At 36.9% G+C, this 52,189-nt stretch overlaps 1 protein-coding gene across 3 annotated transcripts; it reads right to left on the bottom strand.

Moving 5' to 3' along the window:
• Positions 1–10,445: 10,445 nt before the first annotated feature.
• Positions 10,446–44,472, bottom strand: PURG (purine rich element binding protein G). Of its 3 annotated transcripts, XM_069485236.1 has the most exons (3): positions 44,189–44,472; positions 43,004–43,876; positions 10,446–11,341 (listed from the first exon to the last, which is right to left on the bottom strand). In XM_069485236.1, the coding sequence occupies exons 2-3, from the start codon at positions 43,868–43,870 to the stop codon at positions 11,237–11,239; spliced, it is 972 nt and encodes a 323-aa protein (XP_069341337.1). In that variant the 5' UTR covers positions 43,871–43,876; positions 44,189–44,472; the 3' UTR covers positions 10,446–11,236. The 3 variants fall into 3 exon arrangements, with proteins under 3 accessions (XP_069341337.1, XP_069341338.1, XP_069341336.1); XM_069485237.1 differs by having other exon boundaries at positions 43,004–44,472; XM_069485235.1 differs by lacking the exon at positions 10,446–11,341 and having other exon boundaries at positions 41,911–43,876.
• Between the last annotated feature and the right edge of the window lie 7,717 nt (positions 44,473–52,189).

Raw genomic sequence — 52,189 nt, forward strand, 5'->3', positions numbered from 1 at the left:
ATGGAGAAATAGATCACCAAATTTAAGGTATAAGATATATCCTACCTAATTTATTCTTTCTTTTTAATTATCATTTTCTAAACTTAAATTATACAGCTGTCTATCAAAATGTGCAAATAAATAATTCCTACCTTGACATGATCAAAATAAAATATTTTGGTATACAACTAAATTACATGTTTATCTTCAATATACCTTACTCATTAACTGACAAAGAATTTATTTGGTATTTGGATATTTAAAAAGCCTTTTCTGTCATGCGCGGTGGCTCACGCCTGTTATCCTAGCACTCTGGGAGGCCGAGCCGGGTGGATCGTTTGAGCTCAGGAGTTCAAGACCAGCCTGAGCAAGAGCGAGACCCCGTCTCCACTAAAAATAGAAAGAAATTATATGGACAACTAAAAATATATATAGAAAATATTAGCCGGGCATGGTGGCGCATGCCTATAGTCCCAGCTATTCAGGAGGCTGAGGCAGGGGGATCGCTTAAGCCCAGGAGTTGGAGGTTGCTGTGAGCTAGGCTGACACCATGGCACTCTAGCTTGGGCAACAGAGTGAGACTTTGTCTCCAAAAAAAAAAAAAAAAGATAAAAAGCCTTTTCTAAAAATGAAATACTGATTCATGCTACATGGCTGAGCCTTAATTCCATTTATAGTTAATGTCCAGAAGAAGCAACCTATAGAGACAGAATGCAGATTAGTGGTTGCTTAGGGCTGAGAAGTGGGGGTGCCGCAGGGTGAAGAGTTGGGGAAATGGAATTTGACAGCTATTGGGGATGAGGTTTCTTTTAAAAGGGCTGGAAGTGTTCTAACGTTAGATTGCAGTCACGTTTGTGAACCAGCCATTTTTATTTCCCTTTAACCCCTGCCCAGCCCCCCCCCAAATTTGCACGTGGGAGCACATACCACGTTAAGTATTGGCATAGCAAAATCACATAGTTGCATTCAGAGTTAGTCAGTGGTAAGACTTGCTAGTGTTTATATCTCATCTTTCACGAAGTTGGCGTGTGGCCAGTGAATTCAAATCCATACACAGAGTGCAATGTTTGCTGGTGTAATTAACAAGTGAGGATGTAAATGACTGATGCTGTGCGTCTAGTTTTAGCTCAACCATAAAACCATCTTTTAAAACCAGGAACTACTACATAAAGAAAGAAATGCTATTTAAATAACAATACTCCTTCTATAGAAAATCAAAGCCAATTATCCTAACCCTTAATTTCCTCTGCGTCCTCTTTGTTGAGGACACAGGCAAGTCAAGAGCATAATCTGTCTGTTGGATTCCTTTTTCTCCTGCTCCCAATTGAGCAATGAATGCATAAACACACACACACACACACACACACACACACACAAAAGCGATACGTTAAAGATCACATATGTGAAAGAAAATAACATAGTGTCGAGCATATGGTGGGTATGTGATAAATAAATGATACAGTAGTTTCCTAATAAATACGAGGGGGTTGTTTTCTGCTAAATAGAAAGCAGGCTTCAGCTTGAAGCTCTTCACTAATACATAATTACTATTTCAGTATGTGAGAGATTCGGAATATAATTAGCGATTTTTCAGTATTTAGACCTTTGCTTACTGGGGCAGGAGCAAGAGGATCGAATATAGAAGGGAGATGATCTCTTCCTTGCTAGGGCCTACACTTTGTTAGCATGGGGGAAAAGAACATTCAGTCTGTTTGGGGGTGTTGGTGTTTTGAACCTTTCACTCTTTGGTCTCCTTTGGGAACTGTTGGGAAATTTTTTAATTTTCACTCTTCTGCTTTGAGACCCATGAATCAAGAAGATGTAGAAGTAGCGTCCTGAGAAACAAAGACATTTTTCAACTTAGCAGCCCCAGCCTTCAAGCTGATTTGAGAGAGGTGTTGAGTGCCCCAACACCATGCCAAATTGCTTTGACCTGATACGGTAATGGGAGACAGAGGGATTAGAGAATTCAGAGAAAACACGAAGCGCAGCAAGACATCTCTGCAATTTCATTAAACATCCCCGTAGCGGGCAAGCTTCTAATAACACATTGCTCCAGCCAGGAGTGGAGAATCTCCAAATTGTCACCTGTGGGGGAGTTGTGAGGACAGACACAAAGGTCTGTAACCTTCGTAAGATCTGATAGTGCCAGCAATTGCTGTAAGATTGCATAGACAAAAATGAGATGATCTCTTCTGGGCAGGGTGTATCATTCATTCGTTCGTTGACTAATTTCATTCAGCTCAATAAATAATGAGGGTCAAGTATGTACCTGGCCCTGTTTTAGGTACTGATCTAATACAGTAGTATTAGATCAAGACATTTAAAATTGATAGTGACACTGAGAAGTGGAGGTATAAATGAGGAAAGAAAATATATTAAATTATAATTGTTTCTAATCTCTCTCTTTGCTTCCTAAGAGGAAGAAGCCTAGGTTGTTATTGGCCCAGGTTAATAGGGATAATGGCCAAAGTAAAAACCAACAAAAAACCCCCAAACAAACCAGAGAACATGGAAAGATTAGTGAGATTGTGTTAGAAAAGACAGCTTTACTAGAAGATGAAAAAGAATAGTTATGGGAAACAGAAATAGTGAAGGAAAGAGAACGGCTTGTATTGTTGAATTTGCCTGAGACTAATTTTGAAGATAATGAAGACGGACAAATGAGTGCTTTGTGGCAACTTCTGTGACTATGGAATTCGAGAAAGAAAGCATGAAAAGGAAAAAAAAAAAAAGGAAAAACAGATTTTGCTTGAATAAGTAACTCTTTTGGAATTTTCTTTTTGGCCAAATTTAGTTTTGAATTGATAATACATGGTTTCAGCAAAAAGAGTGTATACAGCAAGAATATACTTCCTAATCTGTCACACAGCTCCTCTTCCCTAAGGCATCCATTGTTATTTGTTTCTTATATGTCCTCCCAGGAAAATTGTGCATCTAAAACCAAACTCAAGTGTATACAGTAATATTTCCCCTCCTTTTGTGAAAATGGTACCATACTATATATGAAGGGAAAAATATTGAAATTCTTCTGAGATCAGAATTACAATGTGGGAGAAAATGGACTGTTTGATACTGAATATATAAAGAATCAAAGATTGTGTATTTGTCATAGACAGGCACTTGTCTTGTCTATGGGAAAGGGTTCTGGGTCTCTGAGATATGTGAGTTTGTTCTAGCTACTTTTAAAATTATTATTGTTGTTTGTATTTTTTTATAGATGGGGGTCTTGCTACGTTGTCCAGGCTGGAATGAAATTCCTGAGCTCAGGGGATCCTCTGACCTCAGCCTCCCAAGCAGCTGGGGCTACAATCATGTGCCAACATGTTTGGCTTAGCTACTTGGTGTGTTAGTGCGTATTCCTTGGTTGATGTTCTCTGGTAGATGAAACTTCTCTATGACTCCTCTTTGTCCATCTACAAACCTCTCCCCCAGACCCCGTTGTCCTCACTGTTCCAATTCTTCTTTTAAGCTCTTGACCAAATAGCCAAACCCTTTGCCACCATCCATGAGTCTGTAGAGCCTTACCTTGGGCTGCTTTTCTTTCACACAAAGTGGATGACCCGGGGAACCAACTGAAGCTCTGCCCATTGGGGCATTTCCCGCAGTTCTTCAGCGCTGACCCATCCATGAACAAAGCCCTGTCTTTCTCCTTCTCTGTTTACTGTTCACGAGGGCCCCATCACGAAGCCACGGGCGAGAGCTGAGGCGGAGGTGCTGGTGCAACGGTGGTGGATGATGCAGGGGCGGAGGCACCTGCTTGTGCAGCTTACCTGTGCCCTTTGCCCCTTGCCTGTGCTCCATCCCAAATGTGTCACTTCCATCCTAGAATGGGATGCTGCTGAGTGCACCCGACCTTATAACGTGTGGGTCTGACAGAATCCAGTTCGTGATGGGCAGTTCTGGAAACATCGTCACTTTCTGTCTCACAGTCAAACATTCCATCCCTCCTGGAACCTAAGATCACACCAGGAGCTGTTTTTCACATGGTTTATAATGACCTCCTGAAGGTGGCATGATCTTGCTCTAGAACCCTAGGGATCTGCGTTGCGATTCTTACGTTGGGGCTTGCCGTGAAACCCTTACGGCATCTTTTCCTACAGCAGATACCTCTAATTCTATAGGGTCAGCTGGGTCAAACGGCAAAGGGACAGATCTGTTTGCATTGGAGATCGGCTGCAGAACCCTTTACTACCCTGGGCCTTGCTCAAAACAGGAAGCTTCCTTGTTACTTGGTAAAACAGGACGCGACTGTATTTCTAAGTGTAGAACATGGTATAGCTCTTGTTGAAACCACAAGGGGGCTTCAATCTAGGTCTGGTTGCTTGTTGCACAAAGTTCCAATTATTGGGACAACGAGGATTGCCAAGGAAGAAGGGAATTTTTAATAAGATAGGTGTCCTGGTCGGGAGAACGGGAAGCTGCCTCAAATCTATCTTTCCGACTAAAGGAGAGTGTGGGCATTTATAGGAGGGGCCGCTCGCCTTGGGGCAGGTTGTGGAGTAACTAACAAGGGGCTCCATGCATTGGGGCAGGTTCTAAGGGATGGTGAATCGTCTGGAAGTCTGTCTGGGGGCTTTCAGAATCTCAGCTCTTTGTCTTGAAGAAAATCTGTTATTTCTGGGAAGTAACTCAGAAGGTCAGGTAGTTAGTTAAGGGAGAGGATGATATGGGGGTGGCTGAAATTTGTTCAGTGGGGAGCTGGTTACATCTCCAGAACCTAAGATCCATCCCTCCTAGGTGTTGTGGTTCTCTGTCACCGGTGGGAAGCATGAGACCTGCTAATGTGTCCCTCACTTTTGAGGGGATAGCCCACTATGCCTTATACCACTGACCCTGAATATTTTTGCTAATGTGGTGGGCTTTTCACAGAACAGAAAGTTAATTTTAATAAAGTTCAATTTATCAATTTTTTCTTTTGTGAATTGTACTTTTGATGTCATATCTAAAAATTTCTGTGCCTCACTCAAGGTCACAGAGATTTTCTCCAATGTTTTCTTTCACAAGTTTTATAATTGTATATAACACATTGGGATCTATGATCCATTTTGTACATGGTTTAAGATACAGATCAAAGTTTATTTTGTTGGCTGGGCACTGTGGCTCACGCGTGTAATCCTAGCACTCTGAGGCCGAGGCGGGAGGATTGCTCGAGGTCAGGAGTTCGAGACCAGCCTGAGCAAGAGCGAGACCCTGTCTCTACTAAAAATAGAAAGAAATTTATCTGGTCAACTAAAAATATATATATAGAAAGAATTAGCCGGGCATGGTGGCACATGCCTGTAGTCCCAGCTACTCAGGAGGCTGAGGCAGTAGGATCGCTTAGGCCCAGGAGTTTGAGGTTGCTGTGAGCTAGGCTGACACCACGGCACTCACTCTAGCCCAGGCAACAGAGCGAGACTCTGTCTCAAAAAAAAAAAAAAGTTTATTTTGTTGCAATAGAATACTCAACAGTTCTAACATTATTTGTTGCAAAACTGTTCATTTCCATTGACTTACCCTTGCATCTTTGTTGAAAAATCAGTTGTCCAAATATTTGTGGCTCTATTTCTGGACTTTCTATTCTGTTCTATTGATATACTTATCTATCTAGGTGCCAATATCCCAGTGTCCTGATAATGCTAATAAGAGCCAGGTGCTGTGCCTCATGCCTGTAATCTCAGTGACTCAGGAGGCTGAGGCAGGAGGATTGCTAGAGCCAAGGAGTGCACCTTGGTCTGTACTTTGAGAGAACTTGAGCAAGGGGCCTGGAATTGACTTTCTCAGAACCTGAGGTCTAACACCTTGGCAAGGACTCCAGGGAATAGGCAAACTCAGTGCCAGGGTGGTACTCAAAATTCTGGGAAATGGAAACGTCTGAACTTCCCTCAGCCGGAAAGAATTCTTGCAACGGGTCTGGGCTGCAATGCAAGCAACATTGCTATGCTCGGAGGAAGGGATAAAGAGGCTGAGGGACGGGGAAGCTCTAGAATGTACCCTATGAACACTCAGGCTCCTGCCACCTCAGTGAGGTTTTCAGGGGCTCCAATAGTCAGGAGCCTGCCGGGTGATCTCCGAAGTAGAAGACAAATGGGTGCATCTTGCATCCCTACTACATAAAAGAAGCTCGGCACCCTGGTAAGCTTCTTTGGGTTCAGGAGACAACACATTCCAGCACCCCTCTTCCAGGAGAGGGAAAATCTTTCCCCTGCCCAGAGCTGCAAGCAGAGCACCTGGTCATTCACTTTGTATGGCAGAAGTGGCCTGAAGTAAAGATATTTATAGCTCCTGGGCAACGGACAATGGTCTAGATCTCTGGTCGGGAGCCCGGAAAGCGGAGGGCTGGAAGATTGGGACAAAGAGGTCTGGGGTGGAGGCTTGTGGGTGCACACGTGGGGGTGGGCACAAACTGGGAGTTTAGTGTCACATATGAACACCCCCCAGGGGAGAGGCACCGAACAACCAAGTTGATGGCCAAGATGACTTGGCCAGTTGACATGACTCAGATCGATATTGGCCACCTAGAATTGGCAGGATGGGCACATGAACAGAGTGGCCATGGCAGCAGAGACAGAGGCCTCGAACCAGGGGACCACTTCCCAGCAAAGGAGGTGGATGGTGCAGGCCTAGGACTCGAATGCCGCATCATCGAGAAGTAAACCTCATGAATGCAGAAGTAACCTGTGGGTCAGTTATGCTCCCTGTGCAGGAAATCTGAGGGATGCATTCTCACGGCCACCACCGGCTCTGGTTTGCACCGCACAGCTCTCCACCTAACTGACCCACAGGCCCAGCTGCTGTGCTCTGAAATCTATCACCACGTTTGCACTGAGGGTGTGCCTCACTTAGGCTGCTCTCAGCCCCTGACTGAGCATGGCAGGTCCCCTGCAAGAGGCTGGCCTCCTCTGCAGTGTGACTTTGGCTTAAGCACTCCCCATAGACCTGGCTGGAACTTGCTTAGAACTGCACTGCAGTCAAAGGCGTAATCTCCTGACTCCTTTCTTCCCTCCCTCCCCTCTTCTCCTCTCCTCTTTCACAGGGACAGACCTGCATCAGTCTGATGGCTCCTCCACCCCCCAGCTCCTTCTCCATTTTCCCTCTGCCATTTACTCTCATAAATCTCTTGCACATCGACTCCCATCTTGGCGTCTGCTTCTTGTAGGACCCAGACTAACACAGACGGCTTGTATACGTGCTGGTGGGCTTCTAAGACAGAATGGCAAATGTCAATCTTACATGCTAAGTGCGGTCAACTGGGAGTGGCTGCCAGGTGAGTGCTGAGTTGAGAAAGATTCTAGAACTGTGCCTGGCCCATTGAAATGAATGCCAAGGTCTATCAGCAAGGTCCACCCTGAGGGTTCAGGGAGGAGGGTCTTGGTCTTTTTTTAGTCACTACTGCTGAATTGGAATGCTCTCCAAATCTTTATCAAGAAGGGTCATGGTCTGAGAGCTATTGTATGAGAAACTTTGGTTAATGATGAATGATCCATAATGAAAGTGAATGATTAATGATAATGATAGTTAATGATTAATAATAATGATTATTAAAATAATGATTATGTAATGATAAAAATATATGATTATATAATATGATGAATGACAATGCTTAATGATGAATGAAAATTATAAAATGGTATCGTATCATTGAGGATCCTAAAGTGATACAAAATGTAAGATAATATGAGGCTTAATTATATAAGCAATAATATTTTCACACTGAAAGATGGTGAATCACATGGAACCTAGAAAAAAAGATTCAAAGCATAAAAATTTGTTAGAGTAGCTTCCATCTCCGACTTGGGGTGACTGTGCTCTGTGATTATTCCTGCTTCATTGGCAGGTCTGCGTCATGGAGCCCATCATAACATGACGCTCTTCATGAATGTTACTCATTTCCCTTTATCGGATTTTATATTTGCCAAGCAACATTATGATGTTAATCAGATTTTGGGAGATTTTCCTACTGGAAAGAGAATGTGCTGACCGGTTGCTATAGCTATTCCAGTCTGTCTAGCTTTTGATTTCTTTCCTTTAAAAAGTCATTTTTAAAACTATAAAAACAATACATGCTTATCATAAAATAATAATTAAAAAGTATAAAAGCAAACTTCTAAGTTCACTTGTTATGCAAAGCATCTTTCCAATCCTACTCCTTAGGAGTGTCGCTTTACTTTTTGTTGTAAATTAATTAGTTTCTCCATTGGCTATCTGATGCTCAAGATGTTTTCCTTATGACCTTGTTTAAAAGGAATCTCTTGTGAATTCACTCAGAATGAACCGAGTTTCTAAATACACAAAACTAAGGGCGAATCCTTTCATTTTGAGTCCTTTTTATCTTCATGTGCCAGTCTTTTGTTAAATCTTTTATGATAGCAAACATGATCTGCAAAAAGTGTTAAGCTTTACCTACCACTCACGGAATATGAGACTAATTTGGAAGAGCTGAGTTTGCTACATTTTATGATTTATTCAGTCTTGTGAACTACCACTCACATATTTTTGTGGGAATTGTATTACTTCTCAGTAATATAATTAACCACCCTCCAGCCCTTGGCAAGGATAAAGTAGTGGGTAAGATTTGCACTTTAGTCCTAGTGCAAATTATTAAGCATGTACTTCAACAGTTTTTAAAAAAGAATGCATGAAGACAAATCTGAAACGATGTGGATTTCATTGGCTTTTTTGTTTGCTTATTTCTTAAGGTAAAGATTATTATTATTGGCAATTTTCAAACTGAAAGCAATTCCTGTTGAGAAAAATTATTTCCATAAGATGAGTAAGGTTAGGCTTTTAGTGTACATGGAATTTATTTTAAAAGATTTTCCTCAATGGAGAACATCTGAATCTTTTTTTTTTTAAATGCTCTCCTATAAGGATTTAGGGAAGACACTTTGAGCCTAAGATCTCTAAGGGAAATTATTTTTTTAGGAACAGAAAAGACAACTTACCAAAATAATGCTGATAAAACTATAAAGACAAATATAATTGTGTGATTAAAAAAATTTAATCATGGTTTCACTTAGAGCGGGACTACATTAATTGCATAAATGAACCAAATTTACAAAGAATACTCATTTTATTTAAGGCTGATGAGTTTAAAAAATTTCAGTACTATCAAAAAAAGCTGATAAAAATTTTTAGGAATAATTTTCTTGGGTGGGACAAACATTATGGTGAAAATGAATACAGAAATCTGGTTGACTGATCTTTTCATGTAGATTCAACAGATCATTCTTCTTCCAAAAGCAACTCATTTATTCTCTCATCCTTTCCTAAAATTAGAATTAATTTTTCTTTCTATTGACAGGGAAGATATTACCACAGAAATCAAGAGTCTCTAAAACATTCAAAGAACTACCTACTTTCTCTCTTTTTCATTAAAACGTGGAATTATTTTGTAGCACGTTTATTATTCACTAGCGTTCATAAAATGGAATGCCGTAAGGGAAGTTACAAAAATATAAGGTAGATGAGAGGGTGTGATTAGTAAATACTGCATTTGTTCAAGGAAGTCACAGAAGCAAGCCCAGGGTTCACACCGCTCTCTTCCCTGAACTTCATTGTCTCATGTTAGAAGTCAGACATGATTTAATGGCTATTTGAGACAAAATTACTGTGCCTTATAATCTTTCCATAATAAAGAACCATAGTATTAATAGTATGGAAATGTCATTTCAGTCATCAGACCCACTAGATTAGACTGATGTGTTTGATCCTCTTCTATGGGAGGTCAATGATTGTTGCTTGAGCGGTCTTAATCCATTTGTTTTGATTTTTTCTTTTCTTGTTCAAATTAAACATTACCCATGGGTCAGGCAAAATATCAAGGTCGGAATGCAAACTTACACACTGCCTCCATATTGAATTTATCTCTAGCTTGGGAGAAACAACCCTCTCTGCTCTCATGAAGATATTAGCAGCTTCATGTGTCTGACTACTGTGATTCTTAATTTAGATGCTAAAGCTAAAAATCCAATAATACCATTGCCATCAATTTATCTATTATGCCATTTTGGCATATGATGTCAGTTTGTCCTGGAAAATTCCCATTTTGCGGGCGTTCTTATTTTCATACATGAGGAGTGGAACTTTTATTATACTTTAAATATCAGCATATAGGACTGGTCTTTTCAACGTCATTTGAATTGTGATAAAGGTTTTGAAGTTATAGTTGCTTTCTTGCAAATGTTATCTCCTGGCTCAACCAGATGATAAAACTTTATTAATAATAAAGTAATAAACATACCAAGGCAGTCTATTGGCACATTTTTGGGCTTTTCAACTTACTTATTTCCAGGTTTGATAGGTCTAGTTTTTATACATCCTACCTAAACATGAATTTAGATGCCAGGCCAACTGGATTTAAATCCCCAAAGGTACCCCAAATTTTGGGGCACAAATGAAATGAGGAAATAAACACAAGATCAACTTTTGGAGCCCAACAGAGCTGAGATGCTTCCTGTAAAATAATGAAGAATCCAAAGTAATCACACATATAAACAAGTTTATTAGATTGTCAGTGATACTTTGAGACAAATTCAAGTTATTTTATTTTACTTCGTATAAACAGAGGAAGGGAGGAAAGTTTTAAACTTCAAGCTTTGTTCAGCATGTGTGCAGTTAGCATCCACAAAAGCACCATTGGATATGGAAGAATTAGCACCACAGAATTTTAGGACCTAACTGTTAACATGCATCACTGAAAAACCTGGAACATAAAAACTGAAGTAGTACACGGTATGGTCTATTATAAACAATACAAGGCAATTTATGATTTGTTTTCATACAGTACAATACAATCACAATAAATGAGAATCTTTGAAGTACAATACAGGACAAAAAACCACCTTGTACCCTGTTAACACTAAAGCAGTTACAGATTTTTAAAAAAATGTGTCTTGTAAGAGGAGGTGGGTTGAAATTATCCCTCCCCACCTCAATGTTTTTAAATTCAAGAGTTATAGAGTTACATGATCTCTTAAGAAAGTATTTTCAAATCTATACGTCTCTCTACCTCAATGCTGACAAATGGTGGTTTGAAAAGTGAACGGCTTGACGAATTAAAAAAACAAAACACAAAATCCTGATAGAGTCGAGAAGTACTCCAAAGTGGTGGAAGGTATTGCACATAGGATCGGTTTGCAAATGATGCCAGTGGCGATGATACTCGTCTTCCCTTCTGTGGAGGAATGCCAAGCACAGAAGCATCCCATTCACGATGAACTTGGGTTCACGTCTCTCACCGAATGTCTTTATTCTGAGGTGTAACATAAGACACTTATTCCTCAACTGTTTTTGTAGTGTCATAGGGTTGTTCCTTATGCTTGCTTTGACAACAGTGAAAAGGGTTGGTATTCTCTCTGGATTTAGGGTAATTTGTGAGCTAAAGAAAAAATATTAATTTAAATTTAGCAAATGTGAAGTTTTAAAGGGCGTTCCACTAATTTCATAGTACAAACCCATCATGAATATCATTGAAAACCTTTCTGTGAGAAAGCATGTAACAAACCCTCAAGTTTTCATTGTGTCTAGGCCAATTTTGGCATATTAGAAGCTACTGTATAAGAAATGTGTAGTAAGGATAGATAGATACAGGTATATTCAGATCTCAATGCGTTGACGCCAAGGAAAATATAATTTTACTCACCAAGAGAAGAATATACCTTGAAGCATCTATGCAGACACATGAATTTATCATGTGTCTGCCCAACTTCTAATTCTGGAATAGTGATAACAGGGTCATTTAGGAAAAAGTACTCAATTACAGTACGGCAGCAATTTTATGTCGTATATATTTAACAGTGAAACATTTTTGAAAATAGAATCAGTACTATATGGTAAGTTTACAGTTCACCATTTCTATACTTGTAATACATGCGTTTATTTGTTTTCCAAGTTTTTAAAAATCCCACTAGGACCAACATCTTTCAGAACAACAATCTAACATTAAACAAAACTTTCTAAGGAAAATATTTAGCATCACAGAGATTTGAGAAACGTCTGTTACTCGGCATCACAAAATACTCAATAGGTCTACATTTAAGATTGTTCATGCCATGACAATAACACACCTTTGGGTTAATATATCCTATTTTAAAAAGAAAACAAAGAAACAAACCAAACAATCCACATGAACTTTGTCTCTGGTCTCTCCTTGATAAGGATAGACCGCTGATGAACTTGACTCCTTTCTATACCACGTGATGATGACTCTGTCCATGAAACTGCATTTACAGTTAGTAAAACATTTAAAACTAAAGATAGGACAATGGCCACCACAGAGAAAGACTTAAAGATAAGTAAAATTATAGAAAAATATTTTCTTTAAAAAGTATACTGTCCCAAATCAAAAAAGAAAGCAAAGTTTGAAATCTTCCGTGGAAAAACATTCTTGGGTAAAAGCTTACCCTTACAAATATCAGAAAGATGTTAAGGTTTAATTTGAGGGGGTTGAACGCTTTTGAAAAAATTATCCTATGCTTTCTCTACTGAATTCAATTCATTGTATAAATCAACTGCTAATTTTCTGAAGAGGAAACAGTTATATACAGCAGCATATCCATGTTGATGATTTAAATCTGATAATTCACCAGGCATGGCTGACTTGAACAAAAAAGAAACAAAGTGATTTTGTAATGTTTTAGGGTGATGTTAAAAAAAAACTCAACTAAACCAAAATTGAGTTATAATAGGCTGGCTTAATAATTTTGATTGCCTTTATATTGATTATTATTTCAAGATAAGGTAGTACCAATTAAAAATAAGGTTAAAAAAATAAAAACTACCCCAAAATTGTTCAATGAGAAAGCCTTCGAATTTAACAATATTTTAAAATCTCAAATGATTGTAGACTTAGACTAACAGTTTTGTCATTATCACATATATATAATTCTGTTACTCTTGAGTTTTATTATTGTTCATTGGTTATATTCTGTAACAATTTTTTGTTAGGTTAAAATAGTTTGAATTATTATATTATACTATAAGAGGATTTAGAAAAACATATAACTAGGATAAATTTATAAAAGGATAAAGAATAAGGGATTTTAGACAAATTCTATACAGACATAGCTAGTTCAAGGTTAATAAAGTGCCTTCTTTTTCAGGTAATTAATTTTTCATTAAAATATTTTAAGGCTTTATAAGAAACTCAACATTATCAGAAGCTTGATAGTATATGGGGTTATGTTCTTAATTAGTATTCTTTTGTAGCTCTTATTCCATTTAATCTTCAATCCATATGGTAATTTTTAATAATTAGCAGCCTAAAATTATAAATTTGAACAGTCAATTCTGAATTCATTTTTCGAGGAAGGGGAAAGATGTATAATTTCTAAATGCTGTGATTTGTACATAAGACTCACATGTTGCTTGTGAACAATATAGTTTATGTCATAATAAACTATATTGTTAAACGATACGGCAGCCAATGCCCCTCGAAAAATTCAACAGAATATTTAGTCCCATGGCAAATAGGGCCATCATTTCATTCATTCATTCATATATTCTGTTGTCTTTACATTTAAAATGATTGTGCAGCCTTAAATGAAAAAGGCCAGAGAAAATCTAAGGTAAATTCTTCAGATACAGGCACAATGAATATCTTTTATTGCAACAGTTTATGCATAATCTGTATTGATACCAACATCTAATGTTAAGCATTTATATTCATTTTCATTTTGTTTCTACTACCCATGGGTGTAAGATAGTAATGTGTATATGAAAATATATATACACACACACACACACACAGTATAGTGTATATATGTGTGTGTGTGTGTATATATATATATATATATCTCAAAAATGTGTATATAGTAGCCATAATGAGACAGAATTCTACTTCTTCCAAGTCTTGTCATTTCTCTTTGGGGGATATGGGTGTGTTCTAAGCACAGCTGTGTACTTGGTTGTCTTGGCAGCTCCAGATTTTAGATAAATTATGATTATATGAACATCAACTACTCAATTATTTATAACCAATGAAAACTAATTAAAATACTTGAATATTCTTTTTCAGGAATTTAGGTATTTTATCACAAAATTACTAAAATTAGGCACGAGAGTGGCCATGTATCTAAAATATTTTTCTGGTTACCAATGGATTCATTTAAGATGCTTCTTAAATTAAAGATTTCGAGGTTAGGATACAGGAAGAAAGCTAAAACTCATTGCAAAGAATGATTCAAGTTAAACATTCCACATAATTAGAAAAACAGGAATTATCAGTAGGAAAAAAGTGCTAGTCTTAAAATTGGGTTTGGTTTTGAATCTAAAGCATAGTAAGAATAATTCCTGGGAATTAGAAAAAAATAAAATGGCATAAACCTTTAAAATTGCACATTCCTTTACCAAAGTGCCACGAGTTACCAAATATTTTTCTAAAATGCACATAATGCTACTTTTCAAAATCTAACTATTAGATTAATACATATACAGTTTTACCTTTTTCATACTAGTATAGTACAGTTTCACAAACTTAGCACAAATATAACCAGGAAGATCAATTATACTTTATAAAAACAGTATAGTCTGTGGGTTTTTTTTTTTTAAATAACTGTTAAGAGCCTTTGTCATTATGAGGATCAAATCCAAGTGCTGTATAGCCAAAGCATTCCCATAAAACCTGAAAACACCATGAGAGTTTGTTTAGGTAAATTTTAGTAATACTCTGCCATGCAATGCACATAAATCATATGCTTTTTTTTTTTGAAAAAACATTGGTTTAGTTATCCTGTTTTATCTAAATTGACTACATATTATACTTACTGTTTTCAATCACTGAACTCACAATATATGTAACAACCAAGTTTTGAAAAGAGTCTTAAACACTGAGGTTTCTAGCCTTAACTGCTCACTCCTAGGAAGTACTGCAAAAATGATGCGTGGGTTATTAATTTTCATGCTTCTATCTCTTTAAGTAGAAACGCTAAATGGAAATGTACAAAGATAATACAATAAGGACAAAAGGACATTAGAGACCAAAGCACAAATATATGGAAAAAATAAAATAATATGCAACTGTGTGGAAGTTCTCCATATTATTGAATTTGGCAAATCAGGGGAAGACAATAAAGAATGAAGATCCTTTACTCATGTAATAATTATATCAATATATATTTTCATATAAATGGCATCCACATTGAGTTAAATTTTGAATATTTTTGTTGTTTCTGAATATGATGAAATTAGAGAGTTACCTCATTATAAACTAAGACCAAGAAAAAAAATTCTATTGTTCAGAGGAAAGAGAGAATGTAAGATTATGATTCTCCATGGCATGTCATCTGGGTTCTTTTATGCCACAGGCTAAACACTGTGGTGTAGTGCCCCATTTAATCAGGGTGAAAATGCTGGTAAAAACATAAAAGTACTAATGTTAAAATAAGGATTAGTTCATAGTCACAGAACATTAAATGACTACCAAAAAGGATCCCTTCCTTCTCCTACAGTTTGAGAATCTCAATCGTAGCTATTAAGAACGACTATATAAAAGCATCTGGAAGAAATGCCCAACTTTATAAATTCTTCATCTTTTGAGGATGTAGAATGGGAAATAAATTGGTATCTTAGTCTTCTGAGAGAATTAACAAGCTTTAAAAATGTAAGTAAAATCAGAAAGGATCAGGCATCATAAATCACTGATAATAACTCCCCAAACCCAACATACTGATAGGTTAATCACAGAAAGGATATTCACCTTGTTTAATTTAAAGAACCTTCTCATAGTTTCTGAGTATAAAATTATAATCCCTTGTTGGTAAATAATAGTCTTGTATAGTTTCAGCATTTAAGAGTTGTTAGAGAAATACTTCCAACAAGCATCGAAATGCAGAAGATTCTTAATAGAAGCTGCAGATGTGTAGAAACTCCACACTATATGTGATATTCCAACTATATTTAGCTCATGCAATACCCCAAATAATATAAGATTCATAATCTCTCTTGCTAATACAAGAGGTATTTTCTTGATTTTGTAAAAGCTAGGCAATTTTATTTACCTAAAATACTTTTCCCTGGTAGCAGTCCTGTGATACTGACATACATACTGATCATACCTATGAGAACTGTTTCTACCCTATAATTTAATCTTAATTTCTATTATTCAGCTCTTTTGTAGCCCTTTCATTTCCAAAATGCCTCACAACTAGTTATAATATTAATAGTTATTTCTCATTATATCCCCATGAAGAAGCAAAGTTAATATTAATAAATTGCCTGTACAATGGTGGATCTGCACAGAGTGTGCAAAGGTCTTAGGTAGCTTCTCTGCTCTGTGGGGCAGTTATCAAGCATTGCCCGATGCTGTGTGTGTCTATACTGTGTGCTCTTTAGGGCCAAAGACTGGATCTTGTCTGCTATATTATCCAGACCTAGCAGAATGTTCAGCTCATGCCATCTGCAAAATAAATAGCTGTTGATCCAATGAATGAGAAATGGGACTGAGAAAGCAGAACAAATAACCTCACCATAACACTCCCCCACTGCTAGCCCCCCCAAAAAGCTGTGCTGGTCTGCTTTTGCTTCTCCACGACAAAAGGGTAGGTAGTATAACTTGTCTTAAATAATAGGATAGGTAGTATTACTTGTGTTAAATAATAGGGTAGCAGGAGTTCGAGGCTGCAGTGAGCTATGATTGGGCCACTGCTCTCAAGCCTGGGTGACAGAGCAAGACCCTGTCTCAAAAAAAAAAAAAAAAAAAAAAAATCAATAATAATAGGGTAGTGTTATTTACTCTTGAGTCGCTATGGCAAACCCCGTATGGTATGTTTTCCAGTGGTACATTCCAATGGTATGTTATGCTCATCAACAACACAATTGACTCTTACTACAGCTACTCCTAAAACTTACAATGACTCAGCTTTACCTTTGCCAAGCGTTTAAATTAAAAGTTGTGCTTCTGCCTGTGGGAGACTATTCTTTTCTTAAGCTGATTCAGGCATAATGAATCAAGGCAATAATCTTGCAGCTGCAATCGTTAGCATGAACATGGAGACTATCAGAGGGAATGAAAAGACAGTTACACGTAGACACCAAAGGGGATCTGAGGACCCGCGGTTCTTCATTTGTTTTGGAAATTAGGGCAGGAAAGCTAAGACTTGAGAAAAGATAGTAATTTTATTGAACTAGGTGAATGCTGAGGAGTTTAGACTAGATGATGTTGAAAGTCTTTTCTACTCTAAAATTCTATATTGTACTAACAGGTTCTTCCTCTGATATGATGGCAATCTGTACAGTATTCAATACATATTTTCTTTTTAAGAAAAAAGGATAGCTACACCTGAAAAGTTTGATGTTTTGGAACTCTCGAACAACTGTGAGTATTAAATGTTTTCTTTAAACCACTATAACTTCTTGTTTTGCAACAATACCATGCTTGAATAAATCTACTCAGATTCCATCAGTATAATCTGGATATCATAATACTTTATATTGTCAGCAAAATTAGTAGCTAAGTTGGTTCCTACTCCCAACACTTTATTTGAACTTGTCCCCTAAAAAGCAGGTTTCACCAATTAAGTACAATTCACGACCTCACATCTAATTTCAAGGGTAAAATTGTAGCTATGATTTTAAATTACATCAGTGAAAAAACAGATGGCTTTGATATTAAGTTGGAATCTCTAATATAAATTGCTGTCGTATAAAGAAACCACTTTGTTACAACATTTTGACTGAACAGCAACAAAAACATTATTAATTTGACAACTAGGAAGCAAAAACCTGATTTTTGTTAGCCAGAACCATAACTAGATGGGAGGAGGAAAGATGACTAACTATCAGCTTTAACTTCTGCTCAACTAGGACTTTGCAAAATGTTCAAGCAGAGTGTATTCCCTGGAAAATGAGGTTTATAATTCTTTATTTCACAACCTAAGATCTCTTTACGTTTCTAACATTGACCTACTATTATATTATTACTTATATTCAAATGGGGATAAGGGACATATCCTCATTTTTCCATCTGGCAACAAACATTATTGGCAGTTAATTAAAATTAATTACTATAACTAAAATGATGATGAATGATAAGAATTCAGTGCATACTTTTGCGCAATTGCTTACAAGTAGCTATCAGTCTTTAGAGTTTAGAAAATATATCCTTGAGGCTTAGTATGACAGCGCTGCAAATCCTGCTCATGGGTTACATTATACTAATGAGATTCTCTTGGTAATTCAAATGTAGCTGCTCTTGTATGAGAAATAAGACTTAGGCCAAATTCTACACTAAAGTAGGTCATGTTAAAGGGAAGTTTCATTTCAATATTTTTGGAATTATCAGAATGAAGTATGAACATGGTAAAATAATTTAGGAACTAGAAGAAGAAAAGTAAGTATGAGAGGGGAGAAGGAAAGTATGTGTATTTCAGTGGTAGGTGAAAGAAATGAGAAAAGTGAATAAGAGGGATTTAGATAATGAGAATAATCTGAACCTTTATATTCTCTCAGTACTCTGGCTAAATTTCTTATTTCATAGGGGTACCCTTTTCCGTTGAACTGATATAAGCATTACAGTACTATATGGATGTTTTTTGTCTTGTTGGAAAATTGTATAAACATTGAAAATGATGTACTAACTTTCATAATGGTAAGAAAGTGGCTGTTGGTACCCGACAATGTTCTGGGGTCCTTTTGTGTTCCTGCAGCTCCTATTTCAGAGTGTTGAAGGTTGAGATGGCAAGGATGGGATTGGACTGGCCAAAGGTCAGCCCAACCCTCTTCTTTATTTAGTTAAGTCAAAATTCAGCCACCTTTTTGGTAAGAATAATATTCTTTTGAAAAAGATATAATAATAGCAGAGAGTAAAAATTCCCCCTTTAGATCTATTGGTACACAATTTACTATGGCTCCCTAGAATCAAAGTATAATACTTGCTTAAATTTATTGCCGCTCCCCAGAGTTTCAATGAACCTTTGATAACATGGCAAAATGTAGGGACACTTAATTAGGAGTTTCAGAACAACAAAAATGCCATGCGGATGTTGCTCTTATTGTATCTACTCTTCTTTCATTTATATAATCTTGCTAGAAATTGCAGATCAAAGTAAGTTTCTGATAAAGAACCGGGTTCATCAGGTCTATATTATATAATTTTAAGAATGCATAAAAGCTACCGAGGCATTGCCATATTGATAAACAATGAAAGCAGTCTTTCCAACAACGTATTTGATGACAGAGATACTGTAAGAAGTCTATCTTCGCCTGAGATTATTTTCCCATTTACTTTCTGAAGTCAAAGTAGAACCATAAAGTGATGGAAACAATAACAGTTCTATGGCTATTGCAACTGCTGAAGCACATTCAGTGTTTCTGTTTCTAGTAGAATAATTTAGAGTCTCCCAAAAGAGTAACTCTTGATGCATGTAACACTAACTAAGGTGGGAGAATTGTTTGAATGATAGAAGTACCGTCATGGGATATTAATATTAGAGAGCATTTTCTCCCCCTGTATTCTTACTACAGGTTTGTTGCCATAATTTTAATAGTAGTTACCCATCAATTAAGATACTCAGTGAAGATCTACTTATTTCTTACCTGTTTTTAAAAAGTATCATTAGCAATAAAAAGGAACTCTCTACTGATAAACTCAACAACATGGGTGATATCAAAACTATTAGGCTGAGTGAAAGAAGACACATAGAACAAAATACATGCTAATTTATATGAAATTCCAAAATAAACACAACTTATAGAAATCTGATCAGTGGTTGCTTTTGGGAGTCAGGATGAGGGGACTGTTGACTGCGATGGGGTACGTGGGAACTTTCTGAGCGAGAAATGTTTCTCAAAACTGAATGGTCGCTCTTATACCCCTGATTTCAGCATTATAAAAGCTATCCATGCAACAAAAACACTCGGACCCCCTTAATATTTTGAAATTAACAAAAGCCTGAATGGTATGTTAGGATCTGAGCATATCATTGTGTATAAATGATGTCTTTATAAAAAGGGGTTAAAAAGCATTAAAACTAAACACAATATTCTTGCTGTAGCATTGGAGGTTGGTTGGCATTTTTCTCTTTTTCCATTTCAAAACTTCTCTCTTAGAAACTGAGAACAACATATTCTAGAATGGGATCCATGGCTAAGACTCTACAGGGGACATGGATTTTATATCAGGGGCTATTGGTGGAGCAGCAGTAGACCCCTGGTATAGCAAGGAGATCGATTCACTTAACACGTTTAGGAGGGCCGGAAACAAAATTTTACCTTTTGCTTCTTGGTGCACAATCAAGTATATATATGGTCTATCACATTTCAAAACCAGTTTGGATGCCAGGGCTTGGGGCCTACTTTATAAAGATGACCTCACCATTTCAAGTCTAAGGGGCCACGTGTTTATCAGCTTTAAAGAGATTACATTCAGAGTCCAATATCCATGAATTCCCAGATTCCTATAGAAATAACCTTATTACACTATGTGACAATTCTAAAAATAAACAAGTGAGAAAATTCTATTGGTTCTGAGAAGAAAATAGTAATATTCTGAACAGAATTTATCCACAAGTGATGCCAAGTCATCTGCAAAATTAAAACTGGAATCAAAAGCCAGACAATTGTTTCCCCAATTTATTTCTTTTTTGTAATTCCTACTGAAGGCCACCAAAGGCTTGTGCTGTCCCAAATCCACGTCGTACAAAGACATCTAAAATATGTAATTTTACTACTCATTATCACCTCCACCTAAGATCAGAAGGAAAAAAAATAAAAATAGTATACAATTTCCCTAGACAATGCCTGGCCTCTGGGAGGAACTCAGTAATATTTGCAAAATAAAATAAATGAATGCTCTCATTTCTCTTAAATTTGCCATTTCTTACCTCACATAGTGGCTTCTTCCTCCACATTACAAATTCAGTATGATTAAAATGGAAAAAGCATAGGCACATAATTAGTTAAAAAAAGAAAGCTCTAAAACTGTATGCCATTATTATTGCTATGCTATTGTTAACATCAAGATAGCATAAATATAAATGGACACAATTGTAAAACCAACAATAAATTGATACAAGAAACTGTGGATTCTTAGTTATAAAATTTTCCTTTTAAAAAGTCTATTAATGACACTAAAGGACATTGTTGGTCTCTCTAGAGTGAACAACAAAAATTTTTGCAATCAGCCTGGGTGCGGTGGCTCATGCCTGTGATTCTAGCACTCTGGGAGGCTGAGATGGAGGATGGCTTGAGCTCAGGAGTCTGAGACCAGCCTGAGCAAGAGCGAGACCCCAAGATCCTGTCTCTACCAAAACTAGAAAAAATTAGCCAGTTGTGGTGGCCTGTGCCTGTTGTTCCAGCTACTCGGGAGGCTGAGGAAGGAAGATTTCTAGAACCCGGGAGTTAGATGATGCCACTGCCAAAAAACTTTTGCAATCAATAGACTAGATAGTTACATGATGTTTCATGTAAACGTCTGTGACAGTGAGAGATTTAAAGTTTCATTAGTACCAGAAGAAAACAGAGTTCCAAGGGCTAGTAGAAAAAATATAGTTCAAATATGAAAAAGGAAAATCTCAGTATCAAGATGATGGTCTGTTAAGAGCCTTTTTATGACAGTCACTGGGGCCAACATGATAATGCTTCTTTACTGTCCTGGAACCAAGGGTTAAAATGTGCATCAGCTTTCAAAAAGCTATTTTTTTCCAGAGTCAAGTGACTTACTAACATAACTTTGTAAGATGATGTTTTCAACTTTAAACAGGTGAGAAAACTCTAGCTGAGAGATAAAAAGAAACATTCTGAATGAAGCCCACATACTCCCACTGATTTTGAAGCAAAGTAACAGAGAAGCAGACACCGAGTAGTGGAAGGACAACTTAAAGAAGATCTAGTTCGAGTTTTGAAATGACGAGTCAAATGATTTTGAACATGTCACATATCATCTTTAATATTTTTCCTATCTGTTATAAATGAAGGTGTTATGTTACTCCCAAAGACTCCTTCAGGCAAAAAAAAAAAAAAAAAATCAAAGTCGATGGCAGATTTAAAAAGGAAAAAATCTTAGGTTGTCAAATCACTGCAGGTTCCTATACCAACAGCAGGAAATAGGTGAATGTAATCCTTTTGGTGCTGGGGCAGGTGGTCCCCAAACCATACAAACTGCCTAATTATCATCTTTCTAAAAGAGAAAACAAAGCAGTTCCAATCTTCTGCAGGAAGAAAAATAAGCTTTGATATTTCCCAGTCTGTGGATAGTTTGTTCATTTTCTTAATGGTGTCTTTGGATGAGTAGAAAATTTTGATTTTGATGGAGTGTATCATTTTTCCCTTTATAGTTAGTGCTTTTTGTTTCCTGTCCAAGAAATTTTTGCCCATGTAATTGTGCATTTTTAAATTTGACTGAAAACAGTTTCAAGAGATTATAACTAGACCAACTCCTTTGCTGCTGCCGTACCTGAAAGTTCCCACGGTCAGAGGCGGCTCCCTTCCAATTTTGCATAATTTTGTTGTACTTTCTGGGGAACCATTCATTTTATGGGTTGGGAAGAATTAATAGTGATGCTAATTAATATTTATTACATGTATATTTTGTGACAGACACTTTGCTAACAGCTGCATGATTCTGAAGGCATTTCATTTTCTTCAAGAGAATTCTGGTTGACTATGTTCTAGAGGGCAAGGAACCTGGACCTAGAAGGTTGCCCAGCACGTAGTGGGTGATAGATAAGTATAAACTTAATGCTGAATGAACCAATAATCACAACAACTCTACACAGTTATATAAATTGCCCCAAATGATACAATAAGTGATAGAATTTGGACTTGAACCCAGGACTGGTTGACACCAAGGTCTGTGCTGTTTACTGTCTATACTGGGCCACTGAGACTCCTTGGTGACTCTGTGGGGACCCAGTAACTAAAAAGACAGCTGAAATTACTGCTATTGCTTAAAGGGGTGGAGGAAATGGATTCAAACTATTGCTGTTTTATTCTTCTCCTAGCAAAAGGCAAATGTGGAGTTTCTGGTAAGCTCCTCTTGGTAATCTTAGGCATATTGATTTGATTTTTTGTATTTATAACTATATGATAATTTGTTCAGATTGAGCCAATATGAAATTTTATGGCTATAAATACAGCAACAGAATAATTCAATCTTCATGTAAGAATCTAGAATTCAGTCTGCTAATTCCTCAGTGATGCTGAAAACCACGGTTAACTGGAAATGCCAGGGAGCAAGGTCATATATTCAATGGCATTTTCTAGTTAACAGAGTGCTTCGAATCCTATTGAAACAGAAACATTTCTAATATGTCTTATTTTATTATCTGCCTTAAGAAGGACAACATAAGAAACATGATTATATTTTGTGTGTTAATGAGAATACTGCAGTGTTCTAGGGTCTTCGTTGCCAACAACCATAATCACCGTACAGTGATGTAGACAAGAGTGGGTTCTTGAGGTGGTTTGATAAAACCCTGGAACATTCCTTTCAAATAGGTTGTAGAAAAAGCCTGCTTCCAACTTGTTATGTGGTCATTTATTTCTTGTTCACAACAATGTAGGGAAAAGGTTCACTCGTTGATTTTCGATGAACTTCTTATGCAAATTAAGTAGCTTTACCTCTTAAATTCTCTAAATAATACCATTTTCTGAGGGCTACTCTGCAATGCAGGTGCCATGACAAGACCTGTGATAGCAGGTCAGGAAGGGGTCAAGTTCTAGAAGGTGAGCTAAGGTGGGAAGCTCAGGTACAGAGGGTCAGACTCAGAGTTCTAGGCAGAGGCTGATGTGGAGGGTCAGAATTTAGGCAAGTGCCTGCCTGGAAATGAGCACCAATGTAAGGAGTTACTGGGCCTTCCATCGGGGCCAAACTGAGGGTACACAGAGTACAGATCGGAGCCTACAGATGTGAAATAAAAACAAAAATATACCTACAATGAATTGCAAAAGCCTCTTTCTCTTAGCTATAAAAACATGTGTTGAATTTTACCAATTTTGATTCCAAGTTTACTATTTAAAATTTCTATAAGGTTCTTACAAAGCCTTCAGTGAGCATCAGGCTCATTAAAACCCTGGTATTTCATTAGGTAGCTAAGTGATTACAGCAAATCATATCCTCTGTCAGTGCCCCGGTTTTCTTCATCTGTTAAGTGGGGACGGTGACATTGAACTAAACTAATCTAAATTGGTAGTTTCATCAGGATGAAATGAGATGGAATATGTGAAAGAACTTTAAAAACTATTTCAAATGATATGTAAATTATTATAATTTAAAATTCTACATTCTTTTTACATTTATTTGAGTTAGAAAATATTTCATAATTAATGACCAGTTATGGGAAAACTTTCAGGATAAACAAATCTTTTGTACCCACAACTAACTAAATACCTTTTTTTTTTCTTTTGGTAGAAACTGCCTAGGCTGGTCTCAAACTCCTGGCCTCAAGTGATCCTCCTGCCTCGGCCTCCGAAAGTGCTGGGATTACAGGTGTGAGCCATTGCCCCTGGCCCTAAATTTATCTATTAATGGTCTTCATTACAGTGTCGTTACAGTGAAAATTATTACAACCAATGATTTACTAATACAGCCAGGGTAGAATCAGGCTTATTTCATTTGGCTAAGACATTGGTGAAACAGTCATCAAAACTGGTGACTGATGGATTTTTGTCAATCCAAACATATAAAGAGAAAAGGAATTTGTCAATATATTGAATTAAATATATACAATAAGTGTAAACTAAAATTAAAGTGAGGATGAAGACAAAAGCCGAGGGCAGCGAGGGAAAATATGTGATACGCATGTCACTGCTCTGTGCCTTCTTCATCTACGTCCCAAATCAAGCCCCCACCCACATACAGAAATCACAGCAGTCTTTTATGACGAGCTCGAATGGAGCCTCACAATCATCTCCAAGCTAGGGCTTGGGATGTCATTACCACGTGAACACAGTAGGCATGTGAGATGAAAGAGAATTGTTATTTTCATCCAAGGACATGAAGAGATATTTGGAATGAGGAAGGCAGAATTATTGTTTCAAATGGTATCATTGCATTTGTCTAAATCTGAATCCATGAAATATATTTTGAGCACTATGACTGAATGTAGACAATTAATCATATTCGAAGGATAAACTGTTAAAGGGAAAACAACATACAGCATTTTATAGTAGCTTCAAACACACTTCTCATATATACCAACACATTTCCTGGCACATGGCAGATATTCAAATGAATATCTGTTAAATGAAGAAAATGACAGCTTGATTAGTTTCCAAAAGCTGCTTTCAATCAAATAATTTTGGACATGGCACACTGAAAGCTAATGGCAGCGAAATATTTGTCTTCTGTAAATTATTGTATTCCTAGTTTCTAGCTCAGGACCTGGCACAAAGTATCCACTCAACGTCCATTGAATGAATACAACCGCATCATTTACCTATTAAGCAAGGGAAAGAATATTTCTTAAGTGAAATTTAGGACGTGTAGGAAATAAAAGATCCCATAATTATACCGCACCGTGATTTGTGCAACACAGTATTTCTTGTCAGGTTTCTAAATTATCCATTAACACTTGTCGCCATTTAGATTTGCCTGTTAAATACCATGATTCTGAAGCAACGAGATTTCAAAGACAAAACAGGAACAGAACAGCGATCGTTAAGTGAAGAGAGATGATTTAAGTCATCAGCTCGGTGCTAGGTGTTGAAGAGAATACAAAAGAGGAAGAAAACAGTCTCTGGTTTTAAACTTTAATTCAAATTAAGGAGATGGGATTCTTATATGGGAAACTAAAATATATTTAATCAAGGTTTAGGTTGTTTGTTTAAAAAAATCTTTTGGAACCAGAAGAATTGCCTATTTAAAGCTTTTTTTGTACAAGGCCAAAAGATAAATCTTACTGATTATATACAATATATCACGATCAACTAGTTTTTGTGTTAGTTCCAAGATAATTTATATATAAAATTAAGCAGTGGGAGGGGGGGTGGAAAGAGGACTGGGAAAATTAGATAAAGAGCAAGACTGCGACACTGTAAAGCAGTCATGATTAAATATGAAGGGTGCCAAGAAGGAAAGGATAGTCAATATATGTCATATGAAACAAGAAGAGCTGGAGAAAATGAGACAAGGCCATAGAAGGAAGTTGAAGATAACTTTAAAAGAAGTCTCACTGACTCCAGAGATACAGAAATTGAAAAGGTTCTTAGAGATCATCTACTCTGATCCAATCCCCACAATTTATGATTAAGCAAGCTGGGGTCCACAGAGGTTAAATGACGTGCCCCAGCCCAGCTAAACCTAGGGCTTCTGAAGGAGAACACACGGTCTCTATACTACACTGCTGCATTCCATGAAGTCAATGGCAGACTGTAAGGATTTTTTAAATTCCCTGAATGCTTAAAATAATAACCCAAATAATACATGACTTATTTTTTTGGCTTTATTAATTATAGCATAGACATGGCAAGTCATTTAGCATTCACACTCAGTTTATATTTACTTTGTAACACATTTACTAAAACTAGTCATTTAGAATTGAGATATTAAAAATCTAGTTTAAGAATCAAGTTCTGTGTTTACCTAAGATTAATTTTTTTCCATGTGAATATAAAACATTTCTATCAAATAAAATGTAGATTTTAGGTGATATGTCTCAAGTCAGATGCAAATCACCTTAAGGGAAGGTACTGTCTGAATTACAGGTTGGTATGTCATTTAATGTAGTATTTCAGTCTTTTAAAAAATGACTCAAACAGTAAATGGTGATTAACAAAACAAACTGCAATTAGTTACCTAATGACCCAAAAAGACTCCCTTAAATAGGAATACAGTTTAATAATATTTTAAGAATAATAATGCAAACTGACCTTAGTTATTAGAAATCACACAGGCATTCTTCATTCTAAGTAAATTTAATATTGTAATTGATAAACTAAGTAAATATTTATGAAATAAAGGCTTAGAACTAGGGGAATTTTCAGGCTGCCATTTAATATATTATATAAAGGTTCCTACTGGCAAAATATCAGTGCCTAGCTTATGTTAGAGACTGTGAACAGAGGAGAGGTTAAGTGCCGGCAGCATGTGCTCTGATGAGTGTGTGGCACTAAATACATTTCTGTGCTTTAGGGGTGATAATGGGGAACAATGAAGAAAGATCTTAAATAGTGAGGGCGGCAATGAAAAGGAAGAAGTAATTGGTCAGTATGTTACTGAACCAGCTGCATTTCAACTCTTTCACTACATCTTTTCAACTCGAGGAATTCTTCCCCCCTTACTAAGAAAACATTTCCAATTTTATAATGGAGATCAAAGAAATAATCAGATTCAATTTAAAAGTTTTTTTCTTTGTAGTAAATATTACCAATATGTTGCAGCAGATCATTAATGAAAAGTCTGAGTGCTATAAAATTATGGAATTATTAAAAATAGTTCAATACAAACAGCATTTGTCTGAAAAACTCATAAGGTAGCACCGATATTATGAATTGTTAAAATAAAAAAATGAATGAAGATTCAGTAATCATTATCTAAGAGTCATGATCAACTAGTTTTTGTGCTAGTTGCAAGATAATTTAGGCCAACAAAAGATAGATTGTTTATCCTGTGGCAAGATCATGAACATTATACTCTTAATTATAGCATTTTGGGTTATTTAGATGTATATTGCTTACAGGCTTTTAAACTTTTATTGATTTCTTAAAAAAAATTTTAATAACAGGATGAATTTTTTTAAAGAAAAACTTTTGAAGAGTAAGAGTTTTACAAATTTATTTCTTGGGTTGAGTTTTTTCTTACTGCCAAAGCTTTCGAAAATAACACTTGCAACAGTTCATTTGCAGAAAAATGCATTTTTATTTTCTACCTCTTTCCTCCCAAATTATGTTTCCAATAAAGCTGCTTAAAGCTAAATAGTTTTATATTGAACTAAGCAAAGATTTCACAATCATTCAGTAAACCTTAACACTGTCAAATTCCAGGAAACCTTCCAATCTGCTACATAGGTTATAATGTGTTATGGTAAAAACAATCCTAGAATGTACATAGGAAAAAGCAAAGGAAATAGTAGAATTTAAGCCTAATTGCTCTGGTAGCTCTAACCTCAAACCTTCAACAAATAAAATAACAAATGAGCAAGCACAAAGTGAGTCCCCTGGGTCTTTGGAGGAATAAAGGCTTACCTTTCCCTGTAAATCATCGGAAAAACTTCCAGCATAAAATAGGCTTCATTCAGAGCCACCCAAATATTATAAGGATTTCTTATCTTAATACAAGCACACTTGCTTTGTAATTGTAAATCTTTTTGCACGTGAGAATTATGACAACACAGGAAATAAGTTTTGTACTTGGAGAGCTAAATGGCAATAACTATAAACCCATCATTGATGGGAAAAGGATAAAGAAAATAATTCTGCCTATTTAAAACAAAAGGTTGAGAAGAAAGTATTAATATAATGGTAGTTGCCAGAGGCTTGGGGAGGGGAACATGGGGAGTTATTTAATGGGTACAGGATTTCAGTTTTGCATGATAAAAATATTCTGGAGGTAGGTTGCAGAACAAAGTGAATATACTTAATCTACTGAACTTAATATTACTGAACACTTAGAAATGGTTAAGATAGTAAATTTTATGCTATGCGTTTTTTTTTTACCACAATTAAAAAAAAATGAACACCACAAGATATGAGGCACCCAAAGATTAACTAAGGATATTTTTTTCAACTCCAATAAATTGTAGATTTATACAGTATCTTAAAAAAAAGGTTGAGAAGAGTCATTTGAAACTTGGAGGGTTAACTTGTGAGAGACTGAAAGAGATTCATTTGACTTAGGCTGCGAAGACTCAGAATGCTTTTGCTGTGAAATCTAGAGAGTAGGCAACCAGTGGTTAGATGTCAAGTTAGAACAGTTTGAACTTGAGCTTAGGAAATGGGGCCGAAACTGGCATTTCCAGTAATCATTGCCCAGAAAGTTAGTCAATATGATAGCATAAAATCTTAGATTAAGTACCTGGATTTGTGCATTTAGCCTCACTGTGTTTAAAGTGAGCCCTACATATTACTTGTTAATATTGTGACCAAAAAATCATCACCCCATGGTGTCAAGGTTGACAGTATTAAAACTTAAGCAATTCCAGCCGGAAAAGTGATATGGAAGAAAGCAAGCAAGTCAAAGCTCCACAGGCTGAGTCCATGACAAAAAATGGCTTCCAGGCCATTTATATCAAAACAAGCAAGACAATTAAAAATGCCAATTTCTGAACCCCACTCTGGACCAACCAAATCAGAATCTCTGGAGATGGGGACCAGAACCTACATTTTTAATACACTAAGCACACTAATGTGGGAGATTCACTGGACTCAATTTTTTTTTTTTGAGACAGAGACTCATTTTGTTGCCCAGGCTAGAGTGCCATGGGGTCAGCCTAGCTCACAGCAACCTCAAACTCCTGGGCTCAAGTGGTCCTCCCGCCTCAGCCTCCTGAGTAGCTGGGACTACAGGTACACAACACCATGCCCGGCTAATCTTTGCTATTTTTAGTAGAGGTCTCGCTCTTGCTCAGGTTGGTCTGGAACTCCTGACCTCAAGCCATCCTCCTTCCTTGGCCTCCCAGAGTGCTAGGATTACAGGCGTGAGTCACCACACCCGGCCGGGACTCAATTTTAAAGGGTGAAACTGGTGTCACTTTAATGGAGTCATTAGAACTCCGAAGCAAATATAAAGTTCCATGGTTTAAGGGTATTTCATTGATGATATCACCATGGCCATGATTCTTCTAGCTCCTCACAGGCACAGTGGAGATTCTCTGCTGTTTTTATAGGATTAAAACAATCTCTTTGAAGTATTAAAAGAGACATATTCCTAGGTGAGTCACATGGTAGTTTGTGTCGCAAGTGCCAGCTGTCCGGCTAAGCTTAAAATTTTTAGAGCTACAATGAGAACTTTTATAGCTCTACAGAAGGAATGACAAATTGCAAATAATTGGCATGAATGCTGTTCTCTCTCTTTCTCTCCGTAGATGAAGACTTAAAATTCTCAACACTTTAGGGCAGCCAATCAATTGTAGTAACAAACAAGATGAAATCAATTTGCTATTATTTCTTCACGGGCAAGGAAAAGGTGAACAGGATCGAGTTCTCTTTATAAACTATATTTATATGTATAACGTTTGTGTGGAGTCAAATTTGCTTAGCTAAATATTTAGAAATGTGTGATATAGTTTATAGATGTTGGTGTAATATATTTCAACCTACTTAGATCTCTCCATAAATAGGAGTATTTGTCCACTTTAAATTTGGAAATGTTACAATATCACAAGCAAGCACAGAAGATCAGAAGCACTGACAAGAAAAAAGTAGACACTACCAGGGAGAACTGCGTTTCTTATTAGTTCACAGTAGATCTTGAATTTAGGTATTATTGCTACAGCTACCCTTCTGCCCTTTACAAAGCCTTGAAACTCTCCAGGAGACAATCACATATTATTTGTAGCAATAATTAACTTACTTGGAATCTGGTTGTCTCAAACAAAATTTAAGATGAAATTAGCAAACTATGTTGTTTCTTTCTACTTTGGTAGTGCAAGAAAAAACGGAGAGTGATATTCTTCGACTTTGAAGCATATCACCTTTTAAAGGTGTTTCAACTTTTAAACAGAATTCAAAAACTTTGATAATATCCAATAACTTGGTTTTCCAATTTACCCTAATGCCTTATGTATTTAAAAATGAGTCTGTAGCAGGTACTTTCGAAATAGCAATGTAAGTACTAAATTTATTCATTCATATATAATTTCTTCTTAAAAAAGATTAAAAGTGAAAAATTTCTCTGAAAATTATAAAAGCTGGACTCAATTCTGCAGGATAAATTTCATGAAAACTATTTTATCTAGTCCATATAGTTAGTAAAGCTCATGAAAATTTGAAAACTACTTATCTTGTTTTGCAATAACAAAGCGTGGGAGGAAGGGTAAGTTTTTTCTTGTTTTCAGAACAATACCAGAAAATTTGAAAACACACTTCTTTCTCCACACTGGTAAATTAACAGAAAATCTGAATGCAAGTTCCTAGTATTATTTCCAGTAAATTCTAAGTTCCTCAGAGTTGAGAAGACTCTTTGAGTTAATAACAATTCAATTTTTGATTTATTAATTCCCTTTATGCATCCTACATTAAGTGCATATCTAGTCTCTGCCCTAAATAATTCCAGGAACAGGGAAGTAACATGATTCTTGAAGTCTGCCCTCACGTTGAGCTGAAATCTACTATAAACCTATACTGTCTGAAGCCTACGCAGATTATAATTCTAAAATTTAAAATTTTAAAATCTAAAATGTATATCATAGCTATAATACAAACAGGATAGAGATTTTTAAAAAAGTTACATTGCCTATAACGATCCATTTCAGTTCATGACTATCTCTGTTATGTCAGCAGTTAATCTTTTTCACCATTAGGAACTCATTCAGTGCTCTGGAGCACTAATCTTTGAAAGGTAGTAGCTGGAGAGTCAATGAACTTGAAGAATTGCCAAATGTCTATGTATGAATACATTTGATACTTCCAATGAGATGTAATCCACTAGCATGACAACTATTAAGAGTTGTTAAGTATAGTTATATATATTAAAATTATATAGATTTACATATAAAATATTTTATTAATTTTGATCAACACATTAATTATGGTATAGAATGTCCACAATGTTGGCAAAAATAGAATGAATTATTTTAAAATATGTTAGTTATGCTTTCAAATAATAGGCTCAATGAGTGTTCAGTTGACATATATCTAAATTGAAACTAATGAATTCACATGTTAATCTGAAGAAAGTACCACAAATACACTACGGTATATAGTTCCTCTATCCTATAAATACAGAGAGGACACAGGAAGATGGTGAAAATACTATATGGTTTTAAAAGAAGTTAGTATATTCATCACCATTTATGTATCTTGAGAGAGAATCAGCATTTTAAGCTTTAGCCTTTAAAATCTGTTGACTTAGCCTGTTCTAGTAATTATGAATCATTAGAGCCATGTAACGTGTGTCACAAAATGTAAAACTAAGGGACTAAAGTAATGCCAAGGTCCTTCAAGTCCTAATATTTAATATTCACTAAACTTGTATTAATAATTCTTGAGTAGAGAAATTACTCACTTTCTTTAACTAAGATTTATATACCAGAATTACTGAATAAATTAAAAATATGCATCCATCTCCATACATTTGAAAGCTAAGCTTTTCATGTAAGGCTTCAGGATTGTTCATTCCTATCAGCTTTATCTCAAGATGGCTGTTGAAAAATGAGAGGGAATCAGAAAGGTTATTAAAAAGGGAAGAAGACAATAATTTTTTACAGAAACTCTATAGTCAACTTATAAAAAAATGTTGCTTGTTTTAACATTTGTGAGCTTCTCAAGGCAGGATGAGTAGCACTGAGTCCTCTTTCTATCCTGATGCCATAGCTGTTTTGACTAGATTTTTTCTTTACTGTCTTTTGTAGCTAAGGTTAAATCTCATCGACCTAGAGCAGTGGTTCTTAAACTGTGGTCCCCAGATCACCAGCATTCACTGCCCTGGCAATGTGTTGTAAATGCAAAGTTTTTGTCCCCTCCCCACCTCTCCAGTCCTACTGAATAGGATTCTGTAGTTGAACAAACCCTCCAGGTGATTCTTATTCACACCGAAGTCTGAAAATTATTACCCTATAGTAATGGGGAAAAATATGCATCTGTAAACAGCAGTTATCTTAGTTTATCCTGCTGGAGTTAAGGGAAAGAAGAAATTTGGTCATTAAATATGAAAAGGAATGGAACTGTAGGGAAGAATATGAGCAGGAAAACTGGTGAGAAATCAATAAGATGGCAGGAAAAACTTGTGAGAAATCAATCACTAATACTGATGAGATTTATTTCCAAACTAATTAATATGATGAGTTGTTTTTGGTTCATGAAAACGCAATTGTAGACCCACAATAAGCAGTAATTTGTCTCCTCTCTGCCCTTAAAAATAGAATTAGGAATATCTATCTATATTCTTATTGCTGATCCCTTTAAAAACTTACTGATATTTATTAGAAATAGCTGATCAGGATTAGAAGTTCTATCTGTAAACTAAAGTTTAAATAAGTTGTGATTTCTAGCACCAACTTTAATGAATTGAGTGAATCCTTATATACGTGTCTCTTGGTAAGACTAGTCCCACATCTAGGGAGATAGTTTTGAATGAAATCATTCCCAGTAATCTGAGCCAGATTTATTTATAGTGGTGGTTGGGGGTAGATTGTGCTTTATTGAGTTGGAGGGATCAGTTGCAGAAGGAAGTTTTAAAGGTAGTTCAGCCCAACCAAATGAGCAGAATTTTTGACTTTGGTGTCAATTTGGGTTCAGATATATTAGTTCTGAAATACTGAACCAGTTTCTAAACCACTGGAAAATTATATGAAGATGGGGATAATGATAATAGGGCTGTTATGAGGATTACAAACAATAGATATAAGGGCCCAGCCATATACTAGCACATGGTGTATGTTTGTGTGTGTATATATTCACATGAGATATATATATATATACACACACACATATGTGATATATATATGTATCATGGTGAAACTTCTCTAGAGGCCAAATTCAGTTCTGAAATTACCTGTTAATCATACTAATCAAAAATATTTTCTGAAGATCTGTTGTGTATTGAAAGTTAGAGTAACTGACCTTTTAGTCCATATCATGTTTTCTTACTCATCCTGTTATACAGAAATATGATAAGAGTGTTGAGATTAGTTGAGTGGAGTAGTAGCCCTTCTTTCTTAAGCATCTATAGATCTAGCTCATAGCACAATTTCTAAATTTTCAAAGAGCAGCTCTAGTCTTTATTGTGTTTCAATTGTCATCTGAACAAATAAATAGGACGGAGTGGGTCCACTGTTGAAGTGAGAGAAATTAATGCTCTTACCCACTTCCTATAGGGTAAAAAGTATGGGGGAGGGGGAAGAAGGAAAGATAGACGGAATTTTAGAATTCTATTTTTACAACTGATTATAACATGGTGCACCATTGTTCTATTGAAATTCTAGACTGACAATCATTGGAATAAATCACATTGCTAGTCTGAAGAACCTAGAAATAAAATACAGCAATCTGTGCCATAGATTAGCAAATGATAAGGAATGTTTTGAATTTTGATGTCTATACATATCCTTATCCTCATTCCTCAATCGTTATTTTATGGTTCTGTAGCTTGATTTTGCTGGGCAGTCTTGGCACTTAGGTGTGTTCTTTTGGTAAAGTTGCTTGCAATGTTTGACAGGAAGCTAAGGAAAATTTCTACAAAACGGCACGGGTAAAGAACTGCCAAACTAAACTACTCGCTTGTATCCTACTTAGACTTCAAATACCACTGAAAAAGCAATCACGAATCTAAAATGTGTCTGCTATTTTGAGGAGAGGGAGGAGGAAAGAGAGAAAACATTTTCTACAACAGCCAATTCATTCTATAGAATTCGTTGAAAACAGACTAACCAAACTGCTATTTTGAACCACCATCAGGCCAAAGATTGCTTATCACAAGGAATATTTCTGTAATGGAATTTTATGTGCACAGATAGTTTTGAAATTAAAATATGCATGTGCATATATGTACTTCAAAATACACTTAGACCTACTGTCTTTGATAAACAAAAAGGCACCAAAAGAGAGGTCCAGGAGAAAGATGTCACTATGTTTTTGATCCTCTCCACTGGCAGCGGTGGTGGGGTGGTGGCACTGCATAGTAGAGGACCAGGGTGCTGAACTAAATGCCTCTAGGACAGCAATCTTGTGTGCTGATTCTCCTCTCCTCCCACCACCAACCTCTGCAGTTTCTCAAGTCTAAAAAAAACCTCAAACCATGTTTAATCTTTGCATATCCTAGTAGTTATAAGTCCTCTAAAACAAAGCCATAGTGTCAGGTCAGTGTCCTTCTTGATAGTCTTTGTTAAATCTCATTATTTGTAATATAGGATACTCAACAGGACCACGGAAAAAGGGATCAAAGGCAGTACGTGATTCTTAGGGACCACTACAATGATAGTTGCAGTGTATCATTTAGCAATGTAATTTATGGTTATTTCCAGAACAATGGCACTTCAGGAAGTAATGTTAATTTTTCAAATTCCTTTACCATGCAGACTATAAGAAATGATCACAGAATGTATAGAAACAATCAACATTCCTTCCAAAGAATGAGACCTCATATAGATGACAAAAATAGTTCTTAAAAAAATTAAAGTATAGGATAGCTATGTAGTTAGTATACAACAACCTGGTCTTAAGAAGGACTAGGAAAAAAATTTTATTTTGTGTGGCTAAAGAAATACATACATATTATAAAACTGACATTTCTGCATTGTTCTGTTGAGTATCATCACAGGTTGCTGCATTATTATAGTTGTTTTTAATATAAAGAGAGAAACTCATATACCTTCCAACTATCGTACTCTCCATCTATTTTTTCTTTCATACTCCACTAATACAGAATTTAAAAAGTTTAAGAAGGAGGGTGCCTCTTTTAAAGGTTAAACAAATGGGGATATAGTTTTAAGAATGACTTATTTCTCTCATTTCTGTTAGATTGATTTCTTTTGTTATAGGCAAGCAAAATCAGCTACTATCTTTCTCTATTTCTCTTTTTCTACTTGCTACCTGTAGGTAACAAACTCAACAAATCCACAACAAATAATAAAATCCAGTGAAGAGTACTATCCTCCAGTACCATTTTCTTTAAGAAAAATAAAATAATGAATATTTCTGAATATAAAAGTCCCAGATAAAAGAAATTCTGACTTTAATCAGATCAAATAAAATAATCAGATTTATACCATTATTTTGATAAAGATAAAAACCAACATAAGCCTTTTCCCCCAATCTTACACTTTGAGCACTTCTAACTTTTAAATACTATAAACACTTAGCTCTTAGGGATTATTTTCCCTTTTCTTTGCTCCAGTTCTTTCCTAGGAAAATGAAAACTTTGAATAGAGCAACTCTTACAAAAACTAAGCATAAGGGGGTAAAATGAGAGGACAGAGAACTGCTACTCAATCTTAGAAATAAGTCAACAATATTAAAGAAGAAACCATATGTTCCACATAAAATGAGTTATTTCCTTCATATTCATATCACAAAGTGACTTCACTATAGCAGCACTAATTCATTATGTTTTAATTTACTGGTGGATGTCACTGGCCTCAATAAAAATAAGCAATTTTTCAAAAGGGATATTCAAAAGAAGGTAAAGTTTGGAAAATATAATTTATCAGAAGCACCAACATGGGAAAGTCTTCAATTAAGTATGGAAAATTAGGAGTATTTTTTAGCCTAAATTCAAGCAAAATTCATTCCTAAAGGTGAATTTGTCTTCTTTTTGACCCCTCTCTTTAAAAAGGAGAAAAATATACATACACCATATTAAGCCTAAACAAGTAAGTACTTGGAGAGCTTTACCAGTTTTATAGATTCTATAAAGGATAATAAGTTATTCATCATGAAAATAAAAGCAACCAACTTTTTTATGCTTTAAAATTATGATTAAGCAGATCCTATGTTCTAACAACGCCTTCTTCATTTTACAAACAGGAAATTATGCTACTAATTATGGAGATATCATCCCAAAGTTTAAACCAATGTTTTAAATTTTTAAATCTTATGACATTTTCATAAAATTTACAGATACCAATCTATTAAAATTTTTTCCCTTACCCCACATGTTCTTTAAGATATTTCTAACTGCATTGGATCTTTTACTCTGGTTGTTTTAATTTATAACTAGATAGTATCTTTCAGGATTCAAGTATGGGATATTTACTTTTTCAGATAATTTTTTTGGGTGGTCAATAGAAAAGTGATCTTAAAATGTACCCTTGATGGGAATGAAAAGAGAATTATGATTTTTTTTGGGGGGGTTTAGGTGACTATTCAAACAGCTCTGCATATTATATTTACAGGAATAGTAATACTTATTTTCATTTTTAAACACTTATATTTACTATTTTATATTCTCCTACCAGAGGATAGAGATGGTTAGGTGTACTTGTAACTTTATAGCCCCCCAATTTTTATTCTTTCCCCAAATCAGCATAGCATCTTCTGGTCCGAAGGACTTCTGACAGATTCTGGGTCCTTCAATGAGAAATCAGTGCTTTAAGCAATCAGGACTAGTGTTAATCTCCTTGCTTAGACTCGGATTTGATGAAGTTGCTAAGTGAATCTTGTATCTTTCTCATCATAAAGATAAAAGCTCCATGTTAATAAGTCAGAAGATTTCAACAGAGTAATAACATAACCTTTCACTATAGTTCTAATACTTATTTGCTGTTATAATGGCAAAGTCTTTGGATAAAAATAAGGTAATAGTAACAGAATTAGTAAAAACTGAATGTGATAATCAGTTAAAGCTTTTAAATATTAGTGCTTTTCCCTAGAGAACATAGTTTATCTAAAATAACACTTGGTTAAATTACTTAATATCTTGCCACTCCAAAACTGTGTTACTTCAGAAAAAAGACCAGTACTTTTTTGAGGGAAGAAAGAGGTGGAATATAGGAAGGCAAGATGGCTAGGAATAGGGAAGGGAAACTAGTAGGATAAACTGAATATCTGTACATTTTAAAAATTAACATATGCATATATTTGTATTTTAAGTAAATACCAATGGTATTCATTCAAAATTTCCTTGATATTCTTTTGGTTGTAATAATATAGTTCAAATTAAATGATGTTAACTAGATCAAGTATGATATCTAAGTAGAAGGAAAAAAATCACTTAAAATGACAGATCTAAAATTGATCCTACTAAGTACAGGAGAATATATATAATATGTTTTCATCTGTATGTTTAAAAATAATATATATATACACATATGTTTGTATATGTAGAGTAACTCTAGAAGGATACACAAGAAATTGATAACATCGGTTGCGACTTTTCACTATCTACCCATCTGTAATGTTTAAATTTTGTACTATATGTATGTTTTTCCCTATTCAAAAATATTGATTAAAACCCCATTACTAAAATAAATTTAAATGATTTAAAATAGCATGTCAAATTAAGAAAAAAGACTGTTTTCTTTTCCATTATACATGAAAATAGACTTACACATGTATTATTTTTCTAAGATCCACCTACATAAATTTGGGTCTCTTTTCTTTATGACAGAGTTACTGTGATCTAAAAACCCAATTTTCACATGACATTAAATTGGGAAAAACACATTTCCCAGTACTTCACTGCTACAGTATTGTGGACTAGGGATTATCTCACCAGCATGCTAATATTCTCTTTCTCTGATGGGCTAGCCATTTGCCACCATTTCTCTTTGAAAGTCAGGAAATCCTTAAGGAATTTTCAGAAAGATTTTAAGACTTTTCTTGGGCAGTGATAAATATCAAACCTGTGTTATTCTGTAGACACAGATTCAATGTTAACTTCTCTTTGCATCCTGTCAAAGATGTTTGGTGTTTTAGTAAAGACAGACTTCAAACTAAGTGGTGACTAAGCAAAGCCCTTACATAAAGCTTGTAATAGGATTTCATGAATAGTTCCAATGAAAGACATTTGAAAATAAGCAGGAAAAAAAATCTCACAGTTATGAAAACCTTATTTTCAGAAAACCACTTAAAAATTCAAATTAAGTACTATTCATTTAAATATTAAAGTAAACCATAAAACAAAATTTAAAGGAATAATAATACATACATCAGCTTTCAACGGTAGCTGCTTATTAAAAAGAGTATCTGAGGGTATATTCCAATTGCATCCTCTTCAAATTGTGCAGCTCAGATAAATGTTTATTTTACTGAAAATATTTGCAAAATTACAATATAAATACATGATTATATTAAGATAGGATGACTATATATATAATGTATTCTTATCTATAGATATAAAATGAATGCAGTAAATATAGCACACTCTTGATGAATTGTTAGTACACAGTGTTTCTCAGTAAAGTACATACAACCTATTATTAAGCAACAATTATCTAGTTTTTCAAATGTACATCTTAGGAAGTTTTTAGGATGGAAGGACACACTAAATCCCCCAATACCCTTTTCAGTTGGCGAAGGTTAGTATTTCTGTAAATTTTGAAATATCATACTTAATTTAACAACTTTTCTTAGGCTCTATGCATTTCCTTAACTTGAAACTTTATTTCTCTAGTCTGGGTGTTTTAAAAATAATGCCATGTCAAGCTAACTATACTTTTAATTTTAGCACAGTATTATATACTGCCATTTTTATTAGTTACTTAAACACATCAACAATGAAACAGAATCATTAAAAAAATTTTTATCTGGACAAATTCCCCAAATTAACTTTCAGGGTATCATGGGGAATCTCAACTAAATATAGTCTCAACTGTAATATTAACTGAGGTTAGAAATAGTTTTTTAAATTTATCCTAGTCCTTAAGAATACAAATATGAACTCTACTTTAAAATTCTTTGTTAAATGTACTGGGATTTGCTTCAAAAGCATCTTCTACCCTTCTCCGTTACACTGATTTAATGGAAACCTGTTACTACAACAGTTCCAACACAAACATATGCATGCAAGAGATCGCCCTACGGATTCTAACTACATAGTTATTGAAACACATCCCACCTGTCAAGTGGCATAAATGTACATCTTCTATATACAAAAGGTAAAGTGCATTATTAAATTAGTGAACTGACAGATTGTCTGCCTGGACCATATAGCTTTCAAATAGACAAATGTGAAATTCTCCCATTAGAACCCATTATTTCAAGAGGTTCCAATTAGCTTTTCCACCCTGTCATTTATTTTTTTGGCCATGCTCTTTAGTGCAAATAAGCTTGTGTTTGACTCAAGTTTAAGGGACATGGCAGTTTGGGGCTTTAACAAGGAAAATTATAAAATGTGGCAGAACTTTAACACCTTTATAATACATTGCATCTTTTGCATATAAGCAACAGATTAGTGCTGCTTTCAATTGCTAGGAGCATACTGCCAACTATTATGAGGAACCCGTTTCCAAATTTCATACTATTAGCTTATATTATTACAGTTTAGAGTCTGTACCACATTATGCTCGGATTATTATGTGCAAACATCATCAGTGTTTTAGAATTATACAGTGAACTAGTACTTTTGGTTACTAACTTTCATGCTCATTTTTTTACTTCTAACTTCCAGTTGCCTTAAGAGTTTGATGTCTTCAAGGCAGGATTTCTGTTATTTTGAAGAATACCATGTATACTTGCAGCTCCATTTGTTACAAATGACAATAAATAAAATGCATATTGCACAGATAAGAATAGTAGCTTATTTTATAAGATACATGGCAATATATGTCCTAATACCAGAGTTTTGAACTGGATCATATTTGATTATGGCTAATGAATTCTTGGGAATTTAAAGTATCCAAAAATCATAGCATCATTTCATTTTTCAATGAACACATTTAACTATGAAAAAATGAAACAAAATGACTGGCAGAAGGTTTCATGATTCTAAATTATATTCCATTGCCAGTATATATGCATCTATCTAACCTGCAGCTTTGAGATGGTAAAAACTTTGAAGTACACATACAAGGTAGAAAATCTGGATGATTAACTAATTCTTTACTTAAATAATTAATGTAAAACTAAACTTAATATTTATATATAAAGAATTAAAGATATTTATCTTTAAGTCTGACATAGTATTGTATGTATGTACACATATGTATATATACATATATATGTATATATATTGACACACACACTCAAAGCTTATCAGACTAAAAACCAAAAAAGAAATCATTTTGACCTAATGGATATAAATATTTCAGAAAGGAAGATTTTTAAGAGTATACACTCATAGCAATAGTGATAGGAACAATCGAATACTAGAATATTCACAGCTCCAGTTTGCCAAAATTTGACAGGTTATTATTAATAGGCACCATGATGGGCAGCAATAACAATCAGTAGTACAGTAATTCAAGTGCACATCACTCCTTCATATACCAAAAACTACTTTTTAGCAAGCCTACATAGTTATTTTACAGTTAGGACTGTTTAAAAATCCTGGCTACTCAACACCCACCATGTGCTTCTAACCCTCAGGTGTTCCATAGTGATTCAGATGGTCCACAGTTATAATGAACTAATGAGATTCCTTTATACTACTTGAGGAACCGTGAAATACAGTCTGCAAACCAATACCAGTATATATGTCTGGGTTACTGATTGCTTGTTCTTAAGTAACATAAACCAATGAAATTAATTTTCTTAGTTCATACCATAGTTTTCTTAGTGACCTTACTGAAATGTATTTGGGGACAAACCTTTGGAAGAAGGAAATTGTTAAAATAATTTTGAATAACTTACAGTATATAAAAGAAGAGCTACATTCTGATCTCAATCCATGCAGCCAGCTCTCATCAATGAGAGCTATATTTGGGGGTTGAAATCAGTGTTCTGGCTCTTAAACATGATTATTGTGTGGGAGGTAAATAAAGCCAAGATAAAAGACAATAATTTCATTCAGGATAAAGTGTAGCTCAACAGATGAAATCTCAGTTAATACAGGATGGGTTGGTACACATATACACTATATCCACTTGTTTAAAAAAATTGCTTAGGTGTTGAAAAATTGCTGTGGCACTTCCTGGAAAGTAATTTTTAATACAGGTAAATGGGTGAGTCTTGTGTAAAGTCATAAAGAGCACCTTGGAAAATGCCTGAATTTTCCTTTCAAACATATTTATAACCAATCTGCAAATAATATTTTTCCCAGACTGAAAATTTGTATTCTAAATACTTTTTAGAAAAAAATGTTTCTTCCCCCCATGGAATTAAAACATCTGTAAAAGTCAGGTTTCTATTGGAAGTACTGACATGGTTTTAAGGGTAGCAATTGCAAAAGTGCTACTAAAATATATTATTACAGATATATTTTTATATCAGTTAACTGGTGCACCAACCCCTCTGAAATAGTGCTAAAGAAGAAGCATAAAATATAACACCTTGAGTCTGAGATATATTTTGGGAAAAAAATCTCTCACAATCTTCAAATTAGCATGAAAAGCTAAAACACCAAGATTTCCATAGCAAAGCCATTGGGTGAAGCCTCCCACTCAATAGTGACATAAAAGTAATTCCTGAAACTTTGTGAAGTCAATAAAAATATATGGTATAATAAATAGGTGAACATGGGATTATAACTGGCTTAGAATAACCAATTAAAATTCTCCCATGGCTTTGATATGGCAATTAAAAACTGTAGGGTTACCACAAAATTTGAAATTATAGAATACTATAGTAACTCTTAAGAAATATTATGACACTGTATTTTTAAGGTTTAATTAGATAATGAGATCTGACCCATTAATGGTATCGTTTAATATTCAGTTATCCAATAGATGATATATTTCTATTTGTACTTTTATAAATAAATATATTTATATATACTTGAGGTCAATTTCTGTTTCTGTGGTAACTGTCCTACAGGTAAGCTTAGCAGCTTTAAATGAAGTTGGAATGAAATGCTTTTTGGGGAACTTGTGAAATAGAAATTCACACTGTCATTTAAGTATATGTATCTTTTTTTAGGATCATGTCATAGTGCAATGTAAATCTGAGTTATGGTATTTAGAATGTCACATTTTGTGCTGATTTGTATACTTCAATAGTCTGGAGCAGCTGAAGCAGCTAAACTATTTAGCTCTGGGAAGGCTGGAATTCCCATAAGAATTATAGTGATCTATGTGTAACATAACATGAGAATAAGACTTCTTGAAGTATAAACTACTAGAGGTATTACTAATAACAAAGGGCCAAAAAAGAGGAAAAACTTCTTCAAATGATTATGGATCAGTACTTTTAGCCAATTTATGATTTTAAATTTTGCCTGATGGAGTTCAATTTCATTCTAGTCGAGGCATTCTTGTTCTTCACCACTGGCCCTTCTGCCATCCATTCTCTTTTCTTTATGGCTGTTGCAAATTTTCCTCATCTCTTCTTCATACTTGATAAAATTCTCCCCAAACCTTGTCCAAGCTTTGAATGGAACAGTAATAGTATTACGGTAAGGTGGCCTCACCTCACTTACCTTCAGGAAAATTCCATATTTATTAGAGCCCACATCAAAGTAGAACCTTTTATTGTCCACTCTGAATGAAGTCCCCTCTGGGAGTTCAGGCGGGTCATCATCTCCACCTCTACGTTCTTCTATGTCCCCTTCGCCATAGTCTTCGATCAGCTGAACCAAGGCATCACGAAACTCAATCATTCCTTGTGCTGGGAGGACAATTGTCTGTTCTTGGCCCAAACTGTGGCCAAAATAACCTATCATGCCAGTCCCCCGCATCATGGTTTGTCTAATCCTTAGGAAGCGACCCCGCTGATTTTCCTTTAGGTCTAGGTAATATTTCCTGTTATCCCTCTCTATATAGTCCGTTTTGAGGACACTGTGAGGATGCTCTTCGGACCCCACCGAGACTGGCGGGGAGGGTGCGGAGTGCTTCTGTCTCCTGCGGGAGCTTTGCTCTTTGCTGTGGCCATGCTCTTGCCGGTGGCCTTTTAGGCCCAGGTGGGCGTAGTGCTCGATGAAGTCCCCTAGACAGTCCTTCAGCTCCGCTGCCACTGACAGGGAGAGGGTCAGTTTACTCTTTCTGATGTTGTCCTGCCGGCCTCTCCCTATCCAGACTTCGGCTATCTTTAGGAACCGGCCCCGGGAGCTTTGCTTCACGTCCAGGTAAAACCTCTTTTTCTGGATGTCCACTCGTTTGGAGGCCAGCTCCTGGATTTCGGCTGTGCCCCCGGCCTGATTAGGGGTGGCTGAAGCCGCGTAGTGGGGGTAGTGGGAGTGCTGGGCCTGGGGATAGAGTCTACTCTTGCTTAGGCCAGAGCCCCCCACATTCTTGCCTCCGCGGCCGCGGCCGCCGCCGCCGCCTCCCCTTCGCCTGGCTCTTTCCATCTTCAGCTGCAAGTGACAAACAGACACACGGGGTGGGGTGGGGGAGGGGTGTTGAGAACAATCGCAGACGCCCCTCGGCCTGCTCTGCCCCCGCCGCCGCCCGGGACCCCCACGCCGGGCCCGGATCCCACGGCGCGGGCCGCCGCGGCGCCGGGCTCCAGCCTCAGCCGGACGGTCGGCGGCGGCGGCGGCGGCGGCTCCCGGCTCTGCAGCGCGCACACAGCATCCCTCCGCCGCCCCCGGCCTCCCGCTCCCGCACGCCGCCGGGCCGCCCGCCGCGGGTCCGCAGCCCGGGGTCCCCAGGCAGCAGGCACTCACATCATCTCTGCCATCACCGCCGCCGCCGATGCCCTTCACGACCACCGCCGCCGCCGCCGCCGCCAGCTCTCGGCCCCTCTGCCGCAGCCGCCGCAGCCGCCGCCCCCCGCCTCCTCCCCCGCCGCCGCCGCTCGCACTGCCCCCCGCCGGAGCAGCCGGGCAGGGGCATCGCCTGCGGCGCCCACCGCCGCCGCCCCTCCTGCGGCCGCTGCGGGGGCCGCCGCCTCGATTCGGACGCCGGCCCGACACCCGCCGGGAGGGGAGGGGAAGAGGGAGGCGGGGAGGGTGACGGCGGGGGGCGGGCGGCGGACCCCGCCTCCCCCAGCTCAGTCCGCTGGAGGGAAGAGGGGGTCTCGCGCTCTCCCTCAGCGCGCGCCCGGACGGAAGCCCAGCGCGTGGGGATGCAGCGCGAGTGCCAGGCGACCGGACAGGTGTGAAGATGGGAATGAGGGGCGGGTGGCGAGTGTTCTGACTTCGCGGGATTCCGCCGGGATGTGGGACTCGGGCGGCCCACCGGCACCTGCACAGAGACTACACTTCCCGAGGTGCTCAGCGGCCGGCAGAGGCTCTGCGCACGCGCACCATGCGGGCCATCGCGGGACGGGTTGCGGCGGGAGGGCTGCAGGGCCGCTTGGAAGCCGCCGGGGTGGGCCGGGAAAGGTCGGTCTTCCTCAGCCGATGCGTACAGTGTGCGTCGTTGTCGCACCGGCCCGCACCCTGCAGCGTGGGAATAAAGTTTGTCGATTTGGTGCCCAGCCTGGATGCCTGGGTGGCAGGCCCTGCTGTTGTGGCGCTCCACAAGTCGTCGGGCTGAAGGAGCAGACCCGTTCAACTGGCTCTTCTCAGGGTAACGTGTCCTCCCCTCTCCTGCTTCCTCAGCTGCGTATCCTCCTTCCACAAGTGGGGGGCTTAGGGCGGCGGAACAGGCCCCCGGGCTGTGTTTGGGAGATTTCCTAGAAACGGACATTTTCCTTCCCCCTTCCCTCTTCGGAGCAGGGTGGAAGCTTGTGTCAGTCAGAAAGGGGGCGACTGGGTTGTCCGTCGTGCGCCTTTAGGATTCAGCCTTTACTCTTGCAGGAATTGAGTCACTCCGTGTTTACACAGCCAAGTCGAGGGAAATACCCGGTATCTGTGATTTAGCAAGTTATGCTGGATTTTTTTTGCGTTCACACCGTTCAGTCTTTAATGATTTTTTCCCTCCGCCTGGTTGAATCTGAGTTCTCTGGATAGGCTTGCTATGTACTCGGTACTGAAGGGGTAATACAATCCTTAGGATGCTAATTTAGAAGTCTGGGAGTCAGAGTACTTCAGGCTTTGTGTGATTCGGTCTGTTAATTTTTAGAGGTTGGAGGTCGGGGTAGGTAGGGAAGTTCAGATCCTAAAGTCATTGAGCCTAAACGGAAGCAGCTGAGGTACTAAATCTAAAGAGTTTACTTGAACGAGGACAGGTGTCCGGAACACACTTCCCACCTGCCTCGGGGAGTGCTCCTTCGGCCTTAATTACAAGCAGGTTTTTATTTGTTTGTATCTATCTATATCTATTTATCTTTTTGGTCTCACTCTTGCTCAGGCTAGTCTCAAACTCCAGAGCTCAAGGGATCCTCCCACCTGTGCCTCCCAGAGTACCAGGATTACAGGTGTGAACCACCACACCTGATAAGCACAAGCAGATTGTTAAAGGGAAAGGGAACAAGGAGTGGGGCTGATACAAATTTGCTACCTTAACCATTTCTAAGTGTACAATTCAGTGACGTTACTTACGGTCACTGTGTTGTGCCTTCATCACCCTTGTTTCCAAAACTTTTTCATCACTGAACAAACTCTAACCATTATGCAATACCTGCCCATTGATACAAAGTTGTCGGGCAGAAATTCTCATTAGTTTACAGAGATAAAGCTACTTGGTGTCAGTCTAGAGCCCTCATAGCAGGTGACTTCAAGATAATTTTATCACAAGGGGGAGTGACATGGCCTGTTTTTTTTATTCTGTTGCCTCTCTCGGCCTGATAAAAGGGTTCACATTCTTCAGATAAAAAGTTTCTTTTCTTCTCCCCCGCCCCCCAAGGTCGTCTCTTACTAATCCAAGAAATATTTTTTGAGCACCGCTCTGGACACTAGAGATACTAACAGACAAAAACCTCTCTGCTTTTGGAGCTTACATTTTAGTGGAAAGAGAAAGGCAAGAAGTCAAATGTGTAAGATGTCAGAAGGTGACAATCCTATGGAGAATACAAAGGAAAGAGGGATGAAGAGTGCAGGTGGGGGTGAGGGTAGGGAGCTGCAATTTTACAATAGCTGGTCAGGGAACGATCTCACTGAGGAGGTAATTTCTTAGTAAACAACTGAAGGAAGTGAGAGAGCTTACTCTGTGCTTATCTGGAGGAAAAGAAAGTACAGAAGGCGCTGGGGGAGCATGGTTGGTTGTATTCAAAGAGCCTAGGAGGCAGGTAAGCTAGAGCAGAGTGAGACAGGTAAGGTCAGACCAGAAGGGGCAGGGGACAGAATGATTGTGTTGGGACCCTGAGCTATTTTGAAAATGTGGGCTTTCATTCTGAGGGAGATGGGAATCTATTGGAGAGTTGTCAGGGAAACAATGTGATCTGAATTATCTTTTTCTCTTTTAAATTGTGATAAAATATACATAACATAAAATTTGCCACTTTAACCATTTCTAAATGTACAATTCAGAGACGTTAATTACATTCACCATGTTGTGCATTCATCACTGTTATTTCCAAAACTTTTTCATCACTTCAAACAGAAACTAACATTTATGAAATAACTGCCCACTTCCTCTTCCACCCAGCCCTTAGTCACCTCAAATATACATTCTTTCTCGATGAATTTACCTATTCTAGATATTTTGTGTAAGTAGAATCATATAATATTTACGTTTTTCTGTATCTGGCAAATTTCACTCAGCATAATTTGTTCACAGAGCTGTGCAACCATCATCACAGTCAGTTTTAGAACATTTTCATCACCCAAAAAAGAAACTCCATGACCATTAGTACTCATCCCTGTGTCCCAGGCAGTCACTTACCTACTTTCTGTTTTTATATATCTATCAAACACTAGAACTTATTCCTTCTAACTTTATTTTTGTACCCATTAACCAACCTCTCTTCACTGCCAACCCGTAGCCATCCCAGATTTTGGTAACCAACATTCTAGTCACTACCTCAATGAGATCAATTTTTTGAGCTCACACATATGAGTACGAGCACGCGATATTTGTGTTTTTGTGTCTGGCTTATTTTGTTTAACATGATGTCCTTCAGTTCCATCCATGTTGCTGCAAATGACAGGTGTTTTTATGGCTGAATAATATTCCATCATGTGTATATACCACATTTTCTTTATGCATTCATCTGTTGTTGGATACTTAGGTTGATTTCATATCTTAGCTGTTGTTGAATCGTACTGCAATAAACACGGGAGTGCAGATATCTCTGTGATATATCGGTTTAATTTTCCTTGGATATATACCCAGTAGTGGGTTTGCTGGATCATATGGTAGTTCCATTTTTAGTATTTTGAAGAACATCCATACTGTTTTCCACAGTGGCTGTAATAATTTACATTCCCACCAACAGTGTGGAAGAGGTCCCTTTTCTCTACACCCTTGCCAAAGCTTGTTATCTGTTGTCTTTTTGATAATGGCCATCCTAACAGGTGTGATGTGATATCTCATGTGGTTTCAATTTCCATTTCCCTGATGATTAGTAATGTTGAGCACCTTTTCATATAACTGTTGGCCATTTGTATGTGTTCTTTTGAAAAAATGTCCATTTAGGTCTTTTGCCCATGTTTTAATAGGGTGGTTTTTTTGCTATGTATTAATAGTTGTATGAGTTCCTTATGTATTTTGGCTCTAAACCCTTTATCAGGTATATGGTTTGTAAATATTTTCTCTCATTCTGTACGTTGCCTTTTCACTCTGTTGATTGTTTCCTTTGCTGTGCAGAAGCTTTTGACTTTGATGGAATCCCACTTGTCCATTTTTGCTTTGTTACCTGTGCCTTTGGTGTTATGATAAAAAAATCTTTGCTAAGACCAATGTCAGGCAGCTTTTCCCTATATTTTCTTCTAGCAGTTTTACAGTTTAGGGCCTTCCATTTAAATCTTTTGAATTGACTTTTGTGTATAGTGTAAGATAAAGGTCCAAAGACTATACTTTCTCCATTGTGTGATCTTGGCACTCATGTTGAACGTCAGTGGAGCATAATTGTGTTAATTTATTTCTTGGCTCTCTATCTATTCCTTTGGTCTGTATGTCTGTTTTTATGTAGTTGGGTACTTTTAAAAAAAGAACATTTTGACTTTTAATATTGTAGACTATTGAGTGAGCACCTATGTTTCTCTTCTTGAAAAGACTGTTGTGTCTTTTTGGTGGCCTTGTTGAAAAGTAGTTGACCGTATATGCTTTGGTTTATTTCTGGGCTCTCTATTCTGTTCCATTGGTGTGTGTCTGTTTTTATGTCAATACCATACTGTTTTGATTACTATAGCTTTGTAATCTAATTTGCAATCAGGAAGCGTGATGCCTCAAACTTTGTTTTTCTTTTTCAAGATTGTTTTGAATATTTGGGATCTTTTTGGTTCCATATGAATTTTAGGATTGATTTTTGTATTTCTATGAAAAATGCCCTTGGAATAGATTGCACCAAATCTGTATATTGCTTTGGGTAGTATAGACATTTTAACAGTATTAATTCTTTTAATCAAGAATATGGAATATCTTTCTGTTTATTTGTGTCTTCAATATCTTTTGTCAGTTTTTCAGTGTACAGGTCTTTCACTTTCTTGATTAAATGCATTCCTAAGTATTTCTTTCTTTTTGATGCCATTGTAAATAGGATCGTTTTCTTGTTTTCTTTTTTGGATAGATCATTATCCATTTAGAGAAATGCAAATGGTTTTTGGGTATTGATTTTGTATTCTGCTACTTTACTGAATTAATTTATTCTGTTTTTTTTTAGTGACGTCTTTAGGGTTTTCTACATATAGGAAGGGACATGGCATGCTTTGTTCTGTTGATTTATTTCTGTATTTTTACACCAGTTTCACACCATTTAAATTACTGTAGTTTTGTACTGTTTTATATTTAATGGAGTGAGTTTCCCCTTATTGGTCTTATTTTTCAAAAAAATATTTGCTGCTCTTGAGCATTTTCTCATCCCAGTGAACTTTAACATAAACTTGTGTGGTTCGATGAAAAATTTTGCTGACATTTTTCTTGGTATTGCTTCTTGAGTGTATTGATTTAATTAATATATTTACAGCTTTGAGTCTAGCAATCCAGGAACTCAGCGTGTCTTATTGTCGACCCAAAATAAGTGACTGAGGCAAAGCTCTCAATTAATGGAGGTTCATTAGGCCAAAGTTGAAGATGTGCCTGGGGAAAACACAAACCACGGACAAACCTGTGGCTGTTTTTCTGAGGGGGAATTGAGGAGTTTCAGTATTTAAGAGGGGATAGGGCATACAGAAAGAAAAAGAGGCAGGGGTGGAGTGGGTAATCAAACAAACGGTTACCCAGGAAAATCTACTTTTTACATTAAGATGAAGTGAGAATGTTGGAAGAGAAAAAGGGAGTGAAGGAAGCATCAATTATGTAGATGTCCCTGGGTAGGGGAAGAATGTCTGATCCTGTCTGGTCTCTATTTTGCAGACCTGGGAAGATAAACTTGTAATTCATTATGAGTGTGGAATTGAACAGACGCCAGTTTTAGGAGCTAAAGACCTGAAGTTACAATTTGCATGTCCTTGCTTTTGGGAGGTCAGCAAGAGATTTCCTTAATGAATGATCTGTGGGGCCAGTCCTTCAGAGATGCCTGAGGCCTCTACTTTGCCTTTTGCAAGTTCACAGTTGCTGGAGGTAGTGGGGTGGTCCTGAGATTTTTATTTTCTTTTACATTTTTCTGGCCCTTTTTAATGTCTTAATAAAATTTTCCAGTTGTCTTTAAAATGGGTCTTATACTCGTATGTTTCGTGTTAGATTTATTCCTGGGTAGGTTGTCATTTTGCCGTTATTGATTTGGCTATACATTTTGGATGTAATGGTATTAATACAATTTGGAATTGGATATAATTATTTTTGATTCTTGCTGATATATAGAAAAGTACTTAATTTGGGTAAGCTTATTTTGAATCTGGTCACCTTGTTTGCTTCTGTTAAACAAATAGATAAAATTACCTGCCCTCAAAGAGATAATGAGGAAAAATTACTTTCTTTAGGAAAATAATAAGCTTTGATAAAAAGTTAAGCTTATCTTTTGTAAAAACTGGTTAGTCAAAGGAGTCAGACTCTTTTGAAGGTGTTTTGTTTTCTCTTTGCTTTGATAAAATGCTTAATATAAGGGAGGATTAAGAAAGAGGATGGTTTTGAAGAATTTCTTCATGGGGTAATAAGAAATTAGAATAGTTTCATGTTCTCCAAAAAAATAAGTGAAACAATGACCTTCCCTCCTGAGCCTGCTTCAAGGCTTTGTTTCTTTCTGACTTCATTGTTCTTGTCTCTGCATTTTAATGAGCCCTTGTACTGTTAGTGTTTTAGGCTAGCTCTTCAGAGATTCACCTTCTCTCTAGCTCTCTTTGAAGCCAAGAGGATAGAGCTATGGGATCTTCCTACTCTGTGGTATGAATAATAGAAGCCATCAGAAACAGTATCAAAGCTTTGTAGCTCCTCCTGGAAGGTTTGATGTGAAGCATGAGATATCACCTATTGGTACCTGACCTGCTTTTGCTGTTCATTCATAAAATTGAGTTGCTAAAGTACAGTACAAAAATAATTGGACTGGAAGATAACTTTTTTCTTCCAGGAAGTACACAGTCACAAAACTGCTGATTTTAAAAAATTCATATTATATAAACTTACCTGTCTGAGTAGACTGTATCAAACTTCTTGTGTAAGATTTGTATTGGGTAAATTTATGGTTGCTTACAGAATTATGTATTAATTTTCCAGTTTCTTTTTTACCCAGTCTCCATTTTTATCACTCCTTCTTCCTCCCACTCTTAAATTGGTCTTGTTGTAAAATTTATGAATTTTTCTTTCTACCTGGCAATGCTGAATTTCAACCCAATGCTTTTTTTTTTTTTTGGAGACAGAGTCTCACTCTGTTGCCCGGGCTAGAGTGAGTGCCGTGGCATCAGTCTAGCTCACAGCAACCTCAAACTCCTGGGCTTAAGCGATCCTACTGCCTCAGCCTCCCGAGTAGCTGGGACTACAGGCATGCGCCACCATGCCCGGCTAATTTTTTGTATATATATATTTTAGTTGTCCATATAATTTCTTTCTATTTTTAGTAGAGACGGGGTCTCACTCTTGCTCAGGCTGGTCTCGAACTCCTGACCTCAAGCGATCCACCCGCCTCGGCCTCCCAGAGTGCTAGGATTATAGGTGTGAGCCACCGCGCCCGGCCAACCCAATGCTTTATATCGTAAAGTATCACTCCTATTGAGCTAAGTTATAATTTTCTGTTAAATTGCTGCTGATTTTGATTCTTGTTTTGATTTTTAAAAGTTTTGAAACTCTCTACTTAGGAAGTTATGAAACTTTTGGTACTGTATACTTTTTCTGTGGCTAGTTTATTTATCCAAATTATTTTTATTTAAGGTAGATTTTAAAGAAAGACAAGGATCGACTAAATCATTTTATTTTCAATTCTATTTGTGTATTAGTTAGAATATAAATATAGAAAACTTGATTCATACAGGCTTAAAAAATAAGGAAATGTATTATGGAAATGTAACTTGAAGGCTGAGATAGGGATGAGTTGAGGACTGGTTTAGTTCGTTGACTGTGGCTCCATTTCTCATCTCTCCTGCCCTCTGTGTGTTGACTTGGTAACCTAAGTTGGTTTGTCCTTAAGCTGACTTTCATCCTGGCAGCAAAATGGTTGTAGAAGATTTGGGTTTCACATTCTCAAATAGAGGGCATCTCTTCTGGCAGTTTTCTTATGAGAGCAAGACAGTGTTATTCTCAGAAATCCTAAA

The sequence above is a fragment of the Eulemur rufifrons genome, chromosome 12 (assembly GCF_041146395.1).
Source record: "Eulemur rufifrons isolate Redbay chromosome 12, OSU_ERuf_1, whole genome shotgun sequence".
Lineage (NCBI taxonomy): Eukaryota > Metazoa > Chordata > Mammalia > Primates > Lemuridae > Eulemur > Eulemur rufifrons.

Bases quoted from the DNA above. Each gene is read 5' to 3' on its own strand.
- PURG (XM_069485235.1), bottom strand. From the start codon at position 43,870: ATGGAAAGAGCCAGGCGAAGGGGAGGCGGCGGCGGCGGCCGCGGCCGC.